Here is a 72,089-nt window from a genome sequence, read left to right on the forward strand (position 1 = left end):
ACCCTTGTCATGAGAATTATGCATATCACTCCTTAACTTCACCCTAGGTTGTTTTCCTAATATGAAATAATCACAGAATTCTAGTTCATTTTAATTTTTCATTACCTATCAACCACATTAGCTAGTTCTACCAAACCTCTTTCACTAAGATGCCCTAACCTTAAATGTAATAGTTTATATTTTATCTTCAATGTCTCGATTAACTAATGATATTGCTATGGTCCGACCACATGGCCTAACTAGTTATGATTTTACCTAATGTAGAGAGTTCTAAAAAAATTAATGACCGAAGAGTCTACGAACTATTACATTAGATAATCACTAAATGATGATGTTACTAACATCATGTTAGACTCATAATGTCATCTTTCGAAATGTAATTCATGGGAATGCTATAAGTTTGTAAGACATGGGGCGGAAATGTCTAAGAATGGCACTTGGTCTGAGGAAATGATTGGAACAAGACTCTTGGATCACATCACTAATGATCGTGTGACATATGTCCCCCTTTTTAATAATTGGCCAAGTGGAAAGCTCTAGGTCCTTGAAACCCTTGGACTTTTCCATTAAAGTCCAATTAAAACATCACTTCAAGGTACACACTTTTCAAACCCAAAAATAAACATCACCTCAAATAGTTATGCCTTTGTGTTATTGTGTTTGCAGGTACTCCTCCCCCGACGCCATACTAGAATCATAAAAATACATCTTATACATCGGAGTTCACCATCATATTTCACTCCACAAACCTGTTTGTGAATATCTTTTCTTTGAAAGATCACTAGAAACGTCTATGGGAATCGTTCATCAATGTTTAAACTACATTAATCAATATCAAAATGGTGAGCTTATGGGAATAAACCTAACAATCCTCCACCTTCCTTGTAAGTCTAGGAATAGTAAAATCATTTGAGTCAACAACAAGCCTAACAATGACCTAACATCATATTCTTCATATCACAGTGAAAGTGCAGTCACATTGTTGTATGGTATATCCTACATGTCTCTAACTCTACCAACTCTTTTCCTAGCTTATCATTTTCCTCAAAAAATTATTTATGAATTAGTGAATCCCATCTAGAAGTCAAGGAATAGTCAACTACATCTTTTTATGGATATTTCAAAAATCGAGCACATTGAATATTACTTATTTCTCATTGACTCTCACTATGAATTCTCTTTTCCACATCAATTAATGTTCTCCTAGTTGGAAGAAAAGGCCTCCTCAACATAATCAGATTATCCTTATCAACACTAAAATCCATAATTATGAATTCAACGAAAAACACAAATTTATTAAATCTTAAAAAAACATTTTCAATCCTTCCTTGAGGATAAGATATGCTTCTATCATTGTTGAGTGTCTTTTGTTGTTTATATTCATATGCTTTTTAAGACACTTTTTACCCCTTTTTCTATGTTTTTAGAAGAATAGCTTATGTAAATAAATGATTTTTGTCATATGTAAATATTCGGTATTTTGATCTATTTTCTAGTGTTTCAGTTATTGGTGATAGCAAAAGTTCAGAAAAATCGGGGAAAAAGTCGAAGAATCGAGGTTTTTGGCAACTCTGAAGGTGTCAGTGTTTGCTTGTTTTCGCCCGGCGCAAGGCTTGGAGGCGAAGCTCCGCCCGGCGAGTGGTAGGCGAGCTGGGGGCGAAGAAGCTCATTTTTTGGCCATCTTTCTGTTCTGGAGCGCCCGGCGGAGCATCTGGCTCGCCGGGCGGAAGAAGATATTATTTTGGTTTCTTTAGTTGTACTATCTAGGTCACGTGGCCTGTTTAGTGGGTTTCACCCGGCGAAGCTGTTCTTCCGCCAGGCGAATCTGTGTAGATGTGCCATACTATATAGTGCTTGTTAGATATTTTGAGAACCATTCCATCTTTAATTTCTCTCTCTTAAATCAAAACCTATAATTTTGAGTGAGAAAACCCTAAAACTTCCATTGTTAACTAAAATCAAGTTTTTATCCATCAATCTTGGAGGCTTCCATTTTGATGTTCATAAAGCTTGATAGTTTGCTTGTTGCTCAAGTCACCATGGAAATGGGTGGCTAAACCTTCTTGGTGTCAAGATTAGAGGTAAATGATTTGCTTTTAGTTGTATTTATTTTGATCTTTTGTATGTGAACAAGTGATGATATATATATGTTGATAAACCTTGAGTTTATTTATTTATGAGATTTGTATTCTATTTGAGAAAATGTTTTCAAGTCTTGACCTAGGTTTTTTATCTATCAATAAGTAAAGTTTAGAAATAGCTTTGTGAGTTGATATTCACCTATATTAAGCTTTGAATGTTGTCATTTTGATAGTTAGGATGAGAGATCATTTAAGGATCAAAATGGAAAATTTCACAATATGGTTTAGACATGAAACATATTGAGAGAATTGTGATTATATGTATCATTCATGAGTTCACATATTTGATCAAGAAAATACCCTAGAAGTAAATTATCAAAAATCTAATCTTGACATTCTTTTACCATCTTTTAAAACCACATACTAAGTTTAACACTTTTTGCATGAGTTTGAAGAGCTACGTTACCAAAATCAAAACCAAACCTTATGTTAACTTTAAATCACGACAAAATAAACTATAGAACGGCGGTGATATCGCTTCAATCCCTGTGGAAATGATAAACAAAAAGTACCACAATACTCTTTCAACAATCATTCAGCATAAGTATAATAGTTGTTGGTCTAACAACTCCCATTCCAGAATATTTGAAGATACATAAGGGCATAATGTTAATTTTAGCCCTTAAATAACACAAATATATTCCACAAAATGTTTTTTCAATGTTGCAAGGGATGGTGAAGCAACATGGGTCTTTCAACTTTAGAGGCAACTTACCTTAAATAAAATGAGTGCATTCTTGAGTTAATACCACAATAGCAAACTTTCCCACTAATTTCCTCTTTGTTTACAAATCTTACATGAACTAAGAGTATTTTAGCATTTTTTTTAATAACTTTAATCAGTTGTATGTTAATGTGAAGCTGATTCAATATCTCCATAAACTTACAAAGTTGTTTATCTTCTTTGGCTTTTCTGATTCTTTGAGAAAATGGTGACGGTGGTCTCTCTTGCACAAATCTTCTTGTTGGTGTGACTTCGGGCACGTTAGGAGACATCTTTGGTCTAGTAGATGTTGTGTTATGGGTCTTCAAATTAGTCTCCATAATTTGCAGTCTTTATCCATTTACTTTCTTAATAAAGGGAGATCATTCATCAATTGCAAATTTATGTTCCTTTAATACCTGGGAGGATTCTTTATTCTTCCCTTGTTAATTATGATCTTGACCCCTATTACTAGGTTCTTCATATTAATTTCCACTTCTCAAGGATATGGCCTTGTAAGTTTCAATGCTCTTGGTACTAGAGGTAAATGCATGTGATTCGGTGGAGCTAGGAAGTGCTCCAATGGTTCTTAAACTTAAAGCAAAGACAATGTGCCTTATATGAGTTTCTAAATTCTTGATGCTCACTCATTTTCTTTGTCTCTTTTATGAAGGACTTTTGAATTATTTCCAAATGGTTGTTTCCACTTGTAGCCTCAGGAATGTTTGGTTATTACCTCGAGAAAAATTTAGGTGGTCCTTCCATCCTAGATTGTATGTGTTAATATATAGGCTGTTGAATTTATTATTTTCCAAATAGTTTACACATAGCATTGGCACCCCTACAGTAAACATAAGCCACCTTAACATCACTAGTGACTACCTTGAATAGTTTGACAACTGACACGTCAGAAGATGTGATAAATGTCTTTATTATTTGGTGAATTTGGGCCACCTGAGTAACAAAATTTATGGAAGGTGTTAGCACTAATACTCTCAATTAAAACATAACCTTCTTGGTAGTATTTAGACAGCATCGCACCACCAGATGATGTATCAAGCATGTTTCTTGATGATAGAACTATGGCATTATAAAATGTTTCCACTTGAATACATATTGGAATACATTGATGGGACCATTGTCTCAAAAGCTCTTTAAATCTCTCTCGAGCATCAAACAAGGGTTCATCTTTCCATTGTCTAAATGAGGTTGTCATACCCCAAAATTTACCTCCCACACTTTTCTCATAACAAAAGCAAGGCTCAAATCTCAAAGCATGGCTCATTCACATAATCCAGATAATCCACAGTCAACTGATCCAAATTGAAAGGTTAATCATAATCAAGGCATGATCCAAACTTTAACCATTGGGCAAATATCAAGTATGGGGTGCATAACCATCATTTGATCAAGAATTGATCATGATTCCATTAATAGAAACTCAGAGATGAACAAAGATGAAAAGGTTCAAATTAGGGTTTCTTAGGAGAAAGTCAACCCAACTTTGACTGGGCATAACTTTCACATGGAACATCAGAAATTCCCCACTCAAAGCCTATTGTGAAGGAAATTGAATTCTCTACAACTTTGTGTCTCACAAGCCAAGGCTAAAAATGCTTCATTTAAGAGATACAAAGCAAAAGATTACAGGTCATTTTCAGGCATCCTTCAAAAGTAGTTTTTTCCCAAAGAGGATATGATCAAGATAAAAGTTCCAAATGAAAAATATATTCCAAAGTGGCTTGTAGAGGACCTCTTGAGGTTTCCAAAAAGTATTAGAACTCCCTCATAGCTTAAAAATTGAGTGAGATATGCTTGATCAAAGTTAGGTGATTTTGAGGGACCAAATGTGAAAAAGGAGGGTTCAAAAGGAGAAATTTTGCAAATGGGCCTATGATTTTATGGTACAAACTTGATCCACAAGCCATTATCTTGTCCAAAACAAAAGGGCACGAAATTTATCAAATTAATTGATTTAATATATTTTTTATTTCATTTTTATGATTTAATTAAGTATAAAATCAAATATTATGATACAATATTCATAGAGGCCAATTTCAATCAGTATTAATGGCAAAATATATTGTTAATTTCGTGCATAATCAATATGGAAAGACCAAATGCAAATCATGACCAAAATAGAAAGATTTTTATTCAAAAATCAATTTCTCAAACTTTGGCAAGATTGGATTCTTAAAGATTTTTGGTTGTTTTAAGTGACCTAATTCACTCCTTATAAGTAGAAGGACTAAGGCATACGAATCAGGGTGGGAAAACTGTGGAGAGAGGAGCATATTCAAGAGCAAAAAAAGTCTTCAAAAATTGCAAATCGGTTTCGAAGATTGAAGGCGTTTCAAAGGATTTTGAGGATTGATACGCGTCCATTGGCGTTTGCTGAAGCTGTTTGGGCACTCACACGACCTCAACACCCCCAGAATTATCTCCGATTTGTCAAAGTAAGTGCTTCTGAATCTTCGATCGATTAGCATAATACGTGCATGTTCATGTTGTTTTGATTGTACATTTGGCTTTTCCTAATTGCTATGATCGATTTTGGACGGTTTGATTGAGTTTGGCGCGCTATAGGATGATCGGCCATTAGAGGCCGATCCAAGCTTTTAGGGTTTATATTTGGGGCTTTCTGATAGGTGTGAAATTGAGTCAAATTAATAGCGTGAATCGATTCGTATGATTAAGGCGAAGAAGGTAGGACAGGTGCGAAACATTTATATTTGACAGGGGCCTAATCGCTATTTTTAAGGTCTAATGGCTGCGAACAGATTCGCAGCAAGTTCGTAGCAAAATTCTTTGGTTTTTTGCAGGCCTGGGGTAGAAGACGATGGCGTGTCAACGCCTGGTTCGTCAGTTTTAAATTGCGCGTGTTTTTTACTTAGGATTAGTAGTCTTGCTTATTTTGTTCGGAGCGCGTATATGTTATGAATGAAAAGCTTGGCTCAGTGGATGAAGGAGTATGTGCGTGTGTCCAAGGACGAGGGTTCGATCCCTCGCTCCATTAATTTTTATTAGAGTTATTTGTTCAGGAATCCAGTGCGTGTACCTAACGTCAAACCACCATGGTCCTTCAAAATTTGACCCTTGATTCTCCACTAACCTAAGATCCAACGCCCTTAACTAAATCCCTATACCATGTACCCTATTAACAACCTCATATAATCAAAACCTAATTAACTAATTCAATTTAATTAATATAATTGTTTTTTTTATTAATTCTTTTATATAATTAATTATGTATAAAAATTATTTTCTAAATAAAAATACATGGTAATTTATAAAAAAATTTATAATTTGTTATTCGTGCCGATTAAATCGATTAATCGCTATGGTTAACAATATTTTTAATTAAAATGTTATTTAATTAAATAAAATATGATTTCTATTATTTGGTTAAATGGTTGCAACTATTTTATTAGTTGTGATGATTAACCGTTTTTCCCTCGATTTAACTTGTTATTCTTTTTAATCGAATCAATCGATTGCGAGGAGTAACAATGCATTTAAAATTCTATAAAAATTATTATAAAATACCTTAATTCATTATTAGTGATAATCGAATCAATCGATTAAAATTGGTAGTGATGCAAATTTCAAATCTTTTAACCATGGTGATCAAACCTATTGATCATTGCGGTTAATAGTGCCAAATCAGGGTTGTACGCCCTAAATCCTAATAATTCTAAATTCCATTCAAACTACAATTACAAACCCAAACTGCGATAGGCCGACCAAAAAGCCTCTAAAAAAAACACATATCAAATCAAATTCCAACTCTAAATGGCGTACAACTCTTCCCGAACTACGTAGACTCTGATCCTCCCTAAGGAGGTACGTAGGCACTTGGCAACAAGGCGAGTCCCCCTCTTCAAAATCTCAATCATGTCTTAAAATTCTGTTTGCCACATTTCTCCCTAATTTTCTGCCATGCAACCCTAATCTTTGATTGTTAGCCTTTAGGAAAGGGCTGAGGGTGCCTCATACCTTCCCTCAGCCTGATTATAATAACTTACCCTCAATCTCTTATCTGTGTAGGGTTTCCTATTCGCCCTTCAGAATAGGTGGCGACTCTCTAAGTATAATTTTTAGGCAGGTTGCTACAGCTGGCGACTCTGCTGGGGACGCACTTTTAGTGAATTATTATGCTCCTAAGGCTTGAGTGGGTTTAGGTTTATGGTTCGTGGTTTGTGGTTTAGGGTTTGTGGCGCATTTTAGGGTTGGCAAATTGCCACATTTAGGGTTTGGGGGAGGTTCATCTTTTAATGTACATTAAATTATTTCTTTGTTTATTTGTTTTATGTTTGTTTATCTGCCTGAAAATATCTGCTTTATTATTGTATATTTTGCTCTATTTTATGTCAGTTAAACCTTAAATGTGGGAGTTAACCTTGAGGTCACTAGGGGAGTACGAATCTCCTACGAATCTCACTGATAACTCCACTCGGAGTGGGTTGAGTGTTCGGAAAGGTCCAAAACGAGGCTTGACTTTGTTGAGGGCTGGACTGGATACTTAGCTGATCTCTCCGAGAACCTACCCCAAAAATTCGAACCTCATGGATAAAATGAGTCGTTTTAAAATCCGAAGAGACAAAGAGTCTCGGAGGCTACGAATGACCCCATGAGACCTTCTAGAACCCCCCATAAAAGGTTGGCTCCCTAGAGCCCCCTACGTCGAACCTATGAACCTGGGTTTCTTAAAATATTGTGTTATATATGTTTGATTTGTTTTATATATATATATATATATTTGTTTTGTTACTATGATTTCCTTTTTTTGTGTGTTTGCATGCATCATCTCTCATTTGCATCCTCATCATGTTTTATCCACAAAAAAATAGTAAATAAAAAATATGATATAAATGTAAAAAAAATATATTCTATTTGGTGAATGTGTAGGAAGGATGAGCACCAAGAAGACCATTGTTCACCTTTCCGTTTCCACTCCGGATATCAAGAAGCTGAAAATAATCAAGGAGAAATTACCATCAAGTGCCTTGGATAGGTTTGTAATCCGCTATGGGAATATTTTGGACTTGCTAAGGGTGAGAGTACAAGAAGAAGCAATTACTGCTTTGGTTCAATTTTATGACCCTCCGCTTAGGTGCTTCACTTTTCAAGACTTTCAGTTGGCTCCAACTTTGGAAGAGATGGATGCTACTTTGGGGTTCTCAAAAATTAAAAAAGAATTCTATACTGGTGCGGGTAAAGAAGTTGACTTTTCAGATTTGGCAAAAGCTTTGGGGTTATCTGCTACGGAATTAAAGACTAATTATAAAACTGATGGGGATGTGCATGGGATCAAAAGATCTTACTTAGAAAATCAAGCTTTAATGTACGCTCAAAAGAAACAATGGGACATTTGTGGACATTTATTAGCTCTTTTGATTTTTGGAGTTGTCTTATTGCCAAAAAATGTTGATTATGTTGATCCCGCTGCCATTCATGCTTTCACTTCCTTTAAAGTTTATGGAAAAGATCCTACTCCGACTATCCTCGCTAATATTTACTATGCTATCCATACAAAGTATGAAAAGAAGAGAGGAATGCTATTTTGTTGTGTCCACTGGCTATATTCTTGGTTGACTTCTCATCTCTACAAATCTAGTTGTCTTATCAAAGAATTGACTAGAAACGATTGGGCTCAAAAGCTAAGGGCTCTTAAAGCAGATTCTATCCTATGGTATGCAAAGAAATTAAATTCTGATAGGATCATTTACAAATGCGGAGATTTCGACAATGTGCCATTAATGGGGACTCTTGGTTGTATTAATTATAACCCCGTTTTAGCATTACGTCAATTAGGACATTCTATGGATAGTGAACCTTCCAAACAACAAATAGAAGAATTGATCTTGCACGATAATGGGAAAGGTGAACCAAGAACATTGAAGAAAGTAATTCAAGCTTGGAGTCAGGTCCAAAGAAAATATTTCGGGCCAAAGAATGCAATTGCAAAAGCACCTTACACCGCATGGGTTCAAGAAAGAGTTGGGAAGATTTTGCTTCCTTTTGTTGTGGATCCCGCATACAAGCCTGATTCTCCCGATCCTGTTCCTCTATCCATCGAAGAGATAGAAGGGATCAAGGCTGCCCTAGAGGCGTCCCGAAAAGAAAAAGAGAAGTTAGAACTTGATTTGCATCAACTTACCAACGAAAGGAGCCAACTACGCTTCGACCTTAAGGATAAGAACCAAGAACTTCAAGCAATGAAGGAAGAGAATGATAGACAAAGGAGTAAAAGGAAGCGTGCAACTGAAGGGTATTTAAGTGCTAATTTTAATTTAGAGGCTCGTGGTGAGAGGTTGGAGCAAGCTAATGCGGAAATTGCAAGGTGGAGAAGACGTTATGAGAAGGCTTCCCATGACAAAGCGGAATCCGAGAAAAATCTAGAAGCTGTAGTCTTTGAATTAACTGATAGAACTAAGGATCAAGAAGAGGAAATAAGGAACCTCAAATATGATCTTCAAGAAGCTCGCAATGCTGGACAACAAGAGCACGCAAGAAGACTAACCACGGAAGAAGAGCTTTTACAGCGCACTGGTGAGTACGAAAGAGCATTTCAAGCTATGGTATCACTTCGGGAAGTGTTCATGAGAGAAAAAGAGATACACGAGGCAGCCTTGAACGAAAGAGACTATTGGAAAAGACAATACACAATCGTTTCTACAGCTTACGAGCATGTGAGCATGGTTCCTAAGATGCTTGAAGATTATGAGAAATGTCGCGATGATTATGATAAGCTAGTCTTCTTGTGTAATGATCTAATCCTGGATATTCCAAAAAGTTTGGAAAGAGCAGAATCTTCTCCCATCATCCTTCCTGAAGTCGTCAAAGAGTTTATGGAGCTTTGTAGGAGCATGGTGGACAAGTTCAAAGAAGACATCCAAAGACGCTCTTAGTTTTATGTTATTTCCTTGTTGCTTTTATTCCAAGCACTTTTGATTCAAGTTATTTTAAGTATTTTTAATTTTCAGTTTCCTTTCCTTTTTGTAAACCAACAATGAAGTGGTGTTTCCTTTCAATTAATAAAGTGTGTTTATTTTCGCATTTACTTGTTGTTCCTATAATATTCACCAAATAAATATATGCAAAAAAAAAGAGAAAAAAAGGAAGAAAAAAAATAAAAAAAGAAAGAATGTATATTTACTATAATAATGTGGATAAAACATGAACATAGCATAAGCATAACATTCATATCATGCATGCCATATTTCATTACCAAAGCATTAAAGAAAAACTATCTTCATCTCCAGTCACACCATTGCAACTCAACCGCTAATTCAGACAAGATCTCAAAAGAAAAGGGCAATGGAACAATTGGAACAGAACCAGGCCGCCCTTCGTGAGGAAATGACCCAACTAAAGGGTACTGTTGAAGACCTCCAGGGAGGAATGGCCCAAGTGCTGAGCTTCATGAAAGAACTCAAAGATAAGCAAGATAAAGCTAAGGAAGTTCATGATCAGTATGAAGAGATACCTAAAGATGGCAACCCATTGCTAGGATATGTTAAGGGTCATGACCCTCACAAGGCAAAAGCCCACTCCTCAAAAAGGACTATCACAACTCATGAAGAGGGAGAGGCTTCTCAAGAAGGATTTATCCCTACTATTCAGAAAGAAGGGGCGTCTCGCACCGTTCGCATTCCAGTCAACAATCCGCTTAGGGATGAGGACTACTTGGATTTACAGTATGGGGACACTAATGACACAGATCAAGTCCCTCAACCAAAGCTGACCTCCGTTGATTCTGGGGAGAATTCCAAGGAGAGTGGACAAATCAAGGCGCTGGAAGAAAGGATGAAAGCAATGGAAGGATATGATGTCTTCGATGTGGATACCTATGAAATGAGCTTAGTGCCAGATTTGACTATTCCTCACAAATTCAAGATACCCGACTTCGAAAAGTACAAGGGACTCTCTTGTCCGAGGAATCACTTGCGCATGTATGTGCGAAAAATGGCCGCTTATGCTCATGACCAAAAGCTGATGATGCATTTTTTCCAAGATAGCCTGAGTGGAGCATCGGTTGACTGGTATATGCAATTAGAGAAGTCTCACATCCGAAGCTGGACCGACCTTGCTAATACGTTCCTGAAACAATATAAATACAATTTGGACATGGCACCCGATCGGATGCAACTCCAAAATTTGTCACAAAAGAAAGAGGAATCATTCAAGGAGTATGCACAAAGATGGAGGGAAATGGCCTCCCGAGTCCAACCTCCCCTGTTGGAAAAAGAACTCGTAAAAATGTTTATGGCTACATTACAAGGGCCATACTACGATAAAATGGTAGGGAGTGTGTCTTCAGGGTTTTCAGATTTAGTGGTTATTGGTGAAAGGATAGAAGACGGAATTAAGAGCGGGAAGATACAAGGAGCATCATCTAACTCTTATCACTCAAAAAGGCCCACCTCAACCTTCGCTAAAAAGAAGGAAGGGGAGACCAACGCAGTAGTGCATCAAGAGCCTAGACCTCCTGTGTCCTACCCACCTCAACAAAGCAGGTTCCAAGGTCCTCCGAGGAAATTCGATCCTCTACCCACTTCCAAGAGTGAAATACTAAAATATTTGCTGAGTGAATCATTGGTAGAGCTTAGACCTATGCCACCCCTAATTCCAGGAAAGATTCCACCCAGATTCAACCCGAATGAGAGGTGTGAATTTCACGACAATTCTCCTGGACATACGTTGGAAAAATGTTGGGCCTTTAGGCACAAGGTTCAGGACTTGATAGAGTCAGGAGCAATTGCTTTTGACAAACCCAATGTGAAAACAAATCCAATGCCACACCATGAAGGCGCAGTCAATGCAATAGAAGTTGTCAATGAGCAAGAGTTGGTTCAACAACGGAACTCCCCCACAGATGCACTTAAGAGGTATCTTCTTATAAAGGGGTTTATCCTAGAACATAACGAAGCTTTCGAAGACACTTTGCAAAGACTCGTGGATCAAGGATTGATCCAATTGGAGGAACACCCTGAAGAGGAATATGTGGCGATGGTGGAAAGAAACGAGCCTTTAATGATACCTGCACAAGGGGCAAGGAAACCATTGATTATCCCATGCTCTAGACCGCCAGTGATGATACCTGCGCAAGAACGTACCAAGATCATCCCAATCAGAGGACCATATCCTTTGGACAAGATGAAAGCGGTACCATGGGAATACGAGACCGATACTAATACTGCAGTATCAAGCATCGTTGGACCTGGAGGTATGACCCGTAGTGGGCGCATATTCAAAACTGCGCAAGTACAACCAATGTCTAGTGGAAACTTGACACAATCTGGAGAACAAGTTGTCACGAGACCAATTGACGAGGCTGAACCTAAGGATAAAGAAACTTCTAATAAAGATGCTGAGGAGTTTCTCGCTCTGATTAAGAAGAGTGATTATAGAGTGGTAGATCAGTTGCAACAGACACCGTCTAAAATATCGCTCTTATCATTATTGATACACTCCGAGAAGCATCGAGATGCCTTGATGAAGATCCTAAACGCTGCCCATGTAACTAAGGACATCACAGTCAATCAATTTGATGGGATGGTGGCCAATCTAACTGCTAGGGCATGCCTGGGTTTCAGTGACAATGAGTTACCCCTACAAGGAAAGTCACACAACAAAGCCTTACATATCTCCATGCAATGTGGGAAGGCTCATCTGGCTAGAGTTTTGATCGACACAGGGTCATCTTTAAACGTGATGCCAAAAGCCACACTTGATAAGATAGCCTTAGAGGGACTCGTGGTTAGACCTAGTCGTCTGGTGGTTAAAGCTTTCGATGGATCACAGAGTCCGGTATTTGGAGAAGTAGACCTTCCTGTCATAATTGGTCCCCACACCTTCTGCATCAACTTCCAAGTGATGGAAATCGAGCCAGCTTATACCTGCCTACTAGGGCGTCCTTGGATCCATGCAGCTGGGGCAGTCACCTCCACCCTCCATCAGAAACTAAAGTTTGTGAATGGGAACTCCATAGTAACTATCAATGGAGAAGAGGATATATTTGTCAGCAATCTAAACTCATACAGATATATTGAGGCTGGAGACGAAGCATTGGGTACCGCATTTCAAGCTCTAGAAATTGCAACTGCTATCACACTACCAGTGGAGAAGATAAGAAGGGCGGTAACCTCATGGAAAGACCTACAAGACGCAGATACTAAAGGCTGGGGCAAGCTGCCAGAAGTTTTGGAGAAGAAGGATCGCCTGGGGTTAGGATACCAACCCACCAAGGTCACAAGCATTAAGAAAGAAGAACGACCATTTCCCCCAATAATGCAAACTTTTGTGACTGGCGGTTATGAGCATGTGGCTATGGTGTCCAATCAGGACTCTCAAGAAGGGACATCCAATTTCATTCGAGAGATCAGGCCAGGAGAACAGCTTCAGAATTGGACAAGCCTGGAGATACCGGAGATAGTTTTCATTTCAAAGTAATTTGCTTTTGTGTGTTTTATTTCCCCTTTTTGATAAAGAAAAACAATAACGCTCATGCCTCGCCCGAAGCATAGAGCTAGTTTGTAAGGGCCCCATTTACTTTCAAGTTCGAAGTTTATTAATAAAATTGTCTTTGCATTTTGGTATAAAAAATATTGTCTTTTCTCGCATTTATTCCTTTCCCATTTCTGAAAATGACAAATAAATTTCTTGCACAAACAAAGCACGTTCACATCTGCATACTAAAAGAAAACAAACATAAAACATGTGCAGATCACTTTCTGACACCACCGATAATAATACTGCTGAGACTCTATACAAATTCGAGGCTCTCGCTAATCAGGCTGAAGGAGGGGATGAGGAAGACGATGAACTTCCGGAAGAGTTGTCAAGGTTAGTGGATAAGGAATCCAAGAGCATGCTCCCTCCACAAGAGGCCATTGAAACCATAAACTTGGGAACAGATGAAGAACCCAAAAACATTAAGATTGGGGCAACGCTAGGTAAGGACGTAAAAGCAACGTTAATCAAGCTCCTCCACGAGTATGCAGAGATTTTTGCTTGGTCATACCGTGATATGCCGGGGTTGGATACAGACATCGTGGTACACAGGTTACCTCTCAAAGAAGGATGTGCGCCGGTCAGGCAAAAGCGCAGAAGGGTTCGACCAGATATGGATAGTAAGATTAGGGAAGAGGTGCTCAAACAGTTCGATGCCGGGTTTCTTGCTGTGGTTGACTACCCACCTTGGATTGCAAACATAGTGCCGGTTCCTAAAAAAGACGGGAAAGTGCGCATGTGTGTAGATTACAGGGATCTAAATAAAGCAAGTCCAAAAGATGATTTCCCACTTCCACATATAGATATCTTGGTGGATAATACAGCACAAGCTTCAGTGTTCTCTTTTATGGATGGTTTCTCCGGGTATAATCAGATTAAGATGGCTCCCGAGGATATGGAAAAGACTACCTTCATGACCTCTTGGGGCACTTTTTGCTACAAAGTAATGCCATTCGGGTTGAGAAATGCAGGGGCAACATATCAAAGAGCCATGGTCACATTATTCCATGATATGATCCATAAAGAGGTCGAAGTATATGTAGATGATATGATTGCCAAGTCTCGCACTGAAGAAGAACATATTACAAATCTACATAAGCTGTTTGAACGTCTAAAGAAGTACAAGCTAAGGTTAAACCCGAACAAGTGTACGTTTGGTGTAAGATCGGGAAAGCTGTTGGGATTCATTGTAAGCCAACGAGGTATAGAGGTTGATCCCGATAAAGTAAAAGCCATACAAGCGATGCCCGTTCCAAAAACAGAAAAAGAGGTACGAGGTTTCCTGGGTCGATTGAATTACATCTCAAGGTTCATTTCACATCTAACAGCTACATGCGAGCCTATATTCAAACTACTCAGGAAAGATCAACCTATCAAGTGGAATGATGATTGTCAAGTAGCCTTCGAAACCATAAAGAACTACTTACAAGAACCACCTATACTCTTACCTCCTGTACCCGGAAGGCCACTAATCATGTACCTCACAGTACTCGAAAGGTCTATGGGGTGTGTACTGGGGCAACAAGATGAAACAGGCAGGAAAGAACACGCTATTTACTACCTCAGTAAGAAATTCACGGATTGCGAGTCTCGGTATTCACCATTGGAAAAGACATGTTGCGCCCTAGCATGGGCCTCCAAACGTCTAAGGCAATATATGCTGAACCACTCCACATGGCTGATATCGAGAATGGATCCTTTGAAATACGTGTTCGAAAAACAGGCTCTCACGGGTAGAATTGCAAGATGGCAAATGTTGTTGTCCGAATACGACATACAGTATGTAACTCAAAAAGCAATAAAAGGGAGTGTCTTGGCAGAACAGCTTGCTCACCAACCCCTCGAGGAATACCAATCTATGAAGTTCGACTTCCCCGATGAGGATGTTATGCTAGTAAGAGACTATGAAATACCAGGACCCGACGAGGGACCCGAACCCGGTTTAGTATGGAAACTCATGTTCGACGGTGCTTCAAATGCACTAGGACATGGCATAGGGGCAGTATTGACATCTCCCGATGACCGACATTTACCCTTCACTGCAAGACTATGTTTCGACTGTACCAACAACATTGCAGAATACGAAGCATGCATATTGGGGTTAGAAGCTGCAATCGACCTAAGAATCAAACTCCTTGATGTATACGGAGACTCAGCATTGGTAATCCATCAGGTCAACAAAGAGTGGGACACTCGAGATGCAAAGCTAATCCCATACCGAGACCTTATACTGGAGTTGACAGCTGAATTTGATACTATCACCTTTACTCATATCCCGAGGGAAGAAAATCAAATAGCCGATGCACTAGCAACGCTTTCCTCTATGTTCAAAGTGACCTGGCCGAACCACGAACCACGAATAACCGTTAGGCACTTCGACGAGCCTGCCTATTGTCTCACGATCGAGGAACAGTCGGACAACAAACCATGGTACCACAACATTAAAAAGTACCTGGAAAAACAAGAATACCCGGAGAATGCCTCAACAATTGATAAAAAGACACTGAGGAGACTTGCATCCAAGTTCTTCTTAAGCGGAAGCATCCTATACAAAAGGAACTATGATTCAGTGTTATTGAGGTGTGTAGATAAAAACGAGGCCAATGAAATTATCAGGGAGGTACATGAAGGAACCTTCGGAACTCATGCAAACGGACATTCAATGGCTAGAAAGATACTGCGGGCAGGGTATTACTGGTTAACAATGGAGGCCGACTGTTTCCAATATGCAAGGACCTGTCACAAGTGCCAAATCTACGCTGACAAGGTGCACGTACCACCAAACCCGTTGAACGTTCTGAGTTCACCATGGCCATTTGCAATGTGGGGAATCGACATGATAGGGATGATAGAACCTAAAGCTTCGAACGGACACCGATTTATATTAGTCGCCATAGACTACTTTACCAAATGGGTCGAAGCTGCCTCTTACACCAACGTAACAAGACAAGTAGTCACTCGGTTCATCAAGCATAATATCATATGTCGGTATGGGGTTCCAAGCAGGATTATCACCGATAATGGGTCAAATCTGAACAATAACATGATGAGGGAGCTGTGCGAGGAGTTCAAGATTGAACACCACAATTCTTCACCATACAGGCCTAAAATGAACGGCGCTGTCGAAGCTGCAAACAAAAATATCAAAAAAATAATACAAAAGATGGTGAAAACATACAAGGATTGGCACGAAATGCTGCCCTTCGCCCTACACGGTTACAGAACCTCGGTGCGTACATCTACAGGGGCAACTCCCTTCTCCCTAGTCTACGGTATGGAAGCTGTCCTCCCAATCGAAGTGGAGATCCCGTCATTAAGAGTCATAACTGACACAAAGTTAGAAGAATCGGAATGGGTAAAAACTCGTTTCGATCAGCTTAATCTCATTGAAGAAAAGCGACTGACAGCTTTGTGTCATGGACAACTCTATCAGAAGAGGATGAAAAAAGCGTTCGATAAGAAGGTCCGACCTCGAACCTACAAAGAAGGTGACATTGTCCTCAAGAAGATACTGTTACCTCGACTCGACGCCCGTGGAAAATGGACACCTAACTACGAAGGTCCATACATTGTAAAAACGGTGTTCTCGGGAGGGGCATTAGTCCTCACTACAATGGATGGGGATGAGCTACCGCACCCAATCAATTCAGATGCAGTCAAGAGGTACTATGCCTAGCAGGGATAAGGCTTCAAGCTACGAGCCCAAGACAATTCGTAAAGGATAGGAAATCGAGCAATCATCAACTTCCGAAGTCAAAGGATTACTGGGGCCCTCGATAGCAAAAAAAAAAAGAGCAATAGCAGTATTAATGTCATTTCTATTCGTCATTTTTCTTTCTCTCATACCCTTTGTACATTCGCCAATTTAAGGCAATAATCAATAAAAGCTTTTCACTTTCATACTTATCTTTTCATCATTTCAATACCAAGTGCAAAGAATAATTTATTTCTCATAAACTTTAAACTTCGAATTTAAAACAGGAAACTTACAAATCATTAGACTGAAATAAAGGGGATAAAACCACGATACCTCCGACAGCCAATATACGCCTGATGATCTGATAACCCTAAAAAAAAAAAACACCGCCACATTCCGACATACTAGCCCCGGGCGATCTGAGTCAAGACCCGTAAAGTTGCTCGAAAGATCTTAAACAAATTCCAATTGGTGACAAAAGATAGTACCCCATAGTCATCATACTTACATATTCACTTACATAAACACTCATACACATCGCATTTACATACAAAACATTCACATGACCTGCATTCGCATACAAACATTCATCATACAAATAACAAAATCATAAGCATACACATTTGCAAGATAACCTTTTATACACGTAACTCGCCCGCATCAAGACAAATAACCCTTTTGGGGTTAATCCAACTACGATAGTGAGTAGGTACGGTCAACTGCGACGACTTACTGAAAAGTAAGTGGACCTTACCATCTACGATAAGCTCACTCCAACTACGATAGTAAGCAGGTACGGCTAACTGCGACGACTTACTAGACTGACAGCAAGTGGGCCCTACCATCTACGATAAGCTTACTCCAACTACGATAGTAAGCAGGTACGGCTAACTGCGACGACTTACTAGACTGACAGTAAGTGGGCCCTACCATCTACGATAAGCTTACTCCAACTACGATAGTGAGTAGGTACGGTCAACTGCGACGACTTACTAAAAAGTAAGTGGACCTTACCATCTACGATAAACTCACTCCAACTACGATAGTAAGCAGGTATGGCTAACTGCGACGACTTACTAGAGCTATAGTAAGTGGGTCATACCATCTGCGATAAGCTTACTCCAACTACGATAGTGAGTAGGTACGGTCAACTGCGACGACTTACTGAAAAGTAAGTGGACCTTACCATCTACGATAAACTCACTCCAACTACGATAGTGAGCAGGTATGGCTAACTGCGACGACTTACTAGAGCTATAGTAAGTGGGTCATACCATCTGCGATAAGCTTACTCCAACTACGATAGTGAGTAGGTACGGTCAACTGCGACGACTTACTGAAAAGTAAGTGGACCTTACCATCTACGATAAACTCACTCCAACTACGATAGTAAGCAGGTATGGCTAACTGCGACGACTTACTAGAGCTATAGTAAGTGAGTCATACCATCTGCGACAGACTTACTCCAACTACGATAGTGAATGGGTATACCAACCGCGACGACTTACTAGAACTATAGTAAGTGAGTTACCCATAAGCTGCAAACCCCTGCTAGCGCCATAAGCAAGGTAACTACTTTAACAAGGCATCCTTCTCCACTACCGGGTACAAGGCAAATTCAAGGGGTCTTCCATTATTTAATAACTCTTCGATCAAAAGACGTGAGAACTGCGTATTCTCACTCCATTCAATCAAAGGTAATTAAATAGGGGCAGCTGTCATACCCCAAAATTTACCTCCCACACTTTTCTCATAACAAAAGCAAGGCTCAAATCTCAAAGCATGGCTCATTCACATAATCCAGATAATCCACAGTCAACTGATCCAAATTGAAAGGTTAATCATAATCAAGGCATGATCCAAACTTTAACCATTGGGCAAATATCAAGTATGGGGTACATAACCATCATTTGATCAAGAATTGATCATGATTCCATTAATAGAAACTCAGAGATGAACAAAGATGAAAAGGTTCAAATTAGGGTTTCTTAGGAGAAAGTCAACCCAACTTTGACTGGGCATAACTTTCACATGGAACATCAGAAATTCCCCACTCAAAGCCTATTGTGAAGGAAATTGAATTCTCTACAACTTTGTGTCTCACAAGCCAAGGCTAAAAATGCTTCATTTAAGAGATACAAAGCAAAAGATTACAGGTCATTTTCAGGCATCCTTCAAAAGTAGTTTTTTCCCAAAGAGGATATGATCAAGATAAAAGTTCCAAATGAAAAATATATTCCAAAGTGGCTTGTAGAGGACCTCTTGAGGTTTCCAAAAAGTATTAGAACTCCCTCATAGCTTAAAAATTGAGTGAGATATGCTTGATCAAAGTTAGGTGATTTTGAGGGACCAAATGTGAAAAAGGAGGGTTCAAAAGGAGAAATTTTGCAAATGGGCCTATGATTTTATGGTACAAACTTGATCCACAAGCCATTATCTTGTCCAAAACAAAAGGGCACGAAATTTATCAAATTAATTGATTTAATATATTTTTTATTTCATTTTTATGATTTAATTAAGTATAAAATCAAATATTATGATACAATATTCATAGAGGCCAATTTCAATCAGTATTAATGGCAAAATATATTGTTAATTTCGTGCATAATCAATATGGAAAGACCAAATGCAAATCATGACCAAAATAGAAAGATTTTTATTCAAAAATCAATTTCTCAAACTTTGGCAAGATTGGATTCTTAAAGATTTTTGGTTGTTTTAAGTGACCTAATTCACTCCTTATAAGTAGAAGGACTAAGGCATACGAATCAGGGTGGGAAAACTGTGGAGAGAGGAGCATATTCAAGAGCAAAAAAAGTCTTCAAAAATTGCAAATCGGTTTCGAAGATTGAAGGCGTTTCAAAGGATTTTGAGGATTGATACGCGTCCATTGGCGTTTGCTGAAGCTGTTTGGGCACTCACACGACCTCAACACCCCCAGAATTATCTCCGATTTGTCAAAGTAAGTGCTTCTGAATCTTCGATCGATTAGCATAATACGTGCATGTTCATGTTGTTTTGATTGTACATTTGGCTTTTCCTAATTGCTATGATCGATTTTGGACGGTTTGATTGAGTTTGGCGCGCTATAGGATGATCGGCCATTAGAGGCCGATCCAAGCTTTTAGGGTTTATATTTGGGGCTTTCTGATAGGTGTGAAATTGAGTCAAATTAATAGCGTGAATCGATTCGTATGATTAAGGCGAAGAAGGTAGGACAGGTGCGAAACATTTATATTTGACAGGGGCCTAATCGCTATTTTTAAGGTCTAATGGCTGCGAACAGATTCGCAGCAAGTTCGTAGCAAAATTCTTTGGTTTTTTGCAGGCCTGGGGTAGAAGACGATGGCGTGTCAACGCCTGGTTCGTCAGTTTTAAATTGCGCGTGTTTTTTACTTAGGATTAGTAGTCTTGCTTATTTTGTTCGGAGCGCGTATATGTTATGAATGAAAAGCTTGGCTCAGTGGATGAAGGAGTATGTGCGTGTGTCCAAGGACGAGGGTTCGATCCCTCGCTCCATTAATTTTTATTAGAGTTATTTGTTCAGGAATCCAGTGCGTGTACCTAACGTCAAACCACCATGGTCCTTCAAAATTTGACCCTTGATTCTCCACTAACCTAAGATCCAACGCCCTTAACTAAATCCCTATACCATGTACCCTATTAACAACCTCATATAATCAAAACCTAATTAACTAATTCAATTTAATTAATATAATTGTTTTTTTTATTAATTCTTTTATATAATTAATTATGTATAAAAATTATTTTCTAAATAAAAATACATGGTAATTTATAAAAAAATTTATAATTTGTTATTCGTGCCGATTAAATCGATTAATCGCTATGGTTAACAATATTTTTAATTAAAATGTTATTTAATTAAATAAAATATGATTTCTATTATTTGGTTAAATGGTTGCAACTATTTTATTAGTTGTGATGATTAACCGTTTTTCCCTCGATTTAACTTGTTATTCTTTTTAATCGAATCAATCGATTGCGAGGAGTAACAATGCATTTAAAATTCTATAAAAATTATTATAAAATACCTTAATTCATTATTAGTGATAATCGAATCAATCGATTAAAATTGGTAGTGATGCAAATTTCAAATCTTTTAACCATGGTGATCAAACCTATTGATCATTGCGGTTAATAGTGCCAAATCAGGGTTGTACGCCCTAAATCCTAATAATTCTAAATTCCATTCAAACTACAATTACAAACCCAAACTGCGATAGGCCGACCAAAAAGCCTCTAAAAAAAACACATATCAAATCAAATTCCAACTCTAAATGGCGTACAACTCTTCCCGAACTACGTAGACTCTGATCCTCCCTAAGGAGGTACGTAGGCACTTGGCAACAAGGCGAGTCCCCCTCTTCAAAATCTCAATCATGTCTTAAAATTCTGTTTGCCACATTTCTCCCTAATTTTCTGCCATGCAACCCTAATCTTTGATTGTTAGCCTTTAGGAAAGGGCTGAGGGTGCCTCATACCTTCCCTCAGCCTGATTATAATAACTTACCCTCAATCTCTTATCTGTGTAGGGTTTCCTATTCGCCCTTCAGAATAGGTGGCGACTCTCTAAGTATAATTTTTAGGCAGGTTGCTACAGAGGTGATCTTGTTTCTCATCTTATATTTCTTAGCAGGAGGAAAATATTTGGTTAAAAAAATTTCAACTAAGACTTTCCATGAGAATATGGAATTTAATTCCAAAGAACTGAGCAAACATTTAGCTATATTCCTTAGAGAATATGGAAGTAGTCTCAACCTAAAAGCATCATCAGTAAATCCAAGGATCTTGAAATTACTGTCAACCTCCAGAAGTTGCCTCAAATGTAAGTGTGGCTCATTAGTGGCAGCGCCCAAATATTGACCAATAGCTTGAAGCATTTAGAAAATCATTAGTCTAAGCTCAAACTGGGCCACAATGATCTCTGGCCTTAATGTTCATGCATTAGGGGGGAAATACAACATAATCTCTAATGTTTCTTACCGAATCATCAACAATGCCAATAATATTAGTTTCAGTCATGGTTTCTTCTTGTCTTTGTTGATTCTGTCCAAGGTCTTCAAACAAAAAAAAAGCAGGAATATAGGTTCCTAGTAGTTGATTTGCAAATTGATATCTTCTCAAGAGTCTGAATATTCTTTTTAGCTCAAGATCTTCTTTATAAATTAGAGTTAACAACTGACACATAATTTGCACATGCAATTATGTAATAACGCAACCAAAAAAAAAATCAAAATGGCCTAGTGTTGAAACAAGTTGATAGCGTTTTTGTCATCCTAAATGACCTAATGTGATCATCTAATTACTATACACCCATCATAGGTTAACAAAAAAAATCATCAAATTTAAGGTCCATTTCCTTCATGATACCACATACCTCAAAGTAAGCCCACATATTAGTTTCTATTCCCTCATATACGCATAAATTTTACCCCTTGTTACCTTGGATTATAGTCTTTGACAAAGAAACCCATGGTGAAGAATACCATTGTAAATAAACTCATCTTCTAAAATAAGGTATATAACCATTGCCAAAACACTTAAAAATACAAAATATATACATACAACTAACCTAAAAATATGAAACATGTTAAGCCTTAAAATTGAAATGGCCAACCAAAATTAACCACACATGTCATTAAGTCTATAAACATCTAACATCACTCCATCATAAACACATCATTGAATAACAAAAGCGACTGAACAGAGAAGATAGTGCACATGAACCTACCTCAATGATAAAGATAGAAGACAGTCTTTACGAATCCCAACCTTCTCATGCAATTCAATGTTTCCTTCCTCAATCAATAGGATGCAGTGATGCACAATTTATAGTTCTAACCCTGGAATCTAATAAAGACAAACCTCTTTATGTTTTCTGGAGACTAGATTGTCTATTCTCTTATCTTCTTCTTCTTCAAATGTTTACTAAATTCTTAAATATCTTTTTTAAGTAATATTAAAGAATAAAACATATTTAACTTTTATGAATTAATTTAATCATAATTTATTTTATTATTTAATTATTAACTTTGCAATTCTACGATCAACATCTAAAAATATTAATTAGAAAATGGGTTTTCATCAAACATCCAGACAAACAACGATAACTAAAGGTTATGTCATAAAATATTTCAGAGGCTAAAATTTAGTATAAAAAGAGTTTTTTTTTTCACGTGAAAAAAACCTCTAAAAATTTTAAAATATTCTTCAGAGATGTATTTTCGAAATAATTTAATATTTATTAAAAAATTAAAATTAAGGTGTATCAATTATTTTAAATGTATAATTAATTGTATCAATTAAGATATATAATAAAATATATATAATTTTAATTCAATAGTATTTTTTTAAAATTCAAATACAATGGTTATATTATTTATTAAATAAAAATTTTTCTCATATTTTTTATTTTAATTTATTTTATTTTGATAAAATTTCCTAAAATTTTCATTAATGTTCATTTTGATTTTAATATGTTAATTGCAAATTAATGACATGATAAATTATTATGATTTTTTTATACTTGATTTTTGTTTCAATTTTGATTAATGATTATTTATTAGTTGGATTAAAATTAGTAAGTTATGATTTGAATTATGTTTAATTTCAATCAATTACTTTAATTTAAATTGGTATCAATTTGTTTTAATTATGGTTTAATAGAAATTTATTTATTTGATTTAAGTGAATAGTAAAAAAATTATAATGATTCTTTAATAATAATTTATCTATTTGATGTGAATAGTTAGAGTATTGTTTTATTCATAACTATGGTTATATGACGATTGATTACAATAATAATAATAATTCACAATTAAATATGATAATTATTTTTAATATGAATTTTAAAAATTTAAATGATTAATTTTAATAAAAGATCAATTCATTTAGAATTTAATTCAGTAAATTTGAAACTTATTTAAAATTAAAATGCAAACCAATTTTGGTATTTAATGATTATACTAAATTAATTTTGGTATTCAAATTTTTTATCGTATCTAATATTTGCAATTAATGCATTATGATTCAATCAAACTTTTTTAGTTGCGGTTCGTATTTATTCTGTTAATTATTAATTTATTTATTTATGTAATGTTTTTAAATTATAAAATTAAAGTAATTTATATTTCAAAAAATAATAATTAAATAATTAAATAAAATATATAATTAATATAATTGATTCATTTTGATTTTAATTTTTTTTATTAAATATTAGGTTATTCTGAAAAGGAATCTACGAAAAATCTCAAGAACAAATATTGGAATATTTCAAAAATGCATTTCTAAAAACATTTTTTTTCACAAAAAAAATAAATTTGGTGTGTTCCCAAAACACCTTTAAAAAACAAAATGTGGTATCCTTAGAGATACATCTCCGAATTCTAGAAACAAAAAAAATACGTCAGAGTCCCCTAAAAAAATATAGAGGTGAAAAAAATACTAAAAAGTTGACTTTAAATAATTTTTCAAAAATACGCATCTATTTGTTTGTAAAGGGAGTATATTCTTTTTTAAAATAGAATAGTATATACTAATAAAAAAAGTCTTGATGAAGACTAAAAGTAAACTTTTTTTTTTAATTGTGAGATAACAATGATTAAATTATTTATAAAAATCAAACTCAAATTTGTTTAATCTTATAGAAATTAACTAAATTTTGACACTTAAAAAAAATAATTTTAAAAAGAGTTATAGAGGTAGATTGTTTTCTTACATAACAATAATACATAAAAAAAAGAAAGACATTTTTTTTAAATTCTTACAAAACAATCAAGGGGCATCACATTTTTTATATGAATTCTTTGACTTTGTGACCGATGACAACATACAATGAATTCAAAATATTAATAAAGTAATATTAAAATAATTGATAAATTTTAATAGAAAATAGAGAAAAACGGTGATGCCCTGTAGCTGTAAAATAACTTTACATTGTTAATTAATGATGTATTTAAGTAAATAATTTTTTATTTTAAATTTTTTTTAATGATGTGATAAATTTTTATTGGATGACTATGTAAAACACTTTCCTTACATATCCATTAAATCCTAAAAAATATTATCTAATTTGAAAATATCTCATAAAGATTTAGAAATATAGATTTAAACAAATACATTAATAACATCAAAACAAGACAGAAAAAAGAGAGAGACATGTCAGTAGAACAGTCCAGTGTATATAATCACAAAACACACAACTTTCATTTGACTCTTTTGTGTTTATGCTATATCCTCACAACCCATTGAAGCAAGAAGAACAATGATAAAGGTGATGACTTAACCATTTCATAAACCTGATAAAAATTCAATCTTTTTGATTAGTTCTAAATAATCTTAGGATCCATGGTACTAATACATGATAAAAATTCAATCTTTTTGGTTATTTCTTTTTCTGTGTCTGTCTCAGTCTAAAATTTGCTTTTGGTTTATTCCTGAATTTCTCTCTCTTGATGTTGTATTTATCTGTCAGATATTAATGGGTTGCTGTAGATTCCTGTGGTTTTTGCAACTTGGGTTGTGGCTTTTTCAACCCAACTTGTCCTATTTGTAGCAAAGCTGTTGTTGAGATGGGACCAAATTGACCCATCTGCACCTCTTTGTGGGTTTTCAGGATAACACATCAATGTCATTTATGATTTTTTTGTGTTCAATTTTACCCCTTTAACTCATTTAGGGTTTTTTAATTTTCTTAAACCTTAATTTATCTTGTTTTACTCTAAAGTTTGGATTTTTAATTAGGGTAGAATCAAATTAGGTTTTCCCAAATGGATTTTCAGAAATATTTTGTGGTTTTATTTTTGAAATTGAAATAAAATGTTGGTGGGTGAAATTCTATTTTACTGTCACACTCACTCTCAGACTTAGGTTTTACTTGAATGTGAATGTAATATGTTAGGTGGAATGAAAGAAGTTTTTTTTTTTTTTTTTTCATTTGATGGTTGGTTGATGTGTCAGAAACTTGACAGTTCCTGTGACATTTTGCATCCAATGTTATTTACTAACTTTTCATCTGTTTGATGTGTTTTTTCCATCCTATTAAGTAGAGATTATTGCTAATTAATCTCATCTCTAATAACACAATTTTCTTACAGATGCTGAATGAAATTTAAGTTTGAGAAGTAGATTCATTGCATTTTTGTAGAGGTTAGTTTTCTTGACTTGTTTGTTGGATTAAACTTCGATAAAACTGTTTTGAGATTAGGATTATTTCTTAATCACTTCATTTTTTTTTTACCTTTTCTCCTTAGGGTTTGAATTGCTGTATTTTTTGTGCATGTTTGAATTGACGGTAAATTTGCAGAATCACAATGTACACCGTGATTTTGACAAAAGTTACACTTTATAACTTCATCAAAATCACGGATTCTTAGTGCAACCATTATAGAATTTGAGTTAGGCCCCACCACATTTCTTAACATGGTATCAGAGTCTGGTTCCCAACCTCGAGTGAAAATGAGGTTTAGAGTAGTTACTCTTGTGAGTGAAAGTTTTGTGGGCCTGAACTGTGAAAACTGTTCCTATCAGTACAACTATGGTAAACTAAAGTTTGTGTTTTTATTGAATGTGAAAATAAAATAGAAATTTGAACGCTCTCTTTATCCATTATAATCATATTGGTTTTTCCTTGTTTGTTTGTTACTGAAATGTCTCTTTCTTATTGTATTAGATGATTATCATAGCTAAGTAATAACCATTTCATCGACAGTGAACTTCACACAAACAATAATTTCTAAAATTTTTCACTTCCCTTAAAGTGTCATCAACTATTGAATCTATGATTTTATTATTTTTGTCAGATTCTGGATATTTCTCATGCTCTAACTGAAACTTTATTGCCTTTTCATTCATCCGTAGGTCAGGAATTCACAAGTGTCCACCTTTATTGATTTCTGAAGCAAACCCATCTTTGAAAATTTTCATATACCTCAGAAGTTTCTCGATTTTCATTGGTGTTGAAGTCTGTTCGCCTCAGAGATTTCAGTTTACTCTGAACCTTATAGTACAACAAATCTTCTCCCACAGTTTTGCATACCATCAAAGTTAATACTGTTGGCAGTAACCATCAAAGAAACAACCTAGATCCAGAATTCTCCCATAAATCAAACGACGGAGTTCGTGTTTTCGTGTGGTATTTAAGACGTGCTTAACCTAGATTTAGAGCTATTAGGTAGAAACTTGAAATTTGAAACCTTTTCTCTTCTTCAACGAGGCTATGACTATGGAAGATGTGGATAGTAGCTCTGAGTGGAGTTGGGAGCAAGATAAAGCATTTGAAAATGCTTTGGTAACGTATCCCGAGGACGCTTCAGATCGATGGGAAAAGATTGCGGCGGATGTACCAGGGAAGACTATGGAAGAAATTACACAGCATTATGAGCTCTTGGTTGATGATATTGGCCAAATTGAAGCTGGTTGTGTTCCAATACCCTCGTATAATTCTTCTTCTGAGGGATCAACAAGTCATGCTAGCGATGAAGGAGTTGGGGGAAAGAAGGGTGGCCATAGTGGTCACAATAACAACGAGTCTAACCATGGAACTAAGGCTTCAAGATCGGATCAAGAACGGCGAAAGGGTATTGCTTGGACTGAGGAAGAACACAGGCAAGTTTTTCTTTTGCTTAAACCCTTATGCTACTATAGACTAAATTTTTTTTTAATTTTAATTCTTTCTTTTCAACTTAATTACATTTAAATGTATAGTTTTGAGGTTAGTTGTAATTAATTGTTGACTTAATTTCTTATCATATGAAATCTGAACATTTTGGTGTATTCAAAGTCACAGTTTAATTGGGAACCTTAAAAATTTCTTTTGCATGCTCTCTGTAAATTTCACCTGTTTGCGATTTATTTGTATTAATTAACAACTATCTTCAATTCATTACCGTTCGGAAGTCCTTCTAGGCCGTTGTTGTCAGACGAGATCATTGTGCCTATTACATTTCAGTTGTTGTGTGCTTACATTGTACAGTTTCCAAAAACTTAAAACACACTGCAATTGTAGTCTGATGCGGACTGTGCAACAACCACATTTTTTTTTTTGATAAATCAAGAATGAGAAAGTGGAGGGGAGGAAATTATTTAATATTCTGATAGCTTTTTAGATAGATGATTCATTGCTCTTTTAGCATCCTATGGTCGCGTTACTGAAAATGCTGTTAGAGTGACAGAGTTTAGTTATTTTAATCTTCATTTCATAATCTTTGAAATGGCATCTATGTGGCAAACTACTTGTGCTATGATTTTGAGAATCTTCCACTTGAACTTAGTTACTTTTTCTTCTGCACTGGTTTATGTTATTTGACTCTTATTTCCTGCGAGGTACACTTATCCTAATTGGATGCAGTGTTGTCAAATAGCTTCTATATTATAGCAAATATTTATCAAATCGCTATTGTCCTGTGATTTGTTTATTAGTAGCAAGCAATGTAGTCAAGCACGAGATCTTATGTAGGATAGGTCGGCTTGTAAAACTCGGATTGTTAGCACGGCACATAAAATCCTACCGAGGAGAAAAATGACAATTTCATAGATACACACACACACGAAAACAGGAAAATTATATTGCAAGCACAAAAAAAAGCCCCAACACATTTTTTTGTTTTTACAATCTTGTTTCAAAAAGCTCGATCTTGACCACGCCAGCAATGAAAACAATCTTTCTCTGATCGTAGCACTCGTAGGCAACCTTAGCACGTAAGATCTTACGATCCAAGACTTGATCTTGACTATATTGGTGGCAAGTGTTGTCGAATAACGGCGCTGTAACACTGTAGCACAACACAACTTGGACGCTTGTCTGAGTGATAAGAATTGTCTTAGGTGATGAAAAGAAAGTTCTATTTGTTGTATGAATCAATCTCTGAACTGAATATCCAGGTCTTTTGTGAGAACTTGGACTCGCTCACAAATCTTACTAAGCATTTAAATTACTGATCTTTCTTTATATGTTTATTCCATTTTCGACACCATCACTATGTCGATGCCACTACTCACGCAGCTCCTTTAAACGTGTCTTTTGCTGCTCGGAAAAAAGAGCCATTTCCGCCTCACTTTTCCATCTCTTATCCACCATCACATGTCCCCCGACAATACATTCTACTTGTCTCTATGCTATTGGCAGATCTGTCTTTTCCTCCGTTTTCACAATCTTTTTTGCGGATTTCTCGGACACATTCAAGCACCGCCTTTTGTTGACATGCTTCTACAATATTCAGTTAACAGTTGTTTTCCAGACTCTAAAGAATTACCTAATGGTTCTTCTCCCTTCAACTGTTGATTAACTCATTTTTGTTTTGTTGAACAAAAATCGAGTGTCGAAATTACTGTGTTTCTAGAGATCGGGAAAAGGAATACTCAGACTAATAAAATTATATCTGTGAATAATATGTTAGATTTTACTTTTGGAAGACTAATTCTTATTTGTACTAACTAGATTCTTAGTCCTGATTAAATAGGGAAACAAATCCTGAAAAACTAATTCTAAGCGATAAATTAAGATACTTAAACATATTTGTTAGAATATAAGAACAGAATAATGATGTAGTGAGACCACTCTCTAAAGCTCCCCTCTTATTTATAGACAACGTGTTTGATTTAGGTTCTGTTTGGATAAACAACTTAATTGCTTATAACATAAAAGCTTATCATATAAGTGTTTATATACAATACAAGCTATTACTATTACTATAAAATAAACTCAATCTGTTTTCATATAGCTGTAAGCTGTTTACATAGTTATCACCTTAGATGGAAATCAGCTGAAAACAACTCATGGACATGCCATTAGTTGTTTTCAAAGCTCTTCCAAACAGTCTCACAAGTGCTTATGCGATTATATAATTTTAAATAAGCCCTTATTCCTTCTAACTAATTTAAGTTCTTCACTACCTTCTCGATTAACTAACTTATCAGTGAGGCTGTTATTTAAAAAGTCAGGACTGGCGTGAGGTAAGCGTGGATGTTGTTGAATGGTTATTTAGTCTGAGTAAGGAAACAGGTTTTTTACTGGCCGCGGTTTATCATTTACTTTTCTTAATTTCCATTATCATGTTCTGAAAAGTGTAGTTCGATTCCATTGTTGTTTTTTGTTTTATGCAACTTCTTTTATAGACAGTAACAGTCGAAAGTGTCCTCTGATTGTAAGAAGATTTCTCCTTCTATCAAGTTAATTTCTTAGTGTATATTTGGTTCCTAGTACAAATGTATTATGTTGAGGTCTTACTTGATTTTGTTTACTCTTGATTTCATGTTTCTTTAGTTTACATAATACTCTTGATTTCATGTTTAACGATTTTCATTATAGAATCTGAGTATCAGTGATTGCAGCAATGTTTGTATTTTGCAATTTTATTGCTAATGTTTCTAAGGAAATAGCTCATTTTTCTGTTTCAAAATTTTAAATTGGTTTAACAGGTTATTTCTTCTGGGCCTTGACAAGTACGGAAAAGGCGACTGGCGAAGTATATCAAGAAACTTTGTGGTAACCCGAACGCCAACACAAGTAGCAAGCCATGCGCAAAAATACTTCATCCGATTGAACTCAATGAACAAAGACAGAAGGCGATCGAGCATTCATGATATTACAAGCGTCAACAACGGAGACGTCTCAACACCTCAAGGACCAATCACCGGTCAAACAAACGGTTCCTCTGGAAATCCAGCAAACAAATCAGTCAAACAAGCCGTTCCATCCACAGCCGGTATACCAGGTGCTGGAATATACGCTGCCCCTTCCATCGGACAACCTATAGGAGGACCTTTAGTATCTGCTGTTGGCACCCCGGTGAATCTTTCCGGATCTCCTCATATGGCATACGGTATTCGAGCACCAGTTCCCGGTACTGTTGTACCCGGTGCACCTATGAACATGGTCCCTATGACATACCCTATGCCCCATACTTCTGGTCCTCACAGGTGAAGTGCTTTTAGAAACCTTAATGTACAAAAAAGTTAGAAGACTAGATTGGCTTCTGAAGTTGATGTAATTTTTATTTTTGCTAGACAAAATTGCTTTTTTTTATTTACTAGCATGCATGCATGAATTTTATTCTTATTCAGTCATTTCAAAAATAAACCATAGCAGGAAGAAATTGAATGTATGTTTCAGTATAGGTTGTTGCCATGAAATGTGACAGCTTTGTGACATAGGAGTAAAGTTGTTTTTGTAGACATTTGAATTGCTATTTTGTTAAACATTGTTGAGGAAGAAGGTTTTGTGGATTTTTAGAAAGTGTAAATTATTGTTGCATAATCCTGGTTTTAGTATTAAATAAGTTGTTGTGTTTACTTAAATTTGAGTATGTTTTTGGTGAATTTGAGTAACTATTTAATTAGTGGTTTTGGTTTTTGCATATGAATGAAACTAATTCCAAATTTAAATTAATGTTTGGGATTTGACCCTTCACCTATTTATAATGATTTTGAACTATTGTTGAAGGAAATAATAGTTACAAAGATAGATAAATGGAAGGGTACCTAATTATTTTTTAATCATAAACAAATTAAGAGGGACAATTTTAAGGATATACAAATGTGGATGATTTTGATAAGTGGTCCATCTACTATGCCAAAAGTGTTATGGGTTGTGATTTTAATTATATAATTTTTTTATCAAATAAAATAAAATATTTTCTTATAATGTTGAAAAAATATTGGTCATTTTATAAATATAAAATAAAAATGAAATATAGTTGTCATTGATAAATAAATAAAATAAACATTTTTAATTGATACATACAAAAAATTGAATAAAATATTTGTATTTATTAATATAAAAAATAAATAAATCACTGGACAAATAGTAAGTCAAAGGCAATAAAATTTTAATAAACATTGTTTTCATTTTTATGAATCATGTATATTGAATATATTTTTTATAATTAAATTTAGTCTATTTCTCCAATCCAATACTCTATTCTAATAAATAAATATTTTTATACACAGTAAAAATTGTGTTGTTGACATAAATATTTTTATAAACAGAAAAAAATTATATTGTTGATACAAATATTTTATAAATGGAAAAAAATCTACTTTTAAAAATATTTTTATAATTGGAAAGACGTATTATTGATAAAAATATTTTTATTAACAATAATTTATATCTATGAAAAAAACGCGTACATACGCACAGATTTTTTACTAGTTTATAATGATTTTGGACTATTGTCGAAATAAACAATAGTTACAAAGACATAGGAAATAGAAGGGTACCTAATTATTTTTTAATCATTAGCAAATTAAGGGACAATTTAATGGATATACAAAGAGAATTTCTTAGCCCACCTCATACATCTCTCGCACACCGAATTGGCAAAAATGTTCTCCAGCTTTCGTAGATGTATCTTCGGAAGCACCCTTTTTTGTTTAATGTTGATTTGTTCCATAGATGCACATACGGAAGTTTCCGTAGATGCATCTACGGAAGCATTTGATGTTATAACTCGCGTCAGACCCTTCCCCTCCCTCATTCTTCACATTTCAAACACTCAAACTCTCAAACCCAAATATCAAACTTCCCCAATAGTGCATTTCTTTCTCCCGAGTTCGGCCGACATTGTCACTATCAAGTATCAACACATTCCATCAAGTTCAAAACTCTATTTAATCGGTAAGTTTTCGATTTTTCGAGTTATTTTAGAGTATTTGTAAAATCAAGTTAGAATTCAATATTTAGGTGTACAAATGATTGGATAGGTTTAGAAATATAGTTTAGAGACAATGTAGGTGTTGTTTGATGCATCTACCGAAGAGTAATTTTTTGTTTTTCTTTTCTTGTTTATTTATAAATACACAGTATCTAACTCGAGGTTATTTGTATTATAATGCAGACATTATGACCAACGGTCCAGATAGGGATATACAAAGGAGGACTACACAGCATGCATTCGTGCGGCGTAAACGGGTGCGTGTAGTATCAAAGATCACTGATGGAGCTGCTGTTGCAGCAAATGCATCTAATACACTCGCTCCAGTCAGGCCTTCTCCATCTGATACAACCGCTCCAGCAGGCCTTCTCCATCCGCTCCACTTGACTTTCCTTCCCCATCTACTACTACTACAGAACACCACGGAGGCCTCGAGGTGATGTTGATGCTGAGAGTTCCTCACAGATACCACCCCCCGCAGACGTCGTCGGGGAAGTTCTTATACTTCTACTTCAGTGCCACCTCCGGAGTTGCACGAGGACCAGCCGGTGCCAGAGCCTGTTTGGTACCCGGGGGGCCCTATAGACGCATCCCTGTTGACTGGGTATGCAGGCGTATCTGGGAGGGAGATGTAAGTTTTCTTTTGTAATTACTTATTAATTTATTTTCTTCAGTTTCTGACTTTGCTTATTTTAATAATCGTTTTTATTTTGTAAAAATTTCAGGAGAGGGATCCCTAGAGGTTCTACAACCAACCGTGGTTCCAGGATGTACTATTAGCTTCTAGCCGGAGGGACCTCTGTCAGGTCGGCTAAGTGACGATATATAACGGGATGCTGATGGCATTTGCGGAGATATGGCATCTGGAGACTTCCTCATTTCATCTTACTCACGGTAAGATTACCATCACACTTGATAATGTGGCATGCCTCCTGCATCTACCTATCAGGGATATCCTCCTTGATCACGGTAGGTTGACGAAGGAGGAAGCGATGGAGATGCTGATTGCGGAGCTGGGGGATGATCCTGCTGACGCGCTTGATGAGGTGGAGAGGACCTACGGGTGGGCACGTGAGGTTTTCCTTCTTGCAGCGGAGATATGATGAGGCGCTGAGTGCGGCACATGAGACTTTTGATGATGGGGTAGAGGCGGATATACACATAGATTAGCTCTTTGTGGACACGAGCTCAACGTATTTATCAGATACAGTACCTATCCGAGAGTACGACTGGGGAGCGGCTGTACTGGCGTAAATCTACTACAAACTCAGAGAGGGATGCGTGTGAAAGGCAAGGACAGTGGCAGGCAGTTGTACCCTTTTGGTGGTAACAATCTTATACCTTTTTACATATTATATATTTGTAATAGTACAATAAAATAACCGTGTTTTTTTTAGACTTGGATACTACAACACTTCCCAGACATTATTGGTTGGGGAGAGGTGCCTACCCACATTGAGCTCATGCCGCGTGCCATTGCATTCAGCCCCCTCAGAGGGTACCAGGTGTCGGATCCTTACAGGCACGGACTTGACCGCATGACTGTCGAGGACGTCAGATATGACTGTTATGCTGATCACCGTGAGACGGTTCCGCTTGATGAGGTGGAGAGGACCTACGGGTGCGCACGTGAGGTTTTCCTTCTTGCAGCGGAGATATGATGAGGCGCTGAGTGCGGCACATGAGGCTTTTGATGATGGGGTAGAGGCGGATATACACATAGATTAGCTCTTTGTGGACACGAGCTCGACGTATTTATCAGATACAGTACCTATCCGAGAGTACGACTGGGGAGCGGCTGTACTGGCGTAAATCTACTACAAACTCAGAGAGGGATGCGTGTGAAAGGCAAGGACAGTGGCAGGCAGTTGTACCCTTTTGGTGGTAACAATCTTATACCCTTTTACATATTATATATTTGTAATAGTACAATAAAATAACCGTGTTTTTTTTAGACTTGGATACTACAACACTTCCCAGACATTATTGGTTGGGGAGAGGTGCCTACCCACATTGAGCTCATGCCGCGTGCCATTGCATTCATCCCCCTTAGAGGGTACCAGGTGTCGGATCCTTACAGGCACGGACTTGACCGCATGACTGTCGAGGACGTCAGATATGACTGTTATGCTGATCACCGTGAGACGGTTCCGTTTGATGAGATAACACTATACTCTAGAAGGTTGGCCGCCAGCTCGACCATTATTGTATGTTATCTTCCAGAGTGCATCATGCGTCAGTTTGGCTACACACAGACGATGCCTCGAGAGTCGAGACCCTACTGTCTCCGCTCCTATCGCCATGACTCATCGATAGTTAGATAAGGTTTTTGCAGACTAGGAGCATCACATGGTTCCTGAGGGTGTACATGAAATAAGGGTGTCACAATTAAATAAAGTTATTCAGAGTACATGAAATAAGGGTGTCACAATTTCAAAATAAATTAAAACATCATTCAGTCATGTCATGCATTCACTGAGGCAATTCTTATAAATCAAAACAATTCATGTCAACACAGCGGAAATAGTTCAACAGGTTAAGTTTAACATTTTCAAACCAATCCTTCAAACATCAAAACATAATTAGAGTTATCAAAACTTAAACTCTAAACGTTCGCATCCCCAGTGTTACAACTATCAGAGCATGACACCTGACGCTAACCAAACAACTGACTCATGAGCTAATCCTCACCGAGTCGAATAGCCGCTATCTTCAATCTGAAAATGACAACATGTAAGGGTGAGTCTTCATCATAATTAACAAATGTTATAAGGCTATAAGGCAATAACACATCATAGCTGTATTGTTCACCCAATTGTTTCACAAACAGACATTCAGACAAGTTTCAACATCACAAAGCAATCAATCAACATCATCAATATTTATAACACTGGAATGCATCCAATCATGTTATAAAAGTCATGCATATGAATGCAACTGACACTATGCATGTGGTACCAACATCATCAAATGGGAATAACCCATGACCGATCCAACATCATCAAGATACGGCCCTGCCGGCACAGATTCCACACAATGGGAATCATGCCCTTCACTGATCCAACACACCCTTATGGATACAGTATCACCAATGAACATGAATGAATGCAAACATATATGAACATACTTATACCATCGTCAAGTCTATGAGTAACATCGTCAAAATACCCATTTCATCATAATCATCATCATCATCAAGCATGTTTATATATATATGCATCATTCAATCATAATCACATCATTAATCATCACATAGATTATTTAATAAGGTTCGTTTAGCTCAAAACGGCACGCGAAACGGACCAACGGTTCAAAAGTTATGCATTTTACAAAATTCTGCATTTTTCAAAAACCTTCAGTGGTAATCGGTTACCCAAAGGCCAGTAACCGGTTACCCTGACTCACGAAACACATCCCCCTGGTTTTTGTATGGGTAATCGGTTACCCTGTTTTCAGTAACCGATTACTGACTTCCAGAAAATACATCCCCCTGTTTTTTGTATGGGTAATCGGTTACCCTGTTTTCAGTAACCGATTACTGACTCCCAGCCAGCAATATTTCCCTTTTTACACTGCAGTAATCGGTTACCCTGCTCCCAGTAACCGGTTACTGCGTACCTGCAACCCCAAATTCTGCAGAAAACAACATTCCAACCATTCCCAACTCATTCCAATTACACCAATTCGAATAATAGGAAATGAAATGCACACATACCACGAAATACACATCACAATACATCAATTTCACATCAAACAAAGCCATGATCACACAATATCATAGATTTCATACACAAGATCAATTATCATACAATTTGATTCAATCCCTAAACCTATCATATGACTCAATTGACCCGAATCCTACATCTATTCAATATTACTAACCCCTAACCCGATAATAGATGATAATCAGAGAAGTCCCCCCTTACCTTAGTCAAATCCTTGAGTGGGTCTTCTCCCTCTTGGTTCTCTTTCACGTTCTTCAGCTCCTCTTCTCACAACTTCTTGTTTTTCACGTTCTAACTCTTTTTCCTCTTGTTTTTCCTTATTTCATGAAAACATAAAATTAGAGATGGGCTCCCTTACACTTACACCCCCATATTACTAATTCCACCATAAGGCCCAACAACTTAACATTTTATATTCCTTTCCACATAATTCCAATAAAATGCTAATCCAAATTAATTAATTTAAAATTAAATTAAACTAATTAAATTAGAAATTTTGGGATGTTACATTTATTCCCTGAGGGGTCTGACCAGAGGCGTGTGGTGAATGTTATGATTAGGCTAGCCGAGGAGGCATTTTTGTATCGTAGACATCGTGTCGGGACTGGTGGGGAACTTGACACTAGAGACAGACCTAGCAGAGGGCGTGGTGGACGCAGAGGCGGAGGCGGAGCCAGAGCCAGAGGAGAGGCGCGGGATGATGTCCGACATACACAATAGTGATTTCTGTTGTTTTTTTTTTATGTTTGTATTTTTATTTCGTTTATGTATGTTATTTTGTTGATGTATTTGACATTATGACCGATATTATTTTTACGATGTATTTTTTTGGTCTACCTACTATTGTCTTTGTTCTCTTTAAGATGCATTACTTTAATTTTACATTTTGTAATAAAAATTGAGTTTTGGAGTGAAATGAATATGATTTGAAAATTTAGCAGAGTGTTCCGTAGGTGCATATACGGAACACTCTATTTTCACCATGTTCCATAGGTGCATCTACGGAAGGATTGGTGAACTGAAATAAGTTGAATTTAACTATGTTATACTATGTTTTTTAACGGTTACGTAGATGCATCTACGGAACGACTCAATTTTTTTGCAAAATAATGGTGCTTCCGGATGTGCATCTACGGAAGCAGGGGCAAATTTGGAATTTCACATGGTGTCTAAGAGATTCATGGGGTCTATTAAGAAATTCACTATACAAATGTGGATGATTTAGATAAGTGGTCCATCTACTATGCCAAAAGTGGTATGGGTTGTGATTAGGGGTGGCAAAATGAATCCGACTGTTAAGTATGTTGTTTTACCTACACTTTAGTGCAGGACATACCCAGGGTTTAGATTTGTAAATTCTAATGTGTCTTCTCCGCTTTTTCCAGTTTTTTTCGGACTTTTGTGGGAGTGAGAACTAACTCAACTTTTTGTATTTTTAAGCTTAAAAGGTGCAATGCCCACAGAACCTTCCTACACTGCCCTCGCTTTTTTGTGAGACGCGTTTAGATTTTAGGCCCACATCCTCAACTATGTTTGTCCCGTTATTTTGTAAGCTTTTGTTGAGCGACTCTAAACGAGGCAGACATGCCTATTTGCCACCCCTAGCAGTGATATTCAATTTGGGTCAGCAATCAAAGACGCAATAATTATTAATTTTTCAATGCACCCCATATGTTATTCACACATATTATGGAAATATTAAAAACAACCCTCGATTATGGAGATTGGAATCTACACTCAATTAAAGCACAAACAAATTGTGGAGATTGGAAATAACCCTTAAAGCAAGATCTTAAAGAACTCCATAGATTGAAATCCGGACGCACCTAAAAGATATAATCCAGAATGGATTCAGAACCACAAAATTTTCAAACTAATATGGATTTCAAAGTGTTCATGGCTGGTCGGAAGTCCCAACAACCATGACCCAGAGAATGAAACAATCATCCAAGTCACTTTTTGGGTAGGAGTATTATCCTAGGTTAGACTGCGAGCATTATGAATCCACGATCCATCCAACGTATCCCTGTGTCCTACGTATGAAGGTCAACAAATTGTTATAATTGCTCTACTATATAAAGAGCAGGCACGCCATTTTTCAAAGAGAATTCAAATTCAAATTTCATTACTCCTTTGAATGTCTATCTATCGATTCATCGAATCAAAACTTCTTTAGCCTAGCAATTCATATTTCTTAAAATCGAGCCCCAAATTTCTACTCTCAATTTTTTTCCGATCATAGATGAACTCTTATTATCATCTTCTCATATCTCTAATTTCCAGATCTTCCAACAATGACAAGTTCCAGAGCTACTCCTCTGCCGCGGTGTGTGAGCCCACTGCAGCTGCTCAAGCGACGAGAGATCCATCGCTTCTTCCCTAAAACAAAGGCGATCAAGTCATCACGAGTAATCTGCTACATCAAGATCTCGTTAAACTTCCAACGTTCGTAGGTTCCACTACGCATCTCCAACAAGGCGAACCTCGTTCATGCCTCCAGCATCGCTAGTCATACCAAGAATGGAATCACTCTCTGGATTTCAATTGTTGCAAGCCAACGTTGGCGTACAAGGCACGAATGAATTGTTAAACAACATGGTTCGACAATAAAATTCCCGAGCAGTTGAAGAAAGGTTGCTTCATCTTTAAGAAAGCCTACACAATGTAAATCCAAGAGGCAACACGGTGTAGGAAGATGCCTTCCGAAGGAGTCATACAATCTTCCCTAAGCTACCCACATTCACTATTACAAATAAGGTTCTAACCTTGAACGTGAAAGGGCTTTAACTTCGGTTACAGAGGCGAGCTAACAGAGGGCGTCATGAAAACTTGTCACTTTACCCCTCGGTTATTGTAAAACTGATGGGTAAAGTGTTCTTCACATGGGTTCGATCCCCAACTTTTGCATTTTTATTATTTTTAAAACTGGATGACGCGCATCCATTATGTAACAGCCCGATTTTTATTTCCGTATTTATTTATTAGGTGCTCATTTCATTAATTATTATTTGCGTGATAATTAATTATTTATTATATTTTGGTGATTAATTGAATATGTGTGTTATTTAATTAATTAAGTGAGTATGTGAATACTAGTATATATCTAGTAATGGGCTTAATTTATTAGAATATAGAATTAGGTGGGTTAAGCCTAATATGTTAAAATGCGTTAGTAAGGAAAACTAGGGTTTTAGAGACATAACAATTTTTGGGAAAAAGAAAGAAAAGAGGCTAGAGAGAAAGAGAAGAGAAGAAAAGAGAGGAAAATGGAGCTTCTTGAAGAAGAAGGACTAGAGATTCAAGGTAAGGGTGTGAATCCAAGTGATTATAGGTAGGTATAATTGGGTAATGTATGTGGGGTTAGAAATTGCATGATTTTAGGTTGGGAGATTACTATTTCATGAGTTTTGTTATGAAATTGGTATGTGAATCTATAGATTATGTGAAATCTAACTTGTTATAATGATTTTATGTATGATTCTATGAATGGGTATGAGAATAGCATATGATTTGGTGTATGTATGTTGATTTTGCGAAACCTTAACTATAGAGATTATGATAGAATCCATGAAATTGAATTGTGAGTGATGTTTTGATGTTTATCATTGATTCTATGTGTTGTATATATGATATAAACATGAAATTCATGATAAAATCTTAACTGGAACTGATTTTGGGTGGAAATGGGAGAAAATGGTTTACTGTCATCGTAAAAGAATTTCTGCAGATAACCTAGAGGGCGCGTCGCACGGGTATGAGGGCGCTTGGCGCCAGACTTTCTGACTTAGCGCGTGTAACGCAGGTAGTGCGTGGGCGCGTAGCGCGGCCTGTACTAAAAATTTGTGATTTTTTATTCTTTGTTTTGGGATCCTGTATACTTATGATTTAAGATGGATTTCCATATATTTTGATAATTTATTCAATTATATTTGGATGGGTTTCGGGTAGAATTTACACATGTTTATAATACTTGAGATATGTATGTATTATGGTATGAATTGATGAATGATGATGCAATACATGTGATTGAATTGTGGTGTGCTAATTGATGCATTGTTTGGGATTGAAGTCATGTTGTGTATGTTGTGCAATGTTGGAAGATATGTGATTATGTACTTTAAGAAGTAGAGATCGTCTTATTTGCATAAGTCTTATTTGGTTCACACGTACACTAGCACGAGTCTTTGAAAGAGCCAATGTCGGGTAATCTTGTGAATATTATTTGCTTGTCCCAAACCTAACTCCGAATGGGGTTTGAAAGCTAAAAGCTGAATGGAGCTTTAGAGGTGGCTATCTAGTCTAAGAGATGGACAATCGGCTTGCCGGAAATGATAACAGAGGGATCCACATGCATATCGCATAGAGTCACACTTGAGTCGCACATGTCGGTGTGAATTGTTGTTGTGTGATTATGTGATATGATTATGTGGAACGATTTTGGTGGATATGCATATATGTGGATGTTGTGATTGGTATTATATAATTGAATTTTGTTTCATAATAGTATACAATTGAGGATTGTGGTAATTGAATATAATTACTTATATTGTGGAGCTATGTCGTATGAGATAAACATGTGAATCTTGATATATTATATATGATACATGTTTATGCGAAGAGTGATGAATTCTCTGAATGTATTCTTGTTGTGTTTTAAATTTATCATTATTATGTTTATCTATATGATTTGAATTCTCACCCTTCTGTTTGAATGATGTTCATTGCGACATCGCACAAGTTCCGAAGAGTAGTGGTTCTTTAGAGGAGGCTTAGCTTGGAGTTTTAGATTTTCTTAGCGTGTTTGGACTAGGTGGCTAGTCTTATTGTGCTCTGGTCATATGTAACACATGGGAATTGAGTTTATTTTTAGGGTTAATACCTATTTTCACCCCTGCCATATGGGCTTGGTTTGAAAAATCCCCTTGCCAAAAAAAAAGTTGCAACAATGGCCTTAACAAATTTCAAAAGTTTCATTTTGGCCCTTTATCAAGCCACATCATCAAAAAGTCTGATGTGGCAATTTTTTTTAATGATGTGGATGGCTTAGTTGGCATTTTTATTATTTTTATTTATTTTAATTCCATGTGGCATTTTTTATTATTATTTTATTATTTGATGTTAAAAGGTTAAAATATGAAAGTTTAAAATTTGACTCCCATGAGTGTTAAACCCATGACGAAAGGGTTGCAAGGGGCGCCCCCTACCACCAAGCCAACTGCTTCTCTTATTTGAGAAACCGGGGTAATACATTAGCATTATTACATCAGTTTAAAATAGTAATCGAGGAGAAAACATTGCAATTTAGTTTTATTTTTTCTTTCTATATTTTGCTTTTAACATGTATTGCAGAACCATATTTTGGCCATTTCTAAAACAGAAACATTATTACAGAAACATATTTTGGCCATTTCTGAAACAGATACTTTGTACCTTTTGCGTATTTCTCAAACAGAATCATGGTACCATAAATATTTATTCTTTACACCATTTGCAAATCCAAAATGGCACATGTACACCTTATAATTTTACAACAACTTAAAACTAAAATGCAATAACCATTTGCAAATGATAAACCAACAAAATCAATAACCAAAATGCAAAGTCTTTTAGACCGTCCATAAGTTCTCTTCTGTGATTTGTCACTGGTTGTTAAGCACTTATAATTTAAAACCAATTGAGATCATCATCATCAACAACATTAAATCCTTAGTAAAAAGAGTAAAAAAGATAAATGAGAAAATGTATATTACTAAGTGGTATAAGACATTTATTTACTAACTTTCCCATATTCTCTCTTGATGATCACAATGAATAACATACACATTATCATCAGAATCATTTTATTCTAATGAGAGACGTACATGTGTTACAAAAGAGGGGGTATCAAAATTAAAATCTTGATTTTCATCACTAACATGAACATATCTTCCTTGAAGAACAACTGACCATCTTGTGTTAGAAGGATCAGTGACATAAAAAACTTGTTTTGCTTGGGATGCCATGATTAATAGTTCGTTCATATAAGTCGCCTTTCGAAGATTAACTTGTGTGAATCCTAATTCATTGGTTTCTACACCAGTGTTATTGTCAATTCAATTGCACTTAAATAAAGGCACTTTAAAAGTAACATAATCAATATTCAAAATCTCCTCAATAACCCCAAAGTACGCTCTAGATTCCAGTACAAGATTCTTATCTTTCGAACTAGATAAGCAAATAGATTCAGCTTCGACATAACCCCATTATTTATCACGGTACTACGATCACCTTTTGATTTTGTATAGATCGAATATTTAGTAATATCGTATGCACGCCAAGTTATTACATTAAACTTAGGCATATGTGACATCCATTTAATTGTCTCAGATGCACTACTCTCTTTAGAAACTCTTTCACTAAACCAAGTTATGAAAGTTTTATTATGCTCTGTCACTTACATTTTTTCACTCATCCGGAAGAAATTTTCCTTGATAAAACTTTTGTGAATGGTCAAGTAAGGTTGAACTTCACTAAGGTTATTCAATATATACAAATGTGCTTGAAGAATTACATCTCGGTCAAATGTCTTAACATTTAAACCTTGAATACCTCTACCATCATATCTTTCATCATGACGAGGCTCGGGAATTCCTACATAGTTTTCTTCTAACAAATAGTTTTGTACAAAACTCAATAGCTTCTCCAATGAAGTACCGTTCAACGATCGAAGCTTCCGGACGACGATGATTATTTGTATACCCTTTAAAGATCTTCATGTATCGCTCTACCAGATACATTCACCGTAAATAAACTAGTCCACAAATTCTAATCTCCTTATTAGATGAACAATTAAGTGAACTATAATATCAAAAAAATTATGGAGGGAAAAACATCTCTAATTGACTCCTTCTGATATTAATAAAACCGATGGGATAGACCATTTAGTTTACAAATAAATAGTATAATAAAAAGAAAAGTTCCTGAACTCTTTTTCCCTCGGTTTTAAGAAAATTCGCGGTAAGATGAGGTTTTATTTCTAAAACGGTGCACTTTGGAATCTTATCACTAGAATAGCAATGATCACCCATATTCAAAACGTAACATATCTTTTGGATTTTCAAGGAGGCTTTTGAGCTATTTAAACAATATACCTATTTTTAACGTCTCACTTCCAACTCCTTTGTCTTCAAACCTAGTTTCAAAGTCTTATCTTTTCTTCAAAAATGGGTGAAAATCTTTTGTTCATTATCAATGAAATGTTTGTTGATTTGGAAGATTTGAAAGACAAAGGTTTTGATCTAAGGAAAACTATTTCCAAACAAAAGTTGCATGGTAACTTTGAAATTCTTCATGGCCCCATCTACATTAATCTCGTTAAAGAGTTCTGGTTAAATATCTCTGTCCCTGGTCATGATGTTGAGGCAATCCAGTCCTATGTCAATGCCTCTCCTATCCCCATTTCCATAAGTAATTGCTTAGACAATAAACCGTGAAGAGGAAGGTAGTTGTGTTGTACATTATATATTCAACAATGTCTACTCAATCCACCTTTACCTAATTTATGCATCCAGAGATAAGCTCACCAATCCTGCTACTCTACTCCCAAATGCAAACGTTTGGTTTCAACTTCTACTGTCAAATCTCTATCCAAGAGAGAAACTACTGGAAACGGTTACTTGAGATGACAAACATCTCTTGTACTTCCTTATCCGTATATTCAGAGTTAATCTTCGTCTTACCATTTTTAACTTCTTAAAGGAAATGATAATCATCTCTCGGGAGGAAATGACTTTCCTCATACCATATGGAAGAGTTCTTTCTGAACTTTTCTCTCAGTTCGAAATAGTTAACAGGAATAATGCTTAAGTTGAATGGACTCAGAAGTTTGAATATGTGGAATAGTTATCGGTTGTCCTATTTTTTATTATCAATAAAATATTTTCTTTTCTATTATTGCATAGTATTCTTGTTTATTGATATAAAAAAGATTTTGAGAATTACTAATTAACAAATAAAAACATGAAATTTGGAAAGACGCCAAGTGAAAAAATCCTTGGAAAAACTTTAAACAAGTGAATAAGGATTCGAAGCGAGATCCTTTACAACTATAATCCCTCGATTTTCCAAAAAAACTGAGGTAAGAGATTTATTATTATTCTTATGGATAAAACATGGCGTTAAATTATAGCTATGTCGCCTCAGTTTTTAAGCAAATCGAGGGAAAAGGTTGTTTATTTTCTTTAAAAAAATCAAACATTACACTCCCAAGATCTATACTCTTGGTTTTTAGCATGTTCGAGATGAAAGCTTCCTCATCAAAAGTATTATTTGTAGTAGTGATTATTCAAGTTTGTTAAGTTCTTATTGTGGAACCTTATTTTGCAGTGATATGCTTTTAACAAGGACATCAACTTTTGATGATGACGACTAATATCTTCTAACAAGCCAAGCATAAACGGTTAAGCGGATAAAGATGCAAACCTAAGTGTTAGGGTTTGATGGAATTCACTATTTGATGATGTAAATCAAATAGAATGTAACTAAAGCCTCATCTCAAGCTAATCAAGTAAGTACCTACAAAAGAGAAAGAAATTTATCGTAAAAACGCATGACTAAAGCTCATACACACACTAAAATATATTTTCAAACTGTTTTTACCAAAGAAATTATCTTCAAAAATATCTTGAAGTTGTGTCAAATGAATTTGGAGCTGTCAAAATAGCTATAAACAAAATTTTGACTTATCTAATTGATTAGAACTTTTGGCTAATTGGTTAGCTTAGTTCAAAATTGAGTCCCAAGAAATTAGAACAACGCCTTAATAATGTGTAACGACTAGATATTTTTCCTTCATTTTTTGTACATTCGGTTATATTTCAAACTTCTAATCGATTGGAAACATGTGTAAATCAATTAGATTGTCATAAAATGCTTTTGTTTGAAATTCCTTTTTAAGCCAACCTCTAGCCTATAAATAGATGTCCCTTCCCTCATTTCATTTAATCTAGATTTGTGTTTTGACACAAATATCTCTCTCCTTCTCTTTCTAAACTTTTTTTTTACTTTCTCTCACTACTACTTTAGCCTTAGTGCCTTTGTGAGGAAAGTCCTTTTGTAAGTGAGAATCAAAGTGTAATTCTAGAAGGGTGGAATTGTAAAGTTCACTATGGTGCATATGAAAATGCGCTTCTGGATTCTCAAAGGCATTTTGGGATTTCCATAGGGTGCTTCTCCATCACTTATGGTGGGATGGGAGAAGCAATTCACTTAGATTTAAGCCTATTTGTCTGCCCGTGTCTCAAATCCAACCCGAGTCCACCATCTAATGGACTTAGGTTTTCACTATTTATTTCATTTCGAATTAATTTGGCTTCCTTCTCTACTAACCTTTCCCCTTCCTCATTTATTAATTTTTTTTCACTGTTGACTTATTCTTTCGCGCTCCTTCCTCAGTCCCACTTCTTTCATTATTTTCGTTCATTCCTAACTCTTCTACCTTAAGCTCTTTATAATCTTCATTGTTTGCCTTTTCCACTTGTTGTAATAAATGTCAAAAATCATCCTCAATATTTATCTTTGTCCCTTCATCTTTCATGGATGTCACAAATGGAGGAACAGATGATTCGTCTGAATTTTTCTAAATCATAATGTATTTTTTAGTTTCTCGATAACTTAATTAGAAGATGCACATTCACATATTTCTTCAGTTATTCTTATAGTGAAGTTTTCTTTATTGATTTGGACTCTTTTTGTTTTGTTAATGAACTCTAAAATGATGTCCTAATCAACACACGAGCCATATCCAATCTCTCAATATTTTCGGTTGTCATATATATCCTTTTTTTAGCCCATTCCATTTCTTCCCCATTCCATTCAACGATTTCTCCTCTATTTTGATATGTTGTATTATTTTTAATTGTGTCTTCATATGTTTTCCATGCTCTTCTCAAGTCTTGGTTACTCACATTTCTTTATCTAACTTTAAACTCAGCATGAGTTTTTTCCTGACTTCTAACATTTATTGTCTCATTCAAATTGGTATGATTGTTGCCTTCAAACTTTAGTCTTCTCCTCGATCTTGCAAATCTCGATATATTAACCTAGATCTTATACATTCCAAACCAAATATCCTTGAGTTAGTTTTCAAGCCAAACATGGTTTTTCACTCCTCCCTGACTCTCTTCCAATTGGCTAATGTTCTCTCCATCGCTTCTACCGTGATATCAGATGCCAAGTTATTTATGTAGCATGTAGTTATACCATCTATTTTAAATCTATCGAATTAGACATTTCGATTCTCTTGCATTCTAGTTCTCTTTCTCTCTTCCTTCCGGCTCTCACCCGTGTCCACCTGTCACTCTCTCTCATTGTTATTTTTTGTTTTACTTTGTTTTTACCGTGTGAACCAAACGGCAACAACAAAAATTAAATTAAATTAATATTTACTAATTTCTGTTAATTTGTTAAACTTACATAATATATGACATGATAGAAAAAATTTCTTAAAAATGGGAGGGTAGCTTAGAAATTGGTTGTAAACGGGTTAGAATACCCCTAATACTCTTTATATAAGATTCTTGCTTATTAAAAAAATTCGATTTACTTTCAATTATCTCCTCTCTCACTCTCTATTAAAGTGTAGGTAGTCGAATAAATACTAGCCTATTATTTTTAACTTTCTTTTCAGATTAGCTATATATTCGTGTAACAAAAAGGAGTAAAAGGTGGAATTAATACTTTAAAATTGATTACGAGAATTTACTATAGAACATATGAGGTACAATTTAGCATATAAGAATTGGAATCATAATATAAATTTGTTTGAAATTGACTAGGCGAACATAACATCCTAAAAAACAAAACAAAATTAACTTAACTATCATAGCAGAAAAAATCCAAAACAAATTCGAAATTAATAAAGCAGAGTTGTGACCATGATTTTCTGAGTTGATGACGAACATTTGAGGACAATCTTCTTAAAAACTCTACCAACCCATTCATAAAACATTCTTCTTGGATTCATTTGTTAACTTTTGATTATCTTTGAATTTTGATAACTTTGGCCTCCTCTTTCTTATTTTTCTTCATCTTCACATTTTGTTTCTCTTCCTTACGCCCAAAGGTGTTGAATGGATAGTAAGCAACCAAGTATTCCTTCCTAAACTTGTCAAATTCGTCATAGCTCATAGTTTCAAGAGTTTTAGGTTCCTTACGCCCAAAAGTGTTAAAGGGATAGATAGTAATTAACCAAGTATTTCTTTCTAAACTTGTCAAATTCATCATAGCTCATAGTTTCAAGGGTTATAGGATTCACACTATCACCCTTCTTTTGTTTCATATTTCTTGAACTCATTGTATTAAACTAAACACATAATTGTCTCTGAAATGTACTTGTCCCTATCAACACATAGTTACCAACCATGATTAAGGTTTTAGTTAAGAGAATAGCACAAAAACATGCACACATAGTACTAATAACAAAGAAAAAAACATAGGTGGTTGGAGGTTGGTTGAAGAAGAATGCTCATTTATGATTTCAGATGAATAAACAGCTAGAGGCATTCCATCACTATTAAGAGTGCATGATTGTGGCTTAGATCCATCATTATTCAACAATAAAGCTCGAAGAACATCTGTAACCGTGTGAACATAAGTCGTCTGATTCTTCGACAGAAGCCATGTCAAGCCCATTAGCTCACAATCTTTGTTGTGAATCTTTGCGGTTCTGTCTTGTTCTTTGCTTGAATTTGAAGTCTTTTTGTTAAGCTGTTAAGAAGTAATATTTCAATTAAAATATCAAATATGACAGTTAGCAATGATTTATATCTAACCTGAAACTTCTTATGAAATTAATTTGCAACCAAAGTTATCAAAAGAGACTGGTGAATTCACTTAACTCTCAACTGTCCTCTCCAGACACCAAAAATCAATTTATTCTTTTGTACTTAGATAGTGACAATGCATGTGCTTATAAGTAGCAATATTAAAGTTTAGTTAAGAACTGTATTTAATGACGTTGAAATGAAATGTACCAGTAATTTATGAACTACACAGCTCCAAAGCATTCATCAAAAGATTAAAAAAGCAACCATCATACAATATTTGGATAAACAACCTAGTTAAGTGTTTATCATATAATGTATAAATTATTTCTATAACAAAAATAAAATAAAATCAAACTATGATCACATAAGTTATAAATAAACTATTCTAGTGAGTTTACAAAAATAAGTTGAAAACATATCATAAGCTCGCATTAACAGTCTTACAACAACTTGAACTATTAGATATACTCGAATAAGATAATACAAACAAGTCCATAAAGCATATAAGTACTTATGTTTTAAGCGGCTAATTAAGTTGTTTATCCAAATATGACCAAAACATGACAGAAGTTTTGTCAATTTTCAACAAGATCCACCAATGCCCATGTCACAAAATATCAAGCAAAGAACATCAGAATATACCATAGAGAGAATATACCATTAGAATATAATATATTTTTTTTAAATTTTGTAAAACTCACCAAGTAGAGACTATTCAAGCACATAGAACACCCTCCAAGACCTTGAAAACCATTGACATGTTTGTCGCCACTCAAACAACTCTTCTCCAACTTTCTAACACTTTCATCTCCAACAAGTTCACCACTTTTGGTTACAGAAAATGAATCAGGACAGTTAAAAGGATGCAGCCTAATTCCACAATAACAATACACCAAATCACAACTCGCATTTGGATTTACAATCTTGATTCCTCTAACTTTCAAAGCCTTTTCCAAACCATCCACACATGTTTCTGAATCATCAGGCACCAAAGGCATGTCAAATGACGATGACGATGACGACAACGATGATGATGGTGAGTGGTTTCTAAGAGCACTGGCAGAGTAGAAAGAGTACAACCATGCTGCAAGAACGGGACAACATCAGCTACGGTCGAGTTTACTGTGTTTTGATGAACTACATTCACTTTTTATGCCATTAAAAAGTTCATTTGAGAGAGATAAAGAACAGCCTTTAACATAAGATTGTTCTTGGAATGAAGGGATTGTTAATGCTGTTGGATGTTGGGAGAATTGGATCAGGGAGACTCGTGTAGGAAGGGAAGAAGAGAATATAGAGGAAAAGGAGTGATATTGACATGGTGGTGTTGAAAGTATAAGATGAAATTGGAGTTTATAAATATGAGTTGATGAACATTTAAAGCTAGGAGAAGGGCATACATATATATTTGATTCCAACCAATTTCATGAACAGCTTGATTGCTATGGCATATGTGGATAGGGAGCCTCATGCTAAGACACATGAGTAGGTGAGTTGTATTTAATGTGCAGAAGAGTATTCACATGACCGAGAGGGTTTTTGTTTAATGAGAGAGCAGGAGAGGGAGAGCACATGTCTTACTTGTTGCAACCTTTATTCTTCTCAGCTCTTACACATCCTAGTCATGGATAATAAAATACATGTCTAATTAAAAATAAAAATAATATATACATGAAATATATATTTGTATAATACTATAAATGCGTTTAACTCATTAAAAATAATATATATATATATATATATATATATATATATATATATATATATATATATATATATATTATTTTTAATGAGATATATATATTTCATGAAATATATATATATATATATATATATATATATATATATATATTATTTTTAATGAGATATATATATTTCATGAAATATATATATATATATATATATATATATATATATATATATATATATATATATATATATATATATATATATATATATATATATATATATATATATATATATACACATATATATTTATACTTATATAATACTATAAATGCATCAATAATTCAAAAACTGGCATGAAGAAAATCAAACTAACAAAGAAGAAATAGTATCGAATGTGAAAACTGAAATAAAAAGAAAACAAATAAGAAACAGAAAAATTGTACCTGATCAAATTTGTTCCAGATGCGACCATGGCTGCTCCTTCTCTTATCCTCCCCCGTAGCATGACAGCGTGATGAGTTTAATTGAAAGAGTAAGAGAATATAAAGACTATAGGATAGTATTAGTATATATGCTAACACCCAAAAAATATGTCCAGATCACAACATCTATTGAATAGAAACAGCAAATTAAAGTTGCCATGGTATTGATAATCTCATTCATTATAGCATCATGATTCCAAATATTTCCTATTTCAAGCTAGAAGAATATTTCCAAATAAGAGCATCATGATTCATGGTCCCATTCAAATGCACCAAAAGAAAACTGTAATGAAAGACTTCCATAATGAGAAAGCCAATATATTATTGCACTAAATGAAATTCAAAAGATGTTGAATATGATAGAAAGCAACCACAAATATTCCATCGGTAAAGATGTTCTCGGCTAAACAACTTTATGCATGAAACTCTTAATAAATGATCTCAAGAACAAGAATTTGGAAACAAAGCAACACTGCAGGGGGGAAAAATTAGTCACCTGTTTACCTATAAGTAAGCACAGAAAATACATACAAAGCAAGAACATAACGTATTAGATCAATCCATCTCTAACTGCAGTCACTAAACAACGGCATAATAGGCAACTCTCATAAAAATCTTAATGGGAATAACAGGTTCATAACCAGCCTTTCCAAATATTTCATTAATCAGCTTCCCTGTCACCTCCATTTCATCTTGCTGGATTGCCTATGTAAGACTCACCACAAGTAACAATATCATCTTTCGTTTATTGGAAAACTGTTTAATGAGTTCAGAAACTTTCTCTTCAATCTTTGGTAGGCTTAGAACTGATGGAAGAATTTTGATATTGACTGCACTACCATAATACATAGAGCATCATTAGGGATTTTACAAAAGTTAAATCAAACATTCAATACAACTGTTTGTACCAAACCATATAGCTGTTTTGGCAACCAAACATAATGATAGGTGACGATGTCAAATAGAATCTGAATTTTTCAGAAATTGGTAAGGCTACAAATAAAAATGAAGTTTGTAAAAATAAATTCTCCCTAATTTTAAACTAACCAGTGACTCAGTACAAAGGGTGGAGTCAACAAATACGGAAGTAAAAAATGATCAACATTAATGGTATATACAAGGGAATGAGGAGGTCGATTACAGTGAAGCTATAACAAATTGTGACACTAAAAGGAAATAAAGATTGGATGGTTGTATTCAAATTCAAAATAACAAATTGTAACTAGAAAGCAACTTACCTAATTTAACTCTTACATTAGACCTTTATCAATCATTTCCCGAAGAAGTTTCACAGCCATATCATTCTTTTCGCTTTTGAACAAAGCACGAATAATAATTTCATAAGTTACAACATTCGGACTGCAACCGTTGTCTTCCATTTCTGACAGTAAGGTCAATGCTTCATCAATCAAGCCCTCTTTACAAAATCCAGTAATCATTGCATTGTAGGACCTAACATCTAAATGATAGCCATTAGATAGAAGTATCCTAAAAACCTCTTGTGCATCCTTAAGTCTTCCACATTTGCACAAACCGTCAACTAATATTGTGTATGTGTACACATTTGGCATAATTCCCTTGTGTTTGAACTTTGTAAATAATGCTATTGCCATGTCAAGTTTATGGCTTTTGCACAGAGCATCTAATAAGATACTGTACGTGATCACCCCAGCAGGTTGACCTCTATCATGCATCTCATCAATCAGATCCCAACCATCACAAAGTCTCCCCGATTTGCAAAGTCCATCAATAAGCGAATTGTATGTTATAGTATCAGGAGCCATGTTTTTCAACTGCAGTTCTTTGAAGAGATTCACAGCTTCATCCACCATTCCACTCTTACATAATCCGTCTATCATGACATTGTAGCTCCGAATATTAGGTTCCACTCCTCTTCGAACAAAAGAGTCGAATGCGTGTTTAGCCTTGTTCACTTCTTTAACCAAGAAATATCCATCCATCAAAGAATTATAAGTTATAACATTAGGTTTCACGCCTTGTTTTATCATAACAGCCAACACACTTCTAGCTTTCTCCACCTCTCCTACCTTACAAAAACCATCAATCAATGTATTGAAAGTACAAACATCCGGGCTGATATTTCTCAAGGACATTTGATTTAACAAACCAACAGCTTCTTTCAATTGACCGACATTGCAAAGGCTATTCATTAAAGTACTATAAGTGATGACATTAGGAGAAATTCCTTTGACAATCATTTCAAGATATAAATCAAAAGCATCATTCACAAGTTTATCCTTTCCCAAACTATCAATGATCATGTTGTACATTACCACGTCAGGCTTAACCGAGGACCCTTCAATCTTTTTAAGAACCTGCAAAGCAGCTTTTGTTTCTCCTATTTTACATAAACCGTCGATCAACGTCCCATAACTAACGTGATTAAGTTGAAACTCGTTAGCTATAACATCGTCGTAAAAGTGAAGTGCTTGGTTAATCTTGCCACTGTTACAGAGACCTCTGATAAGTGTATTCATTGTTATTGTATCAGGGTGAAAACCTAGCTTGAGAATCTTGGCGAATACGGAAAATGCAAAATTGAGTTGATGAAGGTGGCAGAAACAGTTAATCAAGATGTTCAAATTAACAATGTCGGTGGGAATTCGTCGAAGTTCCATTTGTTGAAAAAGGGAAATAGCAGTTGAGTAATGTTGGATCGTAACAAGGGAACCTAAAATCTTACCGAATTTGAAGATGGGAGGGGTAGGGTTCGTATTGAGCATGCGGTTGAATGAGGAAACAGCGTCATCGACAGCAACAAGATTGTGATTGCGAGAGAAGAATCGAATAAGGAACAAGTTGGCAGAAGGAAGAGAGAGGGCGTACCTTGATCTCATCAATGACATTGCTTCTTCAATTTGGGAAGAACTACAATGGTGAAAATGTGAAGAACTATATTAATTTAACCTCAAAAATAATGAGTTTTAGTTTTATTTTTGAAAAATAAACAAAACATGTAAATTATTATTAAAATTTAATGGCTTAAAGTAACTTTAGTCCGCTGTTATGATGTTTTTTCAATTTTGGTCCCCTCATTTCAAAAACCTTTTAACACCATCCCCTTATTTTGTTTTTTTAGAAATATAGTCCCCCTTTCAATCTCAGGGTGTTTTTTAATTATGTGGCAGATATGTTGCTTATGTGTCATGTGCCAGATAGATAAATCTTTGTTTTTTATTAAATTAGATTGGTGGTTCGTGCTTCGCACATGTATATTAAAAACAAAACTTCATTTTTTTATAATAGTTAGTAATATTTAATTTTTTATTTGCATTTAAAATTATCTTATAGGTCATTTAGGTTATGCTTGGGGGTTAGCCCTTAAGATGACATGAAAACCCCTTTGGGGGTTAGCCCAAATGTGATAATTGGAAACGATCAAAATAAATCACTTCGTACTTTACAAGCCCTCGTGCTTAAGGGACCATGTATCGTTATAATTGTATTGGAACTTAAGAAGAAACGAGCCACATAAGAAAGACAAGCCACAATAGCAAGGGAAAATTGCCATATGGTATAACACCCGAGGCTGAAAAAGGCGAGGGGTGGTTGCACCGCATGGAACACCTAAGGCCGAAGAAGGCAATGGTGGTCGCCACATCGGAATGAGAGGGATCCTGAGGCTGTGCGGGGAAGAGACTGCATGGTTGAAAGATGTCTTATAAGGATTGATAGGTACTACCTATAACAACAAGATGCATCTTCTTTTCGATAGCTCGTTCCATAAGAACTCCACAGTTAAGCGTGCTTAACTTGGAGCAATTATGGGATGGGTGACCTTTTGGGAATCCCGGAAAGCGTGCGAGTGAGGTCAAAGCATGCTGAAATGACTTGTGTTGGTTTGTGGGGTCAGTCGATCATCCCGAAAGTAGTCTGAGGCGTACGATGTGGTTCGAGGATGAACCATGCGAAAGCTGGTGGGCATGTAACACCCGAGGCCGAAAAAGGCGAGGGGTGGTTACACCGCATGGAACACCTAAGGCCGAAGAAGGCAATGGTGGTCGCCACATCGGAATGAGAGGGATCCTGAGGCTGTGCAGGGAAGAGACTGCATGGTTGAAAGATGTCTTATAAGGATTGATAGGTACTACCTATAACACTTTTCGATAGCTCGTTCCATAAGAACTCCACAGTTAAGGATGCTTGACTTGGAGCAATTATGGGATGGGTGACCTTCTGGGAAGTTTCCCGGAAAGCGTGCAAGTGAGGTCAAAGCATGCTGAAATAACTTGTGTTGGTTTGTGGGGTCAGTCGATCATCCCGAAAGTAGTATGGGGCGTTACATATGGTGCCACATGTCGTCCAAAATAGGCCATGAGACCGCCTAGGTCTCACTAGTCGTCTGTCGATTAGTTTTTGTCCTCCTGGACCCACTCTCATTACCTAGTTGTTGCGTAAACATTAGTTTTAGTCCTCCTGGACCCACTCTCATTACCTAGTTGTTCCGTAAATATGAGAGATTATGTGTCCAAACATAATGAACAAGAACAATGGGTCGTGTGTGTGTGTGTATATATATATATATATATATATATATATATATATATATATATATATATATATATATATATATATATAATTAGCTTCCCTAATGTACCCTGTATCTATCTATCACTCAAACAAAAACTTAATTTTTTAAAGTTGAGCACCATAATATTGATTTATTGGTTCAATGTTGAAGATGATGAAGGTTATCTAAAGAATCTCACACAACACAACACAACTTGGATTTTATAAGAAAAACATTCTAGAGAAATTTTCACAACGTTGAAACAAGGAGATGATGTGAAAATTTACTATTAATACAAATATTTTTCTAAATGATACCTAAACATAAATAATATTTGTATATTGGAAAAAATATATTAATGATCTAAATATTTTAATAAATGAAAAATGATATTTATGATTAAAAAAAAATTTATTCAAAAAATATATACGGGAAAAAAATCATTCTAAATATTTTATATACGAAAATTTACAATTGATTAAAATATTTTTGTAAACGATACCTAAACATAAATAATATTTGTAAATGGGAAAAATCTATTAATGATCTAAACAATTTTATATATAAAAAATGGTATTTGTGATCCAATAAATTTTGTTTCAAAAATGGTATACGGGAAAAAAAGTTATTATTGATTTAAATATTTTAATATACGAAAATTTACTATTGATCCAAATATTTTTCTAAATGATACAAACATAAAGAATATTTGTATACGGGAAAAATTTCATACCATCGCATCGCATCTGTGTATTCTTTAGATTCCATACCATCGCATCGCATTTGTATACATAAACATATAGAAACTTGAATACAGTTCATAACTGTTCTATTTACCCGCATCGCAATTGTGTATTCTTTAGATTTCATACCAACAAAATTTCCAGGATCAAAAGGCCGGACAAGCACCTCCATGCTCCTATTTGTTCCTCCAGAGCCAATTATAGTAGCAGGCTGTAGCCCAAATCTCTTTCCAATCAAAATTGACATTATTCGAGGGACTCAAATTCACTAGAAACCAATCCTCCATGTGGACATCCTACCTGCAGAAAGTAGTCAACAATCCTCCATCTGAGTTTTATTATTAAGCATATGGCCGGTGTACAAAATTTGCACAATCAACCGAACACATTATTCATGAGTATAACTTTAGAGATGATTGTGATAGAAGTCAAATATGAGACTAAGATTGAATAACTCAACTAAGTAAAAATAATATAAATTAATGGTATAAAAATTTAATATAAGGAGATAATGTCTATTTATATTTATGTAATAGTATAAATAATTTTTAAATATTTATAAATTAGTAATTTTTAGAAAAAGTTAAACATGTATTTAATGATCTAAATAGTTGTGACTTGTGATTAAGAAACCGTAAATCTTTAATGTTATTAATGGTTTTTTAAATTACAAACATATTATTATATGTAATATATGTAGCATAAATAATATCTCAGCAAACAAACGATGCATGCATTTTCTTTATAACAAACAAGATATTTTAAAATTTAAACTATAATAAATTATATTATTTGACTATATTGATTGTTAATTATCAATTATTTTTCTATTTTAAAATTTATTTTTCTGTTTAAATATCTTAGCAATGTACATATATTACTTTGATCCTATTCACTAAAATTTTATGTAATTTTTATTTAGTTTCTGGTTTAATTAGTTAATATATGAATTAATTTGACATAATTTGTTTTCAAAAATTATTTATTTGTTTTATTTTATATTTTGTTTATGAGGCACATGTGCTACTAATACATTAACATTAGTTTAGTTAAGAAAAAGTTATTTAACATAATTTCCTATGCAAGTGGCATAAATATCTTAACAAATTACATTTATCATTTTGACTATATTCACTAAATATTTTATGTTTTTAATTAATTAAATTAATTAAAATGATCGTTTCAAAAGTTGTTTGTGCGTGTGACAGTTTTATTTGAAGTCATTTAAATTTGTTGTCACTAATTTTATATACTCCACTTCAAAGTTTTAATGTATTTAAACATTTCAATTTTACCACATTAAATTTTTTACATCAAACACCACATATATCATAAACTTTAATATATCAAAATTGCATTATTATAATTTAAAATTGTTTGAGAATGACAATGCCAACATAACATTCTAAAAAATTTAAACAAAATTAACTTAAAAATCAATAAATAAATTATGTCTCAATATCAACTATCATAGCATAAAAAATTCAAAACAAATTAGAAGTAAATAAAGCAGAGTTGTGACCAAGATTTTCCGAGTCCATGATGAACATTTTTGAGATGGCTCTACCAACCCATTTAAAAACACTCTCCTTGTTAGATTCATTACTTGAGTTTTGATTATCTTCAATATCTTTGGCCTCATCTTTCTTCATCTTCATTGCACTACTCAACCATCTTTTTATCATTTGCTTCACATTGTGTTTCTCTTCCTTACGCTCAAAGGTGTTAAAGGGATAGTAATTTATCAAGTATTTCTTCCTAAACTTGTCAAATTCATCATAGCTCATAGTTTCAAGGGTTATAGGATTCTCACTATCACCCTTCTTTTGTTTCATATTTCTTGAACTCATTGTATTATACATATCTCGTGTAATCTAGAGCTACACTGGAGCTGCTAGTTTGATAATAGTACGTCTACTATATTACCTTTGTATTTATAGAATTTTAGTTGAGATTAATATCAAATGGAAGTAATTCAGATTAACTAGGAGGCTAAATTTATGGATATCGTTTATAAAACTAAATAGATTATCTGTTTTTTTTAAATCAATAAATATAGGACAGTTTGTTTTAACTTTAAAAAACACGATTTTTTTTTTTATTTTTAAATTGATTTTTATTAGAGTATAAGAGCAGTAGCTTTACTAGTTCTAATTAAGCATGATTGATGTAACTAACTGTGCTGAGTCAGCAGAGTTAGGATTGACTATTAATACTAAGTCACATCAGCAGTGTAACTAACTTTGTAAAATTAAAAAAACATTCAGTTATATCTAACTAACTCTTTCTTCTCTCTCCTCTTATCTCTTCTCTATTTTCATGACTTTCTCTCTTTTAATATGGCATTATTAAGAGCTTGATATGATCCTTCATCCATATCTTCCGATGCAAAGCAACACTACACACAACACTATTTTCATGACCCTCTCTTTGCTGATGTATAGGGATCAGCTTTCTATTTGTGGCTTCAAATATATGTTAACTTGTGTGGATGGATTTTCCAAATATACTTGGGTTGTTGCAATCAAGTTTAAATCTAATATTTTGACCACTCTCACACACTAATTACAGTTATTGAAGTTTAATTCTCCATTAAGGTTAAGTTATTCAAACTGACGAGGGATGAGAGTTTCAATCTCTTATCACCCTACATAACACAAAAGGCATAGCTTGTTGGACTTAACAATCCACACACAATACGGGGAGTGTATTATGCGGTTCAGGAAAAAAAATGATTTTGAAAATCTCTGGAAAATAAAATCAGAATTTAAAAATATTTTTTAAAATACTTAGTAGCAAAAATAAAATGTAGAATAAATTATGAAAATTAAAAGAGTTAAGAGAAAAGAAGAACACTAAGAATTATAGAGATTCGGTCAAAACAAAAGGACTTACTCCTCTCCCAAAGAACTCATCTTAAGAGTTTCCAATAAACATTGAGAGTTTTAAATAAAAAAGACTCCCGAACCCTTATACAAGAAAATGACATTTGCCTCCAACCATATAATACAAGATTTGGAATATATAAATTAGATTTTTTCTCTTACAAACAATGAATCGAGGCGGTTAGTCCTTTCTCCACAAATAAGGACCTTGGAGTGGTTAGTCTTCAAGTTTCTTAAACTTTACAAGCTTTTACACGGGCTGAGTTCACGAACCTTAAACCTTGGTTTTATACGGACTGACCATTAACGTGTGAGATTTTAATACCAGGTTAATCTCGAACCTACCAAGCTTTTAATACCGAGCTGAGCTTCAACCAAACCTTGGTTTTACCACTAGCTAACTAAGAACATGATTATAGCCTTTGTACGGGTTGGACTTTTGAACCTAAACAAAGGCTAAATCACACAATCCCCTAATCGCTTAGGACTCAATTTTTAGCTAATCTGACCGATTGGATAAAGTTCCAATTGAATAGAAAAATCAGCTAATTTGGTAGCTCCCAATTTATCTGACACAACTTCAAGATATTTTTTAAGGTATTTTTTTTTTTTAAAAAACATTTTCAAAACAATTTAGTGTGTGTGTTTTATCCATGAACTTTTATGTTAAAGCCCTTATTTTTTATAATTGGTTCACTTACTACTAAATTAGGAGGTACCACGGTACTTCAAGACTTTACCAGATGCTTTCTCTTTTGTGGACACTTGCTTGAGAAGCTTGAGATGAGGCTTTAAGTTATATTCCATTTGATTGCCATCATCGGATAGTCAAGTCCATCAAACCCTAATGATTAGGTTTGCATTTTTATCCGCTTAACCGTCCATGCTTGACTTATCATAAGACATTAGTTGTCATTATTAAAACTTGATGTACTTGTTAAAATCATATCACCTGCAAAACAAGGTTCCACTAGTAATTCAAATTACAAAAGTGAAATTCGCTGAATTGAATTTACACAAAGGGAAAATACTGAATTAGAAGTTTGCAAAAAGCAGGAAAAACACATAAGTGAGACTATTCTGTGCCATAATTTTCACCATTCCTTGCTACGAGTTTCTTCATATCCTCATCTATGGTTTGGCCGAGATTTAGGATTTTGTCTGTCTTGGTGTTCTCATCCTCATTTGGCTCATCATCTTATTCTTCTTTAAATGATGAATCTTCTTCGATCTTTCCATGCTTGATGTGAGCTCTAATTTCTTTTATGGCATTATAGGGGATCCTGTGGTTTGTTGAGTCTTCAGTTTCACCCATTGTATCAACATTGAAGGTGGCTAGAATTTGTGTGATCATTGGTCTCTAGGGTAGTCCTACAGATGTGTGACCAATTGAATATGTATTCTACCCAATTGGTTAGTATTTCTTGAGTTAGGAGCCATAAGGATACTACATCTTCCCTAACTACATAGCCATGGTTTATAACCCTTGGAAAGAGCATTCTAGTAAGAAGGTAGTGGAGGATGCCAACCTTTGGTTTTAGGTGAGTGGCTTTGAAAAGGACTTTTGTTTTCATAGGGTTGATTACGATTTAGTTGATGGCAGTGGAGTGTTTAATGCTCTTGAAGCCTATTGGTTTAACAAGAGTGTATATCATTCCTTCAAAGGACATCTCAAATATTCTCCCAAAGTGGTCCTTGTGAATTGAGATTCTCATACCTCTTACGGATGTTCTTAGAGAAGATCCTACAAGTCTTAGGTTTAGGTAGATTTCTTTAACTAAGTTTGGGAATGTCCTATCCGATATTTTTGTAAGGAGTTCTTTGAGGGAAGCCTGAAAAATTAGGGGATAAGGCTTGTGGATTTTCAAAAGGCTTAGATCAAGGTACCAAGGTTGAATAACTCTCTTGGATATAATTCTCATCTTTACTTCTTGCTTGCGGTTTATTAGCCATATAGAGTATGTACTTGTTCTAGGTGTATTTATGGATTTTTGGCTCGAGGAGGCCATGGTGACACTTATGGCAAGAGGAAGAACTCACAAAAAGAAAAGATACAGGAAAGTATGAGAAGCAAAAGAAAGTGAAGAGAAGTATATCTATTTATCGTATGCCATCTGAGGATTTGAGTGTGTATTCCTAGCAAACATTCAGTGTAGATTGGGCTTATCGAAAATCAAATCAAGATCTTTCCTATTTGAGTCTTCTAATCAATTGGCCAAGGGATCCAATCGGTTAGATTTTCAGGTTTCTCAAGATATTTTGAAATCTTCATTAATACTAGGATTTGATTTGCTTGAGGCACAAGGTAAGTAGCTTAGCCTCCTTGGTGTGTGTTGGGCCTTATGTTGAAGTTTCACTTTTCAGCACCCCTAATTATCATTTTTTTTGCACCCCTTTTGCTATTAAAATACTAAAATACTCATCTTATAGGTTAGAAAATGATTTATTTAGAAGAGCAAAAATTAAAATCATTATTTTTAGGGGTTAATAATATTTTCCTAATTGTTTCAACCTTAAACTAATGTGTACCTCTTTTATCAAGAAGTCTTGATAAATATTTCTGAAAATGGAAAAACACCAAATGGTGTATCCTCCTCTACACGTTGTTGGATGTGAGAGTTAGTAATAGCTACGAAATGAATAAGTCCATTACTGACATATTTATTCACCTGATTGCTAGAATTGTAAGCTTTGAGATATTCTCAAATACTTTGCTTTGATCATAATGGTTGACATTTGCCATCATCATTCATCTTTGGATCAAAGAATTCATAGATATTGAAAGTATTGAAGAAACTTATTCTTCTTCTTTGTTGTTCATTTAACAAGAGAGTCCTTCATTTGAAGTTGAATCTTCCGAGGATCGTTCAACTACCGAGTATGTTCTTTCGAATGATTGCACATGAGTTGTATGATAGGAGTATGATGAGGATGATTATTCTTCATTATGGATTACTTCATCTTTAAGTAATTCAACTAGATCGTTCAACTTTTGTACAATTTCCTTCTTTCTTGAGTTTTTCTAAAATTCATGAAGGCTCCCATCTTATGATTTAAGAATTGGATTAAATTTCTAATTCCTAATTCTTAGATATTTGTTAGTAATACAGTTTCCAATCAAAATTTCTAATATCTATAAATTTAGAAAAACATCCATGCTTGATGTGAACTCTAATCTCTTTTAGAGCATTGTAGGCGATCCTATGGTTTGTTGAGTCTTCTGTTTCACCCATTGTATCAACATTGAAGGTTGCTAGAAGTTATGTGATCATTGGTCCATAAGGTAGTCCTACATATGGACTTTCCTTGCACCAAATCATGTGGTTGCTATGTCTTCTACCCAATTGGTTTCCCTAACTACATGGCTATGGTTTATGACCCTTGGAAAGAGGATTCTGGTGAGAAGATAGTGGAGGATTCTAACCTTTGATTTTTGGTGGGTGGATTTGAAGGGAACTTTCTTTTTTTTATAGGGTTGATTACGAGGTGGTTGATGGTAATGGAGTACTTAAAGTTCTTGAAGCCTGTTGGGTTATCAAGAGTGTATGTCATTCCTTTCGAGGTCAGCTCAAAGGTTCTCCCAAAGTGGTTCTTGTGAATAGCAATTTCCATACCTTTTATGGATGTTCTTAGAAAGATCATACAAGTATTAGATTTAGGTAGAATTATTTAACTAAGTTTGGGAATGTCTTATCCGATATTTTATTGTTGAAAATAATCTGATATTGCATGATTTTATTTTTTAAAATATGCACTAGGGTTTTAGGGTCTTATCCGATCATGTGATTTTCTTAGGTTTCACTGTGAGCTCTAAAAGAGTCCATGTTGATGAGGAAAATATGAAAGCCATTCGAGAGTGGCCTCCTCCCAAAAATGTAAATGAGGTAAGAAGTTTTCATGGTTTGACTAGATTTTACAGGAGGTTTGTGAAGGATTTTAGTACCATGGTAGCACTTCTCAATGAAATTGTTAAAAAAAATATATTGGTTTTAAATGGGGTAAGAAATAAGAGCAAGCCTTTGTTTTCCTAAAGGAAAATCTCACTCAAGCACCCATTCTTGCCTTGACAAAAATTTCTAAATCTTTTGAAATTGAATGTTATGCATCTAATGTGGGAATTGGAGTTGTTTTGTTGCATGAAGGTCATCCAATTGCTTGTTTTAGTGAAAAGCTAAAATGGGCTACCCTTAATTATTCTACATATGATAAGGAGTTGTATGCCTTGGTGAGAGTTCTACAAACTTGGCTACATTACTTGCTTCCCAAAGAGTTTGTCATTCATAGTGATCATCAATATTTGAAACATTTGAAGGGGCAAGGTAAGTTGAATAAAAGACATGCCAAGTGGGTTGAGTTTCTTGAACAATATCCCTATGTAATCAAGCCTACGAAAGATAAATCAAATATTGTGGTAGATGCACTCTCAAGAAGGCATGTCTTGCTTTCTAGTCTTGAAACTAAAGTGTTCAGTCTTAAGTATATTGAGGATTTGTATGCATGTGATTATAAATTTTCTTCTAAATTTTTCTCTTGTGAGCATGCCCAAAATAGATACTTTAAGGAAAAAAAATACTATGTGTGTCCAAAGGATCCATTAGTATTACTTGTGAGGGAATCACATGAGGGTGGATTAATGGGGTATTTGGTGGGGGGGGGTTAAAACTTTATATTTGTTTCAAGAACACTTTTATTGGCCTCACATGAAAATTGATGTGCGGAAGTTTTATGAAAATGTATTGTTTATAAAAAGGAAAAATCTAAGGAGATGCCTCATGGACTTTATACTCCTTTGCCTATCCCTAAATTTTCATGGATTGACATTTCTATGGACTTTGTTTTAGGGTTTTCTAGAACAAAGAATGAAAAAGATTATATTTTTATGGTTGTTGAGAGATTTTCGAAGATGACACATTTTATACCTTGCAAGAAAGTAGATGATGCTTGTCACGTTGCTGATTTCTTCTTTAAAGAAGTGGTAGGCCTTCATGGGTTGCCAAGGAACATTGTTTCGAATAGGGACACTAAGTTTCTAAGTCATTTTTGGAGGACTTTGTGGAATAAAGTTGGTCCTAAATTACTTTTTTCACCACTTGTCATCTTCAAGCAGATGGACAAACAAAGGTAGTTAATAAAACTTTTTTTACTCTTTTTAGAGGCGTCCTTAAAAAGAATTTTAAAATATGGGAAGAATGGTTGCCTCATGTGGAGTTTGCTTATAATAGGGATGTCCATAATACTGCACAATATTCACCTTTTAAAATTGTGTATTGTTTTAATCCACTAACGTCACTTGATTTATTGTCATCGCCTGACACTTCTCTTTTGAAGCATAGGGATGGGAAAACTAAGGTTGAATTTATAAAGATATTACATGAGCAAGTTAAATTACTAATTGAGAAGAAAAATAAAAGCTACACTAAGTATACAAACAAAGGAAGAAAGAAAGTGGTTTTTGAACCTGAAGACTAGGTTTGGGTTCATATGAGGAAGGAAAGCTTTTTCTTACAAAGAAAGCCAAAATTATAGCCAAGGGAAGATGGTCCATTTCAAGTGCTTTGTAAGATAAATGATAATGCCTACAATATAGAACTTTCCGCTGAGTATGGTGTAAATGTCACTTTTAACGTTTCTGATTTATCTCCTTTTGTTGTAGGTAATGATGAGCTCAATTCAAGGTCGAATTCTCTTCAAGAGAGAGGTGTGATGAGGACATGGAGCACCAAGACTTAAATAAAGTTGTAGTGGACTGAAGTTGTAGAATTTCTTAAGTTATTATTGTAAATTCAGCAAACTATCATTTATCTATAAATAAGGAGCTAATCATGAATGGAAAATAAAGTTTAATTTTGTTAAATAAACGCAAGGTGTGATTTTGAGTGTTTTGCTCATTTGGTTTTAAAATGGACCATGATTTGATCTTATCAAGAAATCAAATTTCATGTGGTGATCTTCACTAAGATGAATTATTCTTTCTTATTCATAGAAAGAGTGTGACGCTCAATTTCCATCCATTTCTATCATTTTCTTTCTTAAATCACAAATTTTATAAATGTAATAAAGTATAAAAAAATGACTGAATTATAAGTTGATTAGCTATCACATAACCTCTCAAAAATTTAAGACACGCTAATCAAATATTAGTTATAACTGGCTGCTTGAGAAATTATTGAAGTCAACCATACCTAAGCCATGTGCACAAGGAATTAACAAATTTATTTTTTATCCAAATCTTAATTGCGAGGTAGACGTGCTTGAATTAAATTCTTTCTTATACTCTATCCATTGGTCAATGGAAAGCTAAGTCACAACAACATTATTTCAAAAATTGTAACAAAGATAACTAGCTGTCTCACATGATTTATTTGAATGTCAAACATATCACAATCATTCTCAAGACTCTATATAGAAGAGAGCATCCATATGAACCTTTGGATTTATGAGCTATGAAAGAACTAAATAGTGTTCCAGAAAGAGATGGTGACTATACTGATTCTTTGCAACAGCTCCCAATTATTGACCTTGGCAAATTATTGTCTCAAGATATGAAGGGGGCTGAATTGGAGAAGCTTGGTTTTGCATGCAAAGAATGGGGTTTCTTTCAGGTTTGTTTTCATCTAAATCCACTCTTCTTTTCTATCAAAGTTTTTTTTCTTGAAATTTTATTCCTACTTTTAAATCAATATATATTTTTTAATGATTATTTTACAAATATATTTAGAACATTACAAAAAAATTCTTTGAAAGAAAGAAGAATTTAAAATTTAATTTTTAAGTCAAAATTTTCATTACTTTTATTATTATTTTTTAAAATTTTAAAAATTCATATTTAATTCTTTTTATTTTAAAAAATTCTAAATTTTGATAAATAAATATTTTATAATATTCTAAACATTTATGGAAAAAAATTATTCAAAAATTTAAAAGTTAAAAAGTAATTAATCAATTTTTAAAATTTAAAAAAATAAAGAAACTAAAACTGCATGCATAAAAATTTTGTAAAAATTAAAATATGTTATTTTTTTAATAGAAACTAAAAATAAATTTTGAAATATTTATAAGGATAAAAAACATATTTAATCCTTAATATAATAGGTTGCTAAAATATTTAAGAATTTTTAAAGCACACACAATAAAAAATTGCAGAAGAGAAAATAAAAATGCATATAAAAAAATAGATATGGTATTTGGTTAAATGGCATCTCTCACTTTACAAACCAATCTACATTGTAGGAATGAGTTAGTAGAACTTTAATTCTAATAAATAAAGCTGTGTGGTTATGTAAAACAGCTAATTAATCATGGAGTTAGCATGATATTAGTAGAAGATATGAAGATAGGTGCTGAAAAATTGTTCAATCTTTCAATGGAAGAGAAGAGTAAGCTTTGGCAGAAACCAGGAGATATGGAAGGGTTTGGTAAAATGATTGAAGTGCCTAAAGATGAGCCATCAGATTGGGTAGATGAGTTCTACATTTTCACACTTCCTTCCCAATTAAGGAAACCTCACTTATTCCCTAATTTACCCAATCCATTCAGGTACTCTTCTATCTTCTTTTCCTTAATTCTCTTAATTGATTGCAATGATGTTGGTTTGAACCTGCGACACTCCGTTAGTTTGAATCCGCAACACTTCACTTATTCATCATTTTATTGCAGGGAAAATTTAGAGGCTTATTGTAGAAAGATTAGAGAGCTTTCCATCAACATTATGGTTCTTATGGGAAAATCTCTTGGCATAGAATCAGATGATATTGAAGAGTCACTAGGAGAAGGTGGCCAATCCATTAAGTTAAACTACTATCCTCCTTGTCCTCAACCAGACAATGTCTTTGGCCTTAAGGCTCATACTGATGGATGTGCCCTTACAATTCTTTTCCAAAACAATGATGTTGAAGGACTCCAAATAAACAAAGATGGAACATGGATCAGTGTTAAGCCACTCCCAAATGCTTTCATTGTTAGTCTTGGAGATGTTATGGAGGTAATTCATTTCATCTTTTATACAAGTTCATTTTTTTGTCTATAAACGAAGTGATAATAACCACTAGAAACTCACACAGACAATCAAGGTTCGAACCTTAGTGATAGCGTTCAACCTAATAATATCGGTTTCTGTCAGTTGAGCTGGTAATATATTTTATACAAATTCATTGTTGTGGAATATATTTGAATGTGAATTTTTTTTATATAGGTAATGACAAATGGTATATATAAGAGCACAAGACATAGAGCTATAGTAAACTCAGAAAAAGAGAGACTATCTATAGCTACATTTTATGGTCCAGAATGGAGTGGAAATATAGGTCCATTATCATGTCTTGTAACTCAAGAAACTCCACCATTGTTCAAAACAATTGGTGTAGCTGATTTCTACAAGGGATATCTTTCACCTGAGCATCATGGGAAATCATATATAAATGATGTTTTGAGGATTCAAAATGAATACATCAAAGACTAGCTCTTTAAGTTGAATCTGTTTGTGATCAGGGGCGGAGCCAAGGCCCAGCTAGCCCGGGCAGGTGCCCGGGCTCAACCCCTATTTTCTTTGTACTCTCCCCAATTTAGTAGTCGATTTTTAGACAAACTCAGGGACAAAATTAGGGACAAAATTAGTAAAAATAGGGTGTGAAAATTAAAACAGGTAAATAATCAATTGTGTAAAATTTGTGCCCAGGCTACCTAAAATTCCTGGCTCCGCCACTGTTTGTGATTATGGAAAATAATAATGTATTTCTTGACATGGAGTATGAGTGCTTTGTAGTAAGAATTCTTGGCATTTCAAATACATATAAAAGTTACTCAGTATCCTCACTAAGTTCTATTTAAGAATATTAGTGAACTTTATTTACTTTTTTTTAATATAGATAAGAAAATAATTGTAATTCTTTAATCTGTTTTTTTCTTAATTTCTTTCATCATTATTTTATAATAACTTGTTTTACAGTTTGGTAAAGAAATCTACAGATTGAATTCAAGAAAAAGTGGCCGGTTACATTTTTAAAAAATTAAAAATCACAAGAAAATAGGTAATTTTATCATATATTTTTTAAATATTCTAAATAAATATATGATATGTAAATAATAAAACTCTATTACCATAAAAAAATATTGAATAGGACAATTTTTTTACTATATTTCATGCAGAAACTAATCATACAACTTTTTTGTCTCAATTATATATTATTAAAATACTACTAAACGTGCATCCGTGCGATGCACGGATAAGTTGTATATAATTATTATTTTTAATTTTTAATAAAATTTATAAATAATTGAATATATATTATTAAAAAATATTTATGAAATTAAAATATAAAAAAATGTTGAATTATAAACTATAAAAATATTCATGTTTAGTCAAAATTATTAAAATTAAATAATAAAATTTAAAAAAAGCTCATCATAAGTTTTTAACATCCTAATTACTAAAGATTTATAATATAAAAAATGAAACAGTTTAATCATGTACATACAAAGTTAATAACTACAAAATAAACATATATAAAAGTTAATAAAAAAAATGGAAAAAAATACAGGACAATATAATTAATAATATTTTTTTATTAATTTATAATAACATCATCACATATTTATTTTTATTTTTTCAAAAATTTTGAAAAATGAATATAATTTATGAATTAATCAAATATTTAAGATATAATTGTGAAAATTTTGAAAAATAAATATAATCAAATATTTACAAATCAATCTTTTAATTTCATAAATAATTTTTTTAAAATTTAAATTGATCTCTAAAACTTTTAAAAACTATCGTACAAAAAATAGAAATAAATTAATAAGTAACAGAAAAAAATGAGATAAATAAATAAAATACATAAATGAGTGCAACCTAGCATTTAGGCAATTGCTACACTCAATTTGACAGTCATGATATTATCATGAATGTACAAATTTAATTAATTAAAAAAGAGTATTAATTATTGTAATATATGATAAAAAATATGGGTCTGGTTAACTAGTGCTCTCAGTGTAATGGTTAAGTATTCAAAAAAAAATATATTTTATAGAAAGTTTAATATTTTAATTTTCAAGACATTAAATACGCAAATTACCGAGATAAAGTTACTATTTTAAAATGCTTAATCATTGCTCCGAGGGCATTGGTTAGTATTTTCCAAAAAAATATATATTTAAAATAACCTATAAGAAATGCAATTTCGAGAAAAATTAAAGTTATACCGATCATTATAAGGAGCAAAATAATATATATATATATATATATATATATATATATATATATATATATATATATATAACATTCTGTGTAATGTAATGATTTAATGGTCGTGAAAAAAAAGTTAATATAGTTAGGGAAATTGATTAGTTTTTTTTATTAAATAAAAAATTGAAAACGTGGAGTACGTTAAATAGTGGAGGTTGATATTTTTCTTTTTGGCGTCAAAAAATTCTTTAAAGACTTAACAACTTTAATTAATACGATAAGATATTTTACTCTCTCTTTCATATTATTTAATATTATAATTCATAAAATTAATATTAATATTTATATATCAATAAGAAATATTATAATAAAAATTATATTATTTTTATTCGGTTCATCAACATATCAAACAAGGTAGAGAAGAAAAATCTCTATTTATCATTTTTCTTATCTTCTCATTATTTAACATTTTGATTCATAAATATAAATAAAAAATATTATAGTAAAAATTATATTATTTTATTAACTACGTAAACTTATTAAACAAATTAGAGTAAAACAATTTATCTCTTCATTTTTTTCTCCTTATTTAATATTTTGATTAATAAATATTAATATTTTATATATTAATAAATAATATTACAGTAAAAATTATATTATTTTGTCTGGTGCATGGACATATCAAGCAAAATTGAGAAAAAAAGTTATCTTGTACTATTATTATATTATTTTGTCTGGTGCATGGACATATCAAGCAAAATTGAGAAAAAAAGTTATCTTGTACTATTGTGTACTGTCTACTACTGTTCTTCCCAATATTTTTTATTTTGCAAATCAAACGCACCGTAAGAGAGATTTTTCTAACAATTGATCATCATGACAGACAAAATAATTTCTAATATACATAAATTATAATGGTTCAAATTCATTCTCATGTTCTCTCTTTAAAATGACATTCTCATAGTATACAGGGGTGGCCCTGAGCACGAACTCGCGGGACGGGAGCCCAGGGCCCCATAATTTTAGGGGCACCAAAATTTGTTTTTATCCTTATATACATTAAAAGAAAAAAATTTCTATTATAAAAATACTTGTTCGAATTTTAAAAAAAAAAATATTGTCTAACAAAATTATAGGGACATTGCAAAGTCAAAATTAATAAGAGAATGTAATTTTTCATAAATAAAATATAGAATAGAATAAAATCAATTAATAAGATGAAAATAATTTTTTGAAGAACCTTGATTATAACTAAATTATTAATAATTTTACCATAAAAAATACTAGGAGGATGATATTTAAATAGTTTTATAGGTTTGGTCAACTTTTTTATATGATATTTAAAATCAATTATCCTTATGTATTTATTGTTAAAAAAACTATAGGACCACCGCTTTTTGATTCGTTCAGGGCACCCAAATTTAAAGGACCGACCATGATAATATATATATATATATATATATATATATATATATATATATATATATATATATATATATATATATATATATATATATATATATATATATATATATAATGAGAGATGAAAGAAAAAATATCTACCGTTGAATTAATTAGGAGAGAGAAATTAATAGTCATATTATTATTTTAATAAATAATTTTTGATTAATCTAATGATTGATATTTGTTTCTCTCATATCTTATTATAAAAACTCTCCTACTGTGTGTGTGCGTGTGTGTGAACGTGTGCGTGTGATAGTTGACCATGCATTAGATATCTTGTTCATTCTAATTCTCAAAAATACTTTGAAATGAGTTATCTTAGACTTGCTAATGTGGTTGATATCAAATGTAGATTAACTTGGATAATCTAACTTACAAACGTTCATAATGGATTTTAATTCTCAAGGATAATCTGAGGTTGTCTCAGATGCTTCTTCATCCGGTTGATATTAAGTATAGATAAATTAAGAGAATCGGGTTCACAATAATTTATATGGATTCTACTACATCAATCAAAATCCCTGTAGCAAGGCTGCCAAACTCATATGACGTATAACCTCTCAAGCACTTATTCTTAAACATAATTATCAACAACTTCATAAGTATAATTAATCACTTTGGAGCAGAGAAAGTTATTTTTCAAGTTAACTAAGTCTAGGGCCAGTACATTACACTTAGGGGTCACTATCGAGTTTAACTATGGTTTTGAATTAATCAACTATGATTTGATCTATGGCATATCTTATATTTTCTTACTAAACACATCATATTAAGGGTCTTTACTCTTTATAACTTTATTTTAGGGATTTTCCATCAGAAAGATGTCATTCAATTATCATACTTCTACTAAGGTTAATTGCAACATAAGCACTTATCTATTCTTGGCTTGTGATTTTCAAAGCCTCATAATACATTTGTCTTAATTCAAAATAGATAAATTTTAAAATCCCCTAATCTAATAGGTTTTACTAACATACATTTGTCATACTTTCATTTATCTAAAATAGTCTCAAAATTCTATTTTCTACTAGTCAAACCTTAACTTTGCCTAACTAATTAAAATATCAAACCGAGTCAAATTTGAATAATCAAGTATTTAGAACCATGTTTTGCAGGTTAACTAATCAAGGAAGCTCTTGATAACTTGTTCTTAAATGATGAATATGATTTTGATAGTGACAACTAAAAGAGTTATATAACTGTGATGATTCAAGCATAAAAAACAACCAAAGATGCAAGCACATGAAGTAAAGTTTAATGATCACTACAAACATCCTCTAATGATGACACTCAATTGAACTAAATCTCAAAGCTTCTTCTTCAAGAAGAATTCAAGTAAGTGTCTATATGATAGATTACCTTACCTGACAAGTCTTGAAGCTTTAAAGTATGAAAGAGAAGAAGCGTGAAGGCTCACTCTATCGTGTCTGAGTGAACAATATGTTGTCAAAGTTGTAGCGGTGAAAAATTGAGACTAAGCCATTGATTGACTCAACTCGTATATCAGTGAAGGTTTCCATCGCGCTTTATTGTTTTCAAAGGAAACGGGAAAAGAAGCGAAACAAAATCCAAAAAAGTTTTTTAAACAAAACTAATAAAACAAACATAATTCTAGGTAATTCGGGGATTGGTTATAAAAAGGAAAGGTGGTAGCACTCTCATCATCTACGATACTTCGTAGGAACCTCTTTGAAAATATGTGTATTTGGTTTAAAGTTTATTGTTGTTGTTTTGTTTATAAAAAGAGTGGGGAGGTGAGAAAAAATTGTTTTTATTTTTATATGCTCGGCAAGACATCGCATCTTGTGCCTACATACCCCTTCTGTACAATAGGGAAGTCAGAACATTTGTAGTTC

The 72,089-nt window shown here is 34.1% G+C and overlaps 4 protein-coding genes across 9 annotated transcripts; 2 read left to right on the forward strand and 2 right to left on the reverse strand.

Moving 5' to 3' along the window:
- The first annotated feature begins 25,223 nt into the window (after positions 1–25,223).
- On the forward strand, positions 25,224–31,380 carry LOC131595671 (transcription factor SRM1). 2 transcript variants are annotated; one of them, XM_058868096.1, is made up of 4 exons: positions 25,252–25,349; positions 26,173–26,224; positions 26,936–27,682; positions 30,494–31,380. In XM_058868096.1, the coding sequence occupies exons 3-4, from the start codon at positions 27,294–27,296 to the stop codon at positions 30,996–30,998; spliced, it is 894 nt and encodes a 297-aa protein (XP_058724079.1). In that variant the 5' UTR covers positions 25,252–25,349; positions 26,173–26,224; positions 26,936–27,293; the 3' UTR covers positions 30,999–31,380. The 2 variants fall into 2 exon arrangements, with proteins under 2 accessions (XP_058724080.1, XP_058724079.1); XM_058868097.1 differs by lacking the exon at positions 26,173–26,224 and having other exon boundaries at positions 25,224–25,349.
- A 15,812-nt stretch (positions 31,381–47,192) lies between these two features.
- Positions 47,193–53,373, reverse strand: LOC131595672 (pentatricopeptide repeat-containing protein At1g62930, chloroplastic-like). Of its 4 annotated transcripts, XM_058868100.1 has the most exons (5): positions 51,666–53,372; positions 50,389–51,257; positions 49,838–49,874; positions 48,958–49,340; positions 47,194–48,197 (listed from the first exon to the last, which is right to left on the reverse strand). In XM_058868100.1, exon 1 carries the CDS (start codon positions 53,292–53,294, stop codon positions 51,678–51,680), a length of 1,617 nt encoding a protein of 538 aa, XP_058724083.1. In that variant the 5' UTR covers positions 53,295–53,372; the 3' UTR covers positions 47,194–48,197; positions 48,958–49,340; positions 49,838–49,874; positions 50,389–51,257; positions 51,666–51,677. The 4 variants fall into 4 exon arrangements, with proteins under 4 accessions (XP_058724082.1, XP_058724083.1, XP_058724081.1 ...); XM_058868099.1 differs by having other exon boundaries at positions 47,193–48,197; positions 48,958–49,874; positions 50,389–51,262; positions 51,666–53,373; XM_058868098.1 differs by having other exon boundaries at positions 48,958–49,874.
- On the reverse strand, positions 47,868–49,254 carry LOC131598169 (uncharacterized GPI-anchored protein At4g28100-like). The gene is made up of 2 exons (XM_058870796.1): positions 48,958–49,254; positions 47,868–48,197 (listed from the first exon to the last, which is right to left on the reverse strand). The coding sequence occupies exons 1-2, from the start codon at positions 49,252–49,254 to the stop codon at positions 47,868–47,870; spliced, it is 627 nt and encodes a 208-aa protein (XP_058726779.1).
- Positions 53,374–64,885: 11,512 nt separating the features above from the next.
- Positions 64,886–67,471, forward strand: LOC131600069 (oxoglutarate-dependent flavonoid 7-O-demethylase 1-like). 2 transcript variants are annotated; one of them, XM_058872301.1, is made up of 5 exons: positions 64,886–65,188; positions 65,875–66,122; positions 66,243–66,567; positions 66,778–67,059; positions 67,287–67,471. In XM_058872301.1, the coding sequence occupies exons 1-4, from the start codon at positions 65,030–65,032 to the stop codon at positions 67,042–67,044; spliced, it is 999 nt and encodes a 332-aa protein (XP_058728284.1). In that variant the 5' UTR covers positions 64,886–65,029; the 3' UTR covers positions 67,045–67,059; positions 67,287–67,471. The 2 variants fall into 2 exon arrangements, with proteins under 2 accessions (XP_058728284.1, XP_058728283.1); XM_058872300.1 differs by lacking the exon at positions 67,287–67,471 and having other exon boundaries at positions 66,778–67,075.
- The last annotated feature ends 4,618 nt before the right edge of the window (positions 67,472–72,089 follow it).

The sequence above is a fragment of the Vicia villosa genome, linkage group LG4 (genome assembly GCF_029867415.1).
Source record: "Vicia villosa cultivar HV-30 ecotype Madison, WI linkage group LG4, Vvil1.0, whole genome shotgun sequence".
NCBI classification, from domain to species: Eukaryota; Viridiplantae; Streptophyta; class Magnoliopsida; order Fabales; family Fabaceae; genus Vicia; species Vicia villosa.

Bases quoted from the DNA above. Each gene is read 5' to 3' on its own strand.
- LOC131595672 (XM_058868099.1), bottom strand. From the start codon at position 53,294: ATGTCATTGATGAGATCAAGGTACGCCCTCTCTCTTCCTTCTGCCAAC.
- LOC131595671 (XM_058868097.1), top strand. From the start codon at position 27,294: ATGACTATGGAAGATGTGGATAGTAGCTCTGAGTGGAGTTGGGAGCAA. The intron at 27,683-30,493 runs GCAAGTTTTTCT...TTGGTTTAACAG, and splicing joins TGGACTGAGGAAGAACACAG to GTTATTTCTTCTGGGCCTTG.
- LOC131598169 (XM_058870796.1), bottom strand. From the start codon at position 49,254: ATGCCTTTGGTGCCTGATGATTCAGAAACATGTGTGGATGGTTTGGAA. The intron at 48,198-48,957 runs GTGAGTTTTACA...ACTTCTTAACAG, and splicing joins GCTTGAATAGTCTCTACTTG to CTTAACAAAAAGACTTCAAA.
- LOC131600069 (XM_058872301.1), top strand. From the start codon at position 65,030: ATGAAAGAACTAAATAGTGTTCCAGAAAGAGATGGTGACTATACTGAT. The intron at 65,189-65,874 runs GTTTGTTTTCAT...TATGTAAAACAG, and splicing joins AAGAATGGGGTTTCTTTCAG to CTAATTAATCATGGAGTTAG. The intron at 66,123-66,242 runs GTACTCTTCTAT...ATTTTATTGCAG, and splicing joins AATTTACCCAATCCATTCAG to GGAAAATTTAGAGGCTTATT.